This window comes from Ambystoma mexicanum, chromosome 1q (assembly GCF_040938575.1).
Source record: "Ambystoma mexicanum isolate Mex_15411 chromosome 1q, UKY_AmexF1_1, whole genome shotgun sequence".
NCBI lineage: Eukaryota > Metazoa > Chordata > Amphibia > Caudata > Ambystomatidae > Ambystoma > Ambystoma mexicanum.
Genome location: NC_090922.1, coordinates 771,025,502 through 771,097,590, shown reverse-complemented (window position 1 = coordinate 771,097,590; position 72,089 = coordinate 771,025,502).

Below are 72,089 nucleotides of genomic sequence, written 5' to 3'. Positions count from 1 at the left end.
CTTTTTAAAAAATAAAATATGGGCAGATTTCGAGCAAACTCGTGAGGAGAATTGACAAGGACATTAAAGCATGGTTTTGCAAATGTGCCAGTGTTTTATTTTTTTACAAGTGTAATAATGTAGGTACAAAAAATAGTCATATAGCTTTGGTGACTGAGGTATAGCCTGTGGCCGTGGGCAGTAGCCAGATTGTCTGGGCCATGTCATAAGGTCATGACGCGGACAATCTGGCTACTGCGCATGACCGCTAGGAACAAAAAATGGTGTGAAAGTGGCTATGTCTACCTGGGACCGGCTATGTGGTAAAGTTATTCAAAGGTAGGATAGGTTTGAAAGGGAAAAAAAGTGCTTGTGGTAATATGTTCATAGGGTTTTGCAGGCTGCCATGGCAGGGGAAGAGGGTCTGTGCCTTCTCTTTGAATGTTGGCTGTCTTGGAAAAGGATTTTCCTTCCTACAGCGGGACACCATAGGACTTTGTAGCTCAACTTCACCGTAATCTCCGTTTATCAAAGTTATTTTTACTGAATACACATATACATAGGATTCCCTTACTTTATATACATGTAACATACCGTACCCCCTGCTAGTGATTTTGATGTCCGCGGACTGTGTGAATGTCCGTGGACGGACGCGGACAACATCAACACTACCCAAAAACTCAGGGGGTATCTTAGATTGTTCTATCATGCCATATAAACACTGAACAAGTTCGAAAAGCAGCATATAAACATATTGTATGTAATAATAAATAAGAAGTGGAACCTATATATGTAACACATCAACCGTCCATTTAACTACCACATGTACTAAAACGGAATATACCAAAACAAAAAAGATATGCTTTCAACATAATTACCTCACAGAAACTACACAGCTAGGAGCAACAGCAGACCTACACAACAGTAAGAACACAATTTACCAGAAACTAGTAAATAAACTTTATGTTTCTTATATATTTCTAAACTTTCTGTATTAGGTACACTAAAAGTAATATATTTTAATTTTTTACACAGAAATGTCCAGAACTTTGGAATGGCTTGAGGAACATTTGCCACGTGAGGAAATGTCTGAAGACAGTGATACTAGTGGTAGACACTTCTCTTTATAAGCAAATTAACAATCATTAATTTATGTGTACTTAACATATATATTTTTTTCTAACAGACCATACAAACATTGAAAATAATACAGCAAAAGAGACATTAGAAAATACTCTGCAGCGCATGGAACAAAAAATTGACATGCTTATGGAAACATTTTGTGGAGGACCACATAAAAGAAAAAATTAAATATCATTTTCCCACGTGCACCTGTTCCCCCTCTCCATGTCCCAGTCAACTATCCCTAAACCCTCAACACCAAGAAAAACGTTTTGATGAGACTTCCATCCCTTCATCCCCTCCCAACCATCCTCTCCAAGCCCCTAATTCCCTTGTATTTGTGTCAGTTTCTGCTTCCCCGTCTCTTTCATAAATTTTGTATCTTTATATAATAAATAAAAAAAAGTTTATGTTTCTTTAAATTCAGTCCTTTGTGTCTTATTTGTTTTTAAAAGGCAGTTGGGATGTCCGTGGACAGTGCGGGTGTCTGGGATGTCATAAGGACACTATACCTGTCCGTACCGTTCGCAAGCAAGATGGAACTGTTCTTAGAATACACCCGGTGTTCGGGATGTCCGTAATTAACCAAAATGGGGGTATCCTAAGAACACTATACCTGCCCGTACCATTCACAAGCAAGATGGAACCGTTCTTAGAACACATGCGGTGTCCGGGATGTCCGTAATTAAACAAAATGGAGGTATCCTAAGAACACTATACCTGCCCGTACCATTCACAAGCAAGATGGAACCGTTCTTAGAACTCATGCGGTGTCCGGGATGTCCGTAATTAAACAAAATGGAGGTGTCCTAAGGACACTATACCTGTCCGTACTGTCCGCAAGCAGCATGGAACTGTTCTTAGAACACACCCGGTGTCCGGAATGTTCACAATTAACCCAAATGAAGGTGTTCTAAGGACACTATACCTGTCCGTACAGTCTGTAGAACATCTACGCACATGCGCACCACACCCATAAGTCCTACGAACATCGCACCTGTCTGTAACTGTCCGTCTCACTTGTGTCACACTTTTAATAAGTTTGAGAACCTTGACACTGTCCGTAGAACATCCGCGCGCATGCGCATGACCGTTCCTGTGCATTTGGTGTCCTCCGGACACACGTTCCCTTCGCTGACATGTTCGCGACGTCATCATGTGACCGCACCCATGCTGAGCGTGTGTCCTGATTTGGGGACACTGTCCGGGTCCCTGAATATTTTCAAAGTACTTTTTAAGACAATCCAAACTATTTTACAGTAAAACTTCACCATCGCACATGTCCCAGACAATGACCCTCGCTTTCTACATACTTTTTGGAACTGTTGGGCCTTTTTGGGGTGTTAGATCTGTCCGCGGACAGCGTGGCTGTCTGCAGAGCGCACCCCTCCACCCCTATAAAAGGCCACACCCCAGAGCACATCCTCATTGTGCTTTTGGCTACCTGACAAAGCATTGTCCATATTAGCTTTTGCTAATCTTTCTGATTGTGCTTCTCTTGCTGCTTCCCATCAGACCTGATGGCATCTATGCTTGCTGCTCCAGCTGGTGCTACTAGTGCCTCAGCACCACCCCCACCCCCTCCACCGCCACCAGGTCCCCAAGGGCCTGCCGAGGGGGAGCAGGCGTGAGGATGTAGAGGAGGATGAAGAGGATGAAGAGGATGAGGTAGTGGAAGTCCCTACTACCAGCACTCGCCGTGAGACTTGGGTGTGGCGGTTGTTTACCATTCATTGTAACGTACCAAAAGCATGTGTGAACAAGATCACCTGCAACCAGTGAAAAATGGTGCTGAGTCATGGGAGGGCTGGTTCGTACAGCTTTGGTACAACATCCATGAAGCGACACCTAAGGTCATTCCACGGTGGGGCCATTCGCAAGGTTGTACCTTGTGATCAATGTAGTAGGTTGAGTTCCTTTACCACATCCTCCGTTTCCGCTCCTCTCACCACAAGAGACACTCCTGTGGGAGAGTGCATCCCTCCTGCTGCCTCACAGGCCATTCACGATGCTGTTGACCCTTACCGTTCAAGGATCACAATATTATGTATGTAGGGGGGAGAGTCTTCGAAGTGCTTTCCAGACTGCAGTCACAGAGCACCAGAAGACCTGATACCTACCATGGTTAGGCCCACCCTACATCTTCCTCTCTCCACCTGCCCTTTCTTATCCCCGTGGTTGGTGTCCCTTCCTTACCCTCCTTTCCCCTCCTCTCCTAGTGCGTTGTGTGTAAAAAACCAAAAAAATATAAAACAACAAAACCCCGCAAAAAAAGGCTCTTTTCAGAGCCGCCTTTCACAGTTTAAAAATAGAAGTGGCAAATAAATGGAGCAGGGTCCTGTGCATTTTTTAGAAGTCTACGGGCATCATTACGACCCTGGCGCTAAGTGAAAAACGATGGCGGTAAATGGTTACCGCCATCGTTTTCCACTAGGTCCGATTATGACCCGTGGCCGTTAACTACGATGCCATTAGCGGCATCGTAGTTAACGCTGCCGCTAACTGTGCCAAGGGCGCGCGCACACGACCTCCCACACCGTACTTAGCGCCATGGCGGAAAGGTACGCGAATGCCGACCCAAGCGGACATGCACCTAACGCCATCACCCAGCCCGTTAAGTACCTTACCGCCATGGTGCTAATTACGCCATCGCGAACCAACCGTAAATGGCCATGTAAAGTGAATGCAGCTGCCACAGGTGCACAGAAACAGCACAGGTGAAGGCAATACAGACTCAGGAAGTACAAAAAGAGCACACCCCACCCCTTCCCACACCCAGTCAGACTCCACAATGATACCAATACGACTAGCAATGTTGGGGCTGGAGGACCTGATAGCAATGCAAGTGCTACAACAGCAACAACAACAACAGGCAGCACAGAGGAGACGCAGGAGGAGAAGGAGGGCAATGCAGGCCCAGCAAGCCCCACCAGCACAGCCAGTGCCACCACGCAGGCAGCCCCTTTCCCACGCATCAGAGCCAATCCATTCAACCTCACTGCTGAGCAGATCCACACCCTGTACCGTTTGGACCAGGACACCATCACCGCCATCGTAGACATGACACACAACGACATCGTCAGCATGATAGAAACTCCAACCGCCATCCCACCCCTACTGAAGGTAGTGTCTGTACTCCACTTCCTGGCCACAGGCACCTACCAGCACACAGTGGGGCACTTGCATGGCATTTCACAACCATTATTCTCACGAACACTCATCCAAGTGCTCGATGCCCTCCTCAAGCACACAGACGACCACATCTCATTACCACGGACTGCCCAGGAGATTGCAAACACCAAAGTGGGTTTCCATGCACTAGCCGGCATACCTGGTTGCATTGGTGCCATCGACTGCACCCATGTGGAATTGGTGGTTCCACGTGCCATGGAGGTACTGTACCGCAACCGGAAACAGTTCCACTCAATCAACGTGCAAATGGTCTGTGACTCCAACAAGATCATCACACATTGTTGTGCCCGATTCCCCGGATCAACCCATGATTCTATGGTCCTGAGGAACTCCACAATACCACGCTACATGGAGCGACATGCAGGCCCAAGATCCTGGCTACTCGGTGAGTCCAATGTCATGACCATGGAAATGTGAAGTGGGTAGGTGAATGACGTACCAATGCATACCTCACCTGGCTGAAAGGGGGGGGGGGAATGATGCATACTCCACCTGGCTGAAAGGGGGGGGAATGATGCATACTCCACCTGGCTGAAAGGGGGGGGTGATGCATACTCCAATTGGCTGTGAGTAGCAGAGAGAACGGAGACAGATGATACCCTAAAGCAACCCAAACTCCACCCAACACCAGTAAAGCCAATACCCAATGTATGCAGCCCTACCATGTGAATGAGGTTGTGTCCCAACCATGACACAACCATCTGCAAGTGCATTCTACCAATTCAGACCACATTGTCAACAATGAAATGCACCTACATGCACGTCACCAAACACCATCAACCGATAGGCCTGTCCACCATAACTGCCCACGAAGGAGGCACATGACGGACAGAAACATCAACACACCATTACATAGACAGCAGGGCCCCCAAAATGTCCCTATCTACATCAGCATTGCTCACTGGGGTCATGATGAGGCCCACAGCAATGTTGCAATGATGTGCGCATTGCCATCACAGGACATGTGCCAGGCCAACTATACAAACGGCATGAACGGACACAGTGGATGGACACTCACAATGCACTCCACCCCTAGGCATACATTGGGTGAAGGCATGCAAAACAGGCCATGAGAGCCATGAGCATATACTGGTTGCATTGTGTGAATCAATTAGTGCATGTAGAAGTTAGCCAAAGTAACAGTTGGATGCAAGCCATGGTGGCACATCATGTTCTTGATCAGACGTCGTGACTGACACATACATTCTCGCCTACATACAGGTGATGCAGGCTATCCCCTGAAGAGGTGGCTCCTTACACCAGTCTGGAACCCGCAGAACCAGCACGAGGAGGACTTCAACCGTGCACATACACGTACCCGTGTGGTCATAGAGCAGACATTCGGCCTATTGAAGGCACGGTTCCGATGCCTCAGCAGGTCTGGTGGGGCACTCCTGTACCGCCATGAGAAGGTGATAAAGATGGTCATGGCATGTGTCATGCTACACAATATGTGCGTCAGACGGAATGTGCCCCTGCCCCCTGACGCAGAACTGCAACCACCTGACGATGAGGATGAGGAGGGAGCAGATGGGGCCGCACCTCATGGAGGAGGCGATGCACAGGAGGGGCGTGAAATGCGTCAAAATATCATCGACCACTGCTTCTAGCACACACGGCTGGTGTGTATCACATGGAGACTGCACTTGGGGAACTGTGTGTCTCTGGGACATACACACTGTGGACTGTACACCAATAAAGCACACATATGCAATGAAAATGTCCACACATTTCATTTCGGAAAAGGAAAAAGTGTATTTCAATCATAAATTGTCGTGACACACCCCCTCCCACCTCCCCCCTCCCCCTTCACACCCCAACACACCCCCTCCCACCTCCCCCCTCCCCCCTGCACACCCCAACACACCCCCTCCCACCTCCCCCCTCCCCCTGCACACCCCAACACACCCCCTCCCACCTCCCCCCTCCCCCTGCACACCCCAACACACCCCCTCCCACCGCCCCCCTCCCCCCTGCACACCCCAACACACCCCCTCCCACCTCCCCCCTCCCCCTGCACACCCCAACACACCCTCTCCCACCTCCCCCCTCCCCCCTGCACACCCCAACACACCCCATGTAAGTGTCTACAGATGCCTGTGACAGTGGCCACAGGCTGTTACGAGCCCCTCTCCCGGCCCCCGGGGCACCCCTGCCTGTGGAGCGCAGGTTCCGTCCTGAACGTCGGACGGGGCTGCTCTGTGTAGAACTGGCAGCGGAGGATGTCCCTGCCTGCTCCCGTGCATACACGTCCTGTAGGGTGTGGGAGAGCTCAGTGAGCAAACGACGCAACCCGGCAAGTTCGCCACAAATGTCCCTTGACATGGCCTGCAAAGCATCCCTCAGGGTGGCAGTGCTCTGCGCAATTTCGGCCCTTAGGGTCTCCGTAGCCTGTTCAATGGTTGCCCTAGCCCCCACACATTCCGCAGCATGCTCAGTCAGCAGCGTGGACAGATGTTGCTGCCGTTGTATGATGTCCTCGAGGGACTGCTGCCCCTGCTGGGCCATGCCCAGTGCTGGTGGTGTGATGGAGGGGCTGCTCCCCTCCTGTGGACTAAGAACTGGGCATGGGGTAGAAGGCCACTCCTCTTCCTCTATGTGCCCCTGTGTGTGATCCTCATGGGGGCTGGCATTTGACAAACAGGGGGAATGTAGAAGGTCAGTGGGGCTTCTGACGTCGTGCTCCTCAATGTCAGAGTCTGAACATGCAGCAATTGCAGCTGTTTCACCCATGTTGCTGCTAGCCGCAGACCCGGTGCCTTCTGTGGCAGGCAATGTTGGTACAGGTGGTGCTGTTGCTGCTGGCCTGCTGCCTACTGGGGTGCTTGTCGGTGGGCCGTCGGGTTTGCTTGCAGTGGATTCTGCTTGTTGTGGGGTCTGCCTCACTGCAGCTGAGGTTGAGGGTGCGGGGATGGTATTCTTGGCATTCTTGGCTCTTTTCGTCGCAGGGGTGTCCTGGTCCTCGGGGTGTGATTCTGTGCCTGTGGTGGAGCAAAGGAGGGAGGGCGTTATTGATGGGTCTGCAGACTTTGGAATGACAATGATTGACATGATTCTGGTCAGTAGATGAGGCAGATTTCAGGCAGGGCCATGCAGGTTGTCTCCTTTTTGTGTGGAATGTGGATGGAGGTATGTGGGTGCCAGCAGTGTATACAGGGTGGAGCTCGCATGTGGCTGTGGGCAGTGTCCAGCTAATGTGTTGCATTTACACTCTAGGGCAACATTGTGCTACACATAAATGGACTGCAGTGACTATGGCATGTCTTGTTTGAGGCACCTACCTTCATCGCCTGATGTCGGAACTCCCCTTTCCATCCCTCCGACGCCTTCAATGCCTTCCATGTCAATCATGGTGGTACATATTTCCTCCCACGGTTGGAGTTTCAGTGGGGATTCCGAACCTCCGCCGGTACCCAGGGCAAGGTTGCGGTTCGCAGAGATGACGGCTCTGACCCGTATGCGAAGGTCATCCCAACGCTTCCTGCACTGTTGTGGGGTGCGGGGTACGGTCCCCACCGCGCTGACGCGCTCGGCCACCAGGGCCCATATGGCCTTCTTTTTTGCTATCGCCGGCCTGGTCATTTCCGGCGAGAAAACAACAACTGCATTGTCTTGCAGGGTTTCCGCAAGCATGCAGAGTTCCTCCCGGGTAAATCTTTCCTGGTGCTGGCGGTCACATGCCTTCTTAACAACTTTAGGCATTTTTGGGTGGTTGAATGGGTGGGTGATGGGTTGGGACAGGTGTCAGGGTTGGATCTGGTGTTGTTCGGAAGGATGGCAATGGATTGTGTTTTTAAAGATGGCCGACCTGCTGTTTCCCGTTCCGCCGCGATGACGCTATTTCCGGTTCTGCTTTTTACGGTGACCGCTAATTGCGGCCACCGCTAATTACGGTGGCCGCTACTTATGGTGGCGGAAGTGCACCTTGCTCGCCCTACGATGCCGGTAGGGGCCCTTTCCGCCATGGCGTTATTTACATTACCGCCATGGCGTAATGCTCGTGCGCGATGGGTCGTAATGTGGCGCTCTTTACGCCATCGGCCCACGGCGTAAACGCTCATTACGCCATGGCGGTAATGTCGGCAGATTACCGCCAGGGTCGTAATGAGGCCCTACCTGTATTTTTTCTTTCTTTACCTCTAACATCTTCACATAACCTTCCCCAAAGCAACCCTTAGATTCCAAAACAAAATGGCATTTCCCATAAAAGATAAGGAAATGCCATCTTCTTCAAAATAAACACATTACTGGAATCAATATTCTCATTATTACAGAAGAACATACCAGCTCTAGCATGAAAGCACACATGTCTAGGTTGATTGCACACCTAGCAATGTTTTGCTGAGGACAAAAAACAGAACTATTGTCCCATATTGCCCTAAGTACTAATCCAGAAAAAAATACTTTGGTATTTAAAAGGATGTTCATACTGCTTGAACCAAGTGTTCCAAATCTGCCAACAAAGTAGGGGCACTGACATAGCCCAGATGGAAAGCACCATAGTGCCAAACTACCACATGGGGACTGTTCTTCCTGCCCATATCTTCTCAAACTTGCACAATTCCCTGTACATTGCAATCAGGCACAGTGCTCCACACCACCTCCACTCCTTTAACATCAAAACTGTTTGCCACATGCCTGCATTGAGCATACTGCTGTAAACCATTCACACACATATCTCCAAGCACCAACACCCTGTCTTTCTCCACCTCTGCCATCTTCACTACACACAGTCTCTTTCAGCACAAATCCACAACCTCAACATCTGATTGACTGATCCCTACAGTCCCCTTTCAATGCTGGATTTGATGGAAAACCCTGGATGTGGCACGCCATGTCCGTGGACAGCCGCGGTGTCTGCAGACCGCGTAACTCTTAGACAGCCCTTCTACCCTTTCCACATCACTCTCTGTGCCATTCCCTCTTTGGATACTGCTAAGCAGTCACACAACCATCCACCAATCACATCCAAGACCTCTACATCTAACTCCATCATCAGAGTTCAGCACTTCAAATGTACTGTTGATCACTCTGAGTACAAGTCTCATATCATTGGAAAGCACCTACTACAAAAACTACTCTACATGTCTCCAAGATTTCTACTTGCAGCTGCATGCATATCCACAAGTATGAATACAAACTGCAGGTATGCATATTTTCTGCACAGTAAATGTACAACTCTTATGAATGCATATAAACAGAGTAACTGACACTTAACCTGTATAACTTATACAATGAACTTACTGTCATTTTTCCAATCTGCTATAATCAACTGTCACTTCCAAACATGTCTGCTATCTAATTGTTTTTAATACACACAGCTATCTAAAAAATTATAATATTAGAAGATGGGAGAAATAACAGTATAATTGTAGTAAAACACTTAGTATTGTGTTATAAAATTACACACAGCCAGGATAAATTCATGCATCTTCATACACTCACACAGATAGACACTATCATTGAAAAGCTCCCAGCTGCAATAACACCACTACCTGTAAATCACATCCTTCTGATTTATTATCCACACCTTCACAATGCATACATTCCATGCTTTTCTATACAGTTTCTGCCATTTACCTTATATAAATTGCAAAATAAGTATATCATTATTTCTTCTTTCTCCTAACATTCAATAACACAGCCTTAAAAAACCAAGTGAGTTTCATACACTTAGTATTCTACTCATTTGCAAAGCATGTTGAACTAACATATTGTAAGTAAAATATAAAGGCTGCCCATAGTCAAAGGAAACTGCATGCACACACTATGTTCAGATATCAAACAAGAATACTACTACAAAAACATAAAATTCAACGTCTAAATCAACATCAGTGCTATAAACACACAAAAATACTAACTTCTTTCTTTTATAATTGCAGTGTATTTGCAGTGAAGACCACTCTCCTGAAAAGCAGCAGCATCTGAAGTACAAACACCAACTCAGAAGAAACCTGCTCATTCCACACTAAATGAGTGAGTACAATTACCATAATATTCTTACTGTTACTCAAACGCACTGTGGGGTTGATTCATGGAATTTGTGCACTGAAAAACGGAGATGTGTGCACCATTCTGCCCACAAATCCCCATTTGTTAAACAGGGATTAGCAGGCTGAATGGCGCACAAATCCCCGTTTTTTTGGTGCACAAATGACATAACTAAGCCCCTAGAATGTTAGTATTACAGAACAAAGAACTGTTCTAATTCTATACCATTAGATTTAGTATTAGTGTTTCTCCTCATCACTACCTTACTTTCTACTGTCATCTGAACCCCAGTATAGTAACACACAAATAGAAGAATAGCCTTCCCAACTAGTTGTAGCTGCCCAATGCACAATCCCAAACCACCACATACATCTTACCATCATACTCAGACACTCATGCACACAGCACACATGCATTGCAGAACCGCCCAACCCATCCCTTCTTTTTTTTCAACAGACCCCAAAGAATGCCTACCATAAAGCAAGTCCGTAGAAATCAACGCAGCAGTAGAGCAAATGAAAATAAAAGTGTCCAACATAACCATCCATCTCTAGCAGAATTTGAACAAAAATTTCAAACAAAACAGCTAATACAGTCATTAAGCGAAACAAACAAGCTTCCAGTACAGAAACTTTGCCTCCTCTATCAAAATGTAAAACGAAACAGAAAGTGGTTAACAAGAATTCAGCTACCACTACTGCTAACACTGCTCCTATAAATCTTGATATAGTGGCAAGTAACCATACCAAAAAAAGTATTTTAGCAAAAATATTCCACCATAGAGTCCTTCAGAATCTTATATAAACAGGAGACAAATCATGCACAACCCTTAAAACCTACCGTAGAAAATTAAGCTTAGAAGCTTTGATAGACAGTGCAATCCTTCTCAAAAGGAAGTTATTTATTTTAGTGTTAAACAGAATGAAACCACTAACCAAAACTAACTACTAAATTACAAAAAAGACTTATCAATAAACGGAATGTAAACAAAAATAACTTCTTAAATATCTGTGGAGGTGAATGGAGTCACACCACGAGCACAGAACCATATTTCAATGAAGAAGCATACAAACAAAAGCAAACAAACACAATTGCCATACATAACAGTGGACGAGGGTTTGAAAAACGTAATACCACAATTCAACAAGAAATACAGTTTACAAAAATATCCCCAGAAAACTCAGCATCACCTCTCCATTCGACTGAACCAGAACGTCCAGTATACAAATGGCCATGCACGTCAATGTGTAACATTGCCAAATAATCTTTCAAATCCTTACGCCAGTTCCTCAATCAGTATGTGAAAGGCAAAGACAAAATCAAAATGAAACTGCTACAAAATAGGGATACCTGTCCAGTGCGCATATACACAGGACTACAAGGACATTCATTAGCTTGCATTTCAGGACCTATTTGCAAAAGCACCTTCCATCATATCTAAATGATATCAACACATCATTCAACTATAAGAAATCTAGTCTATAAACTGTACTATGCTAATAATCCTGCTTTAGCGCTAGCCAATTTAAATAACAATCTTCTACATGGTACAGCCAAAGACCTACTCGAAGAAATAGAGCATATCCAGAGAAAATAGTTTGGAAGTGAAAGTCACTTACAAAATGCAATAGCTTTACAACAGTCTAGCAACAGTTGTACAGATGGCAACCTTCTACTACACACATACAAAAAAGAAATACTAAAATTTAAAAGTACATCTGCTGAAGTACCAAACCATGTGTGTGGTGTTGCCACAGAACTTTTTATAAAAGTAACACAAAAACTATAGATATAACATACAAAATAGAAGACAATGAAGATTCCAAATGGTTTGAATTAGCTCTCTACTTTGTAGCATAAAACAAATATGAAATAACTGACCCCTTAATATTTTGCAGTTACTGCACTACAAAACTTGACAACAACCAAACTCCTTCACGTGCTATCACAAATAACTAAGAATTATTCCCACACCCAAAACCCCTGCAACAACTCAATTTATATGAGAGCATCATAATTCAAACAGTGCACCCATTTTAAGAGCAATAATACGCCTTCAACCAAAAACAGCAAAATTACCTCCCTCTGAATTAGTGAAAGGCGTTTGTGGCAAAGTAGTTCATTTACCATTAGATCTAAAAGAAAATGTGCACACTCTGGTAGTGCAACGTCCAATAGAGCAATCTTTAATTGTCTTAGTAAATGGTGTACCTACAAAAGACAAAAAGAAATTGGCAACAACTCGCAGACTTACATAAAGTTAGACAAGCCTGGTAATATCTAAAAGACCATAATGAATACTACAAAGAAATGAATATTGAAGAAAACTTAAGGGAAACAACTGAAATAATTCAAGAGTCACCAGAAACTGGTCCATTCGAACTTCTAGATCCTGCTACAGTATCCAATATTTTAGACCATTATACAATTCATCCATTACACTCTAAAGTTACCATAGATGATGCACTAGAAACATACCAAATGTGACAAACCAAAGGATCACCAGTCAGCATATGGGGAAAAAAGTATAGAAGCACATGCTTTTCCTCTACTCTTTCCTACTGGGAACAAAAACAAAACAAGCATAGATATACTAACACCTGGAGAACTTTGCTCTCTAGATCATGTCAATGTTTCAAGATATTTCCATCATCACTTCGTTGGTATGCTACACTTGATTTGTAATAAAAGAGTTCCTCCCCTTGGAGAAGTGCAACACTTCTTTTGGAGAAAAGAAGGCCAAGCCAGAGGAGCACCACATATCCACATGCTTTTATGGATTAAAGATGCTCATAAATTTGTTCAAGACAGTGATGCCACTGTTTTACAGTTTATCGAAAAATATGTCACTTGTGAAATTCCATCAGAAGCAACAGTGATCTTCATGCACAAATTGTACAATTTCCAAGACACAAATGTGGGAAATATTGTCGTCGCAAATACAAAAACAAAGGGAACTACTACACCAAATGCCGCTTTGGTTTCCCTAGACCAGTTACAGAAACAGGTGAAGTGAATAACTTCATGTCTTCAGTTAGACATAGTGTTAAAGGTAAATAACCTAAGAACACATATTACATAAAAAGAACAGAAGAAGCAAAATATATCAATGATTACAATGCAATCATTGCCCTCCTATGGAATACAAACATAGATGTGCAGTACATTTCAGACAATTCCACTGCAGTTGCACAATATGTTACAGCCTACTTAACCAAAGCAGAAAATACAGAGCTTCAAGACCTCTGGAATTACCTATCATCGCACAAAACACTGTCTCAGAAATTGTACAGCTTAGGCATAAAAATGCTCTCTGATAGAGAATGTGGCTGCTATGAAGCTGCAGATCGTTTAACTGGCACTGCTTTGTATGGAAAATCTGAAAATATAGTATGGCTAACTCTTGGTCCTGCTAAATCTGATGAAAAAAAAGCTAGATACAGAGTGACAAATTGTGAAGGCAGCTTAGTGAAATTTACCAAACGAAGCTTAATTAATCCTATCAAATTATCATTAAAAACTCCTCAACATGAAGAACTATATTAAATGTCCCTGCTACAACTTTTTAAACCATGGAGAAAAGAAGAAGAGATACTAGATATCTATGACTCCTATGAAGATGCTTTCAAAGCAAATGAAAGCACTATAACCGATGTAAACTGTATACAGTACAAAACAATGTTGCACAATGAACAGCAACATGAAGAAGAATTCAAGGACCAACTAGATAAGGACACTCCCAACAGTAGTCAACCTTCTGTAACAGGAAGCCAAGAATCACTGGGACAGCCACTAATGGCAAATGAGGCAGAATTAGCTATGACAGAAGTAGAAAACACCATGTGTCACTATGAAGAAGATACAGAAGACTTAACTGTACTACAATCAAAACTGAACAAAGAGCACCGTACCATTTTTCAAGAAGTAACAAAAGAAATTGCACATGGTGTACAACCTGAAAATAAAGAATGTACCTGCCAAAATTACAAACTTATACTACTATACGTCAGTGGTGAAGCTGGTTCAGGTAAAACATTCTTAATCAAAATCATCAGCAAGTTCCTTCAACAACTGAAAACAACAAACTGTCAGCTGTTGTAAATGCCCCCACAGGTTTAGCTGCCTACAACATAGGCAGTGTCATTTTACACCGATTACTACTCCTTCCAGTAGAACACCAAAACAAATTAGAATATTACAAACTTTCTACAGAAGCTGCAATGGAACTACGCAGAGTGTTAAAACAAATGTAAATGCTACTAATAGATGAAATGAGCATGGTCTCCAACCTTATGTTGGCTTTGATTCACCTCAGATTGCAAGAAGTAATCAAAACAAACTACAAAGAGCTCTTTGGGGGAAAACACATGATTGTATTTGGAGATGCTCTTCAATCCTCTTTGGCCATGCACCGAAGACTCTGGACCCTGGCCACAACCATCGCAGCATAACACACCCATAGAATCAAACATTTTGACTGTGCTATATGGGCTACGGCAATGCATTTTATATGTCAGCGGACAGCCGCGGTGACCGCAGACATTACAAACACATCAGGGGTGCCTGCCACCTAAACAAATACAGCATTTGACCCATCTTTTACTCCCCCACCCTTCCCAAGCACTCTTACACACCAACACACATGCCAAACTTGTATTTCTCCCCCGTTCGTCACCACGCTGTCCACGGATGTTCGCAGATCCAAGATGGCGGGCGCATCGAAACAAAACGACGCACTTCATGCTTCATTCCAGCCAATCAGCAGATGCACCGCATGTCCGCGGACATGACACAAGCCGATTAGCCACAATTAGCCAATCAGTGTCCTGACCGCGGAGCAAACAGGGAAGTGTGTCTGCGGAGCGGACATAGATATCACTGATTTTTTGTGACCTACTTTTTGGTCTTTTTTAAAAAAAACGACTGGATGGATTTTCACCAAATTTACAAAAGCACGCTTTCGGGACCAAGCCGCTGCACCTGCCGCAAATTTGGTGAAAATCCGTCCAGCGGTTTGAGCTGTAGGCGTGCGCAAGTTTTTTTCCCCATTCAGTCTTTGGGAAAAAAAGAAATTTAGGGACCCTTCTATAACTTTGCCCCCCGTGGACCAAACCTCACCAAACTTTGCAGAATAATTCAGAGTGGGCCATATACTTGCAAAGTTTGGTGAGGATTCGTCCAGGCAGAGGGATGTTATAAGCCACCCAAAAAGTGCTCTTCCTATGGGATTAGCAACTTAACCATAACTACACAGCCACCACCATGGGCCATATATATTACATGGCCTGCGGTAGCGGCCATGTAGTTATGGTTAAGTTGCTAAAGCCACAGGAAGAGCACTTTTTGGGTGGCTTATAACTTTGCTCACCCTTGACGAATCCTGACCAAATTTTGCACAAAAAAAGTATGTGGCCCACTTTGAATCTTTTTGCAAAGTTTAGTGAGATTTGGTCAAGGGGGGCAAAGTTACAGGGGGGCCCAAAATTTCTTTTTGTCCAATAGACATAATGGGAAAAGATTTCTGTCGTGCCTACAGCCCAAACCGCTGGACGGATTTTCACCAAATTTGCGGCTTGAGTGGCGTCTTGGTCCCGAAAGCGTGCTTTTGTAAATTTGGTGTAAATCCATTCAGTAGTTTTTTTAAAAGGACCAAAACGTAAGGCAAAGAAATTAGTGATATCTATGTCCGCTCCGCTGACTCACTTCCCTGTTCGGTCTGCGTACTGGCCTCTGATTGGCTGTTCTGTCCACGGACTGGCTTCTGATTGGCCAGAAAATGCGCTGACTTTTGCGTGGACGGCAGACATCGGGACATCGGGACGCGGCTGCTGATTGGGTGGTGAGAAAACATGAAATGCGTTGGTTTTCCTGAAACGCCCTGATTGGATTGGATATGGCCATAAGAAGCCCAAAAATTGGTTTGTCACCCCCTGAAAGTCTGCAAAAACTCCAGATGTTCTGGGGCAGTCCTGTGGGGTTCGCCGTACACTGCCGATGTCCTATGACATCTGGACCTATTTCTGCATCACAGGGTTGGGGAAAAGAAGTTTTTGGATGGCTTATGACTTTTGGGCCATTCAATGAAACCGCATGTAATTTTGCAATTTTATTCTAGAACTAATCCCGAATGGTTTTGCAAAATTTTGGGGAATTCTGTCAAGAGGGGGCAGAATTAGAGGGGGGGTTCCAAAATATTGTAAGGGCATATAAATGTGGTGTCATTTGACGAATCTGCACAACATTTGGCAAAACGATTTTGGATCTAGATATAAATGGTTTTCTAAAGTTTTGTGGGATTTTCTCAAGAGGGCGCGAAATGAGAGGGGGGGTCTCAATATTTTTAGATGGCTTATAACTTTGTTGCTATTTGACAAATGTGGACAAACGTTTTGAGAAAGATTATAGACCAAACCTTCAATGTTTGTATAAAGACTGAATGGATTTTGTCAAGTGGAGGCTAAGTTATATGATTATTGTATGTACATACATTTGACACTTTTTAAAAAATAAAACATGGGCGGATTTCGAGCAAACTCTTGAGGAGCATTGACAAGGACATTGAAGCATGGTTTTGCAACCATGTGTTTTATTTTTTGACAAGTGTAATAATGTAGGTACAAAAAATAGTCATATACCTTTGCTGAATGAGGTATAGCATGTGGCCGTGGGCAGTAGCCAGATTGTCTGGGTCATGGCATAAGGTCATGATGCAGACAATCTGGCTACTGGCCATGACCGCTAGGGACGAAATATGGTGTTAAAGTGGCTATGTCTACCTGGGACCGGCTATGTGGTAAAGTTATTCGAAGGTAGGATAGGTTTGAAATAGGAAAAAGTGCTTGTGGTAATATGTTCATAGGGTTTTGCAGGTTGCCATGGCAAGGGAGGATGGGCTGTGTACGGAGCCCCGCCTTCTCTTTCTATGTTGGCTGTCTTGGAAAAGGACTTTCCTTGATACAGCGGGACGTCGCAGGCTTTGGCAGCCAGGGGTGCTAATGGCCTTTATCCCCCGTTCATGGGCTGCAATGGACAATAATGGTCCATAGCCCTCCTTATTTATTTATTTATTTATTTCTTACGCACCAATGCCCGCAGACATCATGCTGTGTGGGTACAGTATTTGTTGAGGAAGATGAGGTGGAGGAATACAGCTTACTACTTGCTGAGAAAGGAACAACCTTTCTGAGAGCATTGCATTCATTGGATTTGGTGTGGCGGCGCATGGAGGTGGTCCCATAGAAGTATTGTCCAGGTAGTCTGCAACTGAGTACAAAATTGCACTCAGTGCATTTCACTTTGGTAGCTTTAGCCATTGGTACACTCCCAACCGTAGCAAAGAACTGGCACACCCATGATTCGATAATGGTGCTAGAAGTAGGCACTTCCTCTACCTCATCTACTTGGTCCTCTTCATTGTCTTTGAAAGTACTGCACTTTTTTGTTGTGAAGGTCCTCCAGCTGGTGGTGGCTCTTGGGGAGGAGGGATGGCATTAAATGATGCCATTTTTAAGATACATAGCAGTTTTGATAAAATTCTTCCAAGTATGTACTGTGTACTAGGTTGGTAATGGATAATGAGTATAAAAAGGTGTAAGAGGTGTGCAAGGAAAATTTTGAAGTTGAAAGTTCCTAGATCAGTAAAAAATGCAGTTCCGAACTGTCCGCAAAGCACGGATCTTATCGTGAAGTGCGGATGGGTTCTTGGACACGTCATCATGCCGCGCGCCAGCGTATGGTCATGTGGCACTGTCCGGAAGGTCCACAATGAAGTCAGATGTTCGTAGACGTCTACGGATGCAAAACTAGTTGAAATAGTTGCAAAAACTGTATATAAGTGTTAAAAATGATTCTAGAAGGTGGGAAATGGCAGAGTTTTAAGGTGACACTTTGTAAATTGGACACAAATATTGTTATATTTGGTAAGTATGATATTACTAATTTGTAGGAAAATAGCAAGCACTGGTAAAAACCCATGAAATTCACTGAAAAAACATTGTTAAAGGGACGTTATGGTTAAGTTGGACTAATGAAAACCTATGAAATTCAATGAAAAAACTTTGTTAAAGGGACCTTCTGGTTAAGTTTCACTAATAAAAACCTATGAAATTCAATTAAAAAATGTTATTAAAGGTACATTATGGTTAAGTTGCACTAATAGAAACCTAAAAGTTGCACTAAAATAAAAATCAGTGATGTCATCAATGATATTTGTGATGTCATCTTTGCTGGGTGTTAGTCTTAGCAGTGCACAGTGGTGGCGCAAGTCATTTACGTTAGGTTTTTATTAGTCCAACTTAACCATAACATCCCTTTAACAAAGTTTTTTTCAGGGAATATATATATATATATTACACAGCCTGCGGTAGCGGGCGTGTAGTTATGGTTAAGTTGTTCATCTGATAGGAAGAGCACTTTTTGGGTGGCTTATAACTTCGCTCCCTCTGGACGCATCCACACCAAACTTTGCAAAAAATGCATATGGCCCGCTCTGGATCTTTGGTGAGGCTCGGTCAAGGGGGGGGCAAAGTTATAGGGGGGTCCCAAAATAAAAAAAATTCCCATAGACTGAATGGAGACTAACTTTGCTCACGCATACAGCCGAAAACACTGGATGGATTTTCACCACATTTACGGCAGGACTAGCAGTTTGGTCTCAAAAGCGTGCTTTTGTAAATTTGGTGGAAACCCATCCCGTAGTTTTTTTTTAAATGACCAAAAAGTATGTCCAAATAAAGGAGTGATATCTGGGTCTGCTCCACAGACGCACTTCCCTGTCTGGTCCACAGACAGGACACTGATTGGCCAGAGGGCCTACATCATGGACAGACAGCGTGTTTGCTGATTGGTTGGAGTGAAGCGTGAGGTGCATCACATTTTCCCGATGCGCCGCCATGTTGGATCCACAGACATCCCGGACAACGTGGCGTGGAACAGAGCAGAAATCAAATTTTGGGGAGTGTGTTGGTGTGGAAAATTGGCTGGAGAGGGTGAGGAAGTGAGAGATGGGTCAAATGCTGTATTTGTTTAGGTGGACGAAGGCTGTGATGTGATTGCGGTGTCCGCTATCACCGCAGCTGTTCACGGACATACCAACCACTGACCTCACTACTGGGTATTTTATTATGCTCTGATGTATTGGTTTTGGGTAGTTAGTCGAGTATTGGGTGGAGAGGGCATGCATTGAAGAGTTTGTGCATTGGCTGCAAGTATTGTCTTAGAATGCCAAGTGAAGTGGATAGGGTTTGAGGTGGTTGTGTTATGTTTTTGGGTTGTGGTCAGTTGGCAGGTATTTGCTTACATGGGTGTGTTATGCTGCAGTGGTTGTGGCTAGGGCCTAGAGTCTAAGGCCATACACCCAATACTCTAGGCCCTGGCCACAACCACTGACGCATAACACACCCATGCAAGCAAACATTTTGAGCATGGTATATGGGCTGCATAGGGGGTATGTTTTCAAAGGTTTGTGTACTGGTTGCCATTAGTATAATAGTATTTATAGGACAGTGGACATGGTGTGTGGTAGTTGGTTTGTTGGACTGTGTTCAGAATGTTGGTAAGACTGTAGGCATTTTGGGTTGTAGTTAGTGGTCAGGTTTTGTCCACGCCATGCACCAAAGACTGTAGGCACTGGTCACAACCACTGCAGCATAAGACACCCATGCAAGCAAACATTTCGGGTTGTGGTGAGTGGTCAGGTGTTTGCTTTCATGGGTGTGTTATGTTGCAGTGTTTGTGACTCCAATCATTGTATACTTACTGTTTGCTTTGTTGAGGTTGTATGCAGTTTTTTCATGGTATGGGAAATTGGAGCAGACATTATCTTTTCATTCTCTGTGATAAAAGAAAATATCACATGTTAGTTAAGGTAGTTTGTAATGAGTTATTGCATTGAATAGTAGACATTTCTGTACTTTGTCAACCCCCATAGTTAGTAGTTTACAAGCACTATGCTTCAAACCAGTGTACTGTGCAATTTGCCCAGTTCCTGTGTTTGTTCGGAAAATCATTGGGTCTATGGGAAAAAAAAATCTGTGCAGGATTTAAAAAAACTTTCTACGTTATGGTACAGTAGATTCGGTGGTTGATTTCAGTAGGAGGAATTGAATAGGTTTATGGTTTTTAGTTTTATGGTACAATATTTTTCAGTGGTTGATTTCAGTAGGAGGAATTGAAAGGGTGTATGGTTTTTGGTTTGGAAGTGGTAGTAGTATTGTTGTAATTAGATACCAGTTGGCGTATTCTAATTGTTTATTTCTTGTTGAATGTTAGCAGTATTCATTTATCCATTTGGTTGTTGCAGAATTTTGGGGCAGTTAAATGCCTGTTGGTGTATTCTAACTGTTTGTTTCTTGTTGCATTTTAGCAGTGTTCATTTATCTGTTTGGTAGTTGCAGAATTTTGGGGCAGTTAGATATCTGTTGGCGTATTATAACTGTTGATAGTTTTGAAGTTGTTGAGGGTATTTTTATATGTAATAAGTGTTGTAGGGTTTCCTTAGAAAAATGTTTATTGGCGTTGTCTGGTTGTAGTTAGATTCCAGTTGGCGTATTCTAACTGTTTATAGTTTTTTACTGTTAGATAGCTGTTGTCTTATTATATTAGTTTATGGATTTAAAGGTTATTGAGGACATTTTGTAGATGTTTATACTCTGATTAGTGAATACATTTTGGTCTTAAGAATATTAAGTAAGCATTTACAAGATTTGCTGGTAATCTTTCTTTTAGAGTAATGGAAGTATCATTACATTCAAACCATCCAAATTTCCTTTTTATATATGCAGTGCAGTTACCTGCATTGGTTGTGGCTCCTGCGTGGTAGATTATGCCTACTGTTGTGAAGGTTTTCCTACCAAGTGATACTTGTCCATGTGTGAATCCAGTCAGCTTACAGTTGTTTTTGGTAGCATCTGCATTATAACGCAAAAGCATTACTATTATGTATTCACTATGTGACTGTATTTGTAAGGTGGAACGATTATCTGAACTGCAAGTAGTACATAATCTGCCATGATTTACATTTTGTGCAAGTTGCTGAAATGGAAAGGATTCACAGTTAGGGAAGGATACATACAAGGAGCGTTCATTAGGGATTTATTCCTGTGCCACATGGTTGCAGAGAGTGCATGTATGTTTCCATATGTATATGTATAAAATCTGTAAGATTTCATTTATAGGTATGTTTTTGTTTTCCAGTACTTGTAGTAAGTACATTAGAAATTCTTGTGGATCTTCTTGTGTGTTTATAGTGAATCCTACGATTCCAGCGCAGTAGTTCAATTCCTGCCTTATTATAGAAACACTGTAAGTGTTGTCAGGATTGTTGGTTGCATTTCTGTGAAAGACTAACATTTGCAAACATAATTGGTCTGTGCCGTTTAAGTAAATGTTTTCAATAATTGGTGGCAATTGAAATGGAATATTGATTGCTACATTTTCATAGCAACTTACACCAGTTGTATTTGAAAATTTGAATGGACCAGACAGTTCTGTGTCATTTGTTGGAAGTGTGTGTTGTTTCTTTGAAGAGTAGTTGGTTTTGTTTGTGCACTAGATCCTTCTTTGGTTGTGGTCATTGATGAAGTATTAGCGTCTTTTAATTTCTTTGGAGGTATGGTTGTGAGATCCTCTATAATTTGAGTCTGAGCTAGTTTTCTTTTGCAAACTTTTGCTTTTTGAGTAACAGGATAGGTTTTGAGATGTGGTATGTAGAGTGCACATAGTCTATTGTGTTCTAGAATGCAAGTAATATCAGTGTTTACTTTACTTGCATCAAAGTTGACTAAAAATAGTCCTTCAAATGTACATAGGCGTGATAGTACTATATAGCTCATGCCTTCCTTAAACATTGTGCTGCCAATATCTATCAATGCTTGATCTAGGGTAAGACCTTGTGATTTATGAATGGTGACTGCGTATGTTAGAGATAGAGAACATTGTTCTCTGCGCACATTCATGAATTTGAAAAGAAGGAATCGGGTTGTTGAGCGTCCTTTCCTTTTAAAATCTGGCAGTTTGTCAAAGTGAATATTGAAAAACTGAATGTTCTTGTCACGTGGGTATGTTTGAAAGCCAACAACTGTACAAGTGCTCCATTAACTAGTCCTTGCTCCATGTTAAGGTTACATTTGAGCATTACTCTACAGTTTAAAGATAATTTTAATATTGTCTCTAAACCAGCTGTGTTAGAGATAGAGTTTTCTCAGGTATTTAGTCGTGCTGTGGCTTGTTCACACGTGGGTAGTGTCATACTGTGCACGTCCAGTTTGTCTGTGGAGCAAATTTGAACTATTGGTTGCATTTCTTTTTTGAACATTGTTTCATTGAATTGTGCACAGCTTGCAAGAGTTGGCATCAAGGACATACAATTTACATTTTTTTGTGCTAATTGTTCCATGACATCAGTAGCACATGAGTTATGGTCGTATAGGTCATGGATGCGTCTGGTATTTGAGATACTCTGTGCTTCCTTAGATAGTACACCAATCCGAATACTTTTCAAAATGTTGGCGTAGGTGAGGTCTGCAGACTGATGCATGTTTTCAGTTAATTCTTTGCATTGGAAATGTTGCCAAAGATTGACATTTCCTATGCTGCCAAGAGTTTTACGGCATAGTTTGTGCCCTAAGTTTTTATAAATATGTTAACCTTTAACTGGTGTTAATTGAAGAAGATCTCCGAAAACAATCATGTGTTTTCCTCCAAAGAGCTCTTTGTCGTCTGTTTTGAGGACCTCTTGTAATCTGAGGTGAATCAAAGCCAACATTAGGTTGGAGACCATGCTCACCTCATCTATTAGCAGCATTTTTATTTGTTTCAAAACTCATAGTAGTTCCATTGCAGCATCTGGAGAAAATGTGTAGTTATCTAATTTGTTTTGGTGTTCTACTGGAAGAAGTAGTAATCGGTGTAAAGTGACACCACCTATGTTGTAGGCAGCTTAACCTGTGGGGGCAGTTACAACTGCCAGGGCATCTTGTGATGGTGCCGGTGTTTCCTCGTCTGCCTGCAGGGGGGTGGTGTTAAACCCACCAGGTGGTGGCGGGTCTAGCGCCACCGTTGTTTCCATACCGGGTCGATTGTAATGAGGCCCTATGTCTGTTATAGTGCTTTCATTTGCTTTGAAAGCGTCTTCATAGGAGACATGGATATACAATAAATCTTCTTCTTTTCTCCATGGTTTAAAAAGTTGCAGTAGGGACATGTAATACGGTTCTTTATGTTGAGGAGTTTTTAATGACAATTTCATATGAATAATTAAGCTTTGTTTGGTAAGTTTCACTAAGCTGCCTTCACAATTTTCGACTTTGTATCTACCTTTCTTCTCATTTGGTTTAATTTTATTTTTGTATGCAAAGTTTTGGGCTACATGATCTACCCTGGTGCCAACTTTCCAATTGCTCAGGTGTATGTAAATGGCAAGAATCATACTTTTCCACATAACTTAAACTATGTACATCACACAAATTTACAGGGTCACAATGGGACCGCTTTGGAAACCATTTGGTATAGACACATGGTTTCCAAAGCGGTACTCCTGTTTGTGTAATTTGTGTCTAGTAAGTTGTTTTTCAAAATGTCTTGGCTGTTGGGATCATTTTTGGCTATTGTTTCTATGTCTTCAAATGATTTGAGAACTCTTTTTCTGGATTTAGCAGGACCAAGGCTTAGCCACACTATGTTTTCTGATTTTCCATACAAGGCAGTACCGGTTAAACGGTCTGCGGCTTCGTAGCAGCCACATTCTCTATGGAAAAAGCATTATTATGCCTAAACTGTACAATTTCTGTGACAGTGTTTTGCCAGATGATATGTCGTGCCAGAGGTCTTTGAGCTCTGTTTTTTTCTGCTTTTGGTTAAGTAGGCTGTGACATATCGTGCAACTGCAGTGGAATTGTCTGCAAGGTATTGGACATCTATATTTGCATTCCATAGGAGGGCAGTAATTGCATTGTAATCATTGATGTACTTTGATCCTTTTGTTCTTATTTTGCAGTATGTGTTCTTAGGCGATTACCTTTGACAGTATGTCAGATTACAAACATCACACAGCGGCAGTTCACTGCTGCAAATCCTGGATGTGTCCTCCATCAGGAAACTGTGTGTCCCCTACAAACCATGGGTGCACAGTGCAGTAGAATAATCTATATTTGCATCACATCATCAGTGAAGCGCATCCTGATGCAATTGACCTTACCACTCTGGGGAAAATAACAGTAGATTCAACACCTCCTTGAAATGTTGAAAGGTCTGTGATAAGCTGAATCTCAAACTGCTGCTTTAGTTTAATTGTGTGATGTACATTTATGATTATATTGATTTTATTTATTTATGTATTGTTTATGTGTATGGCGCTTATACACAAAAAAGTGTTTCAAAGCGGTTAGGGGTGGGGGGGACAATGGGAAAAACAACAGTCATTCAGAGCCCCCTTGACTTTCCGAATGATACAGGCCTGCACAGAGCAGGGTAAGTGCAAGGATAAGTGCATGTATACATATAACCCTGGAGATAACTCCTTCATGTCTGACGACAGTCCTTCTTTTTTCAAAATGCCTTACATATTTAGGGAAAACATGGGGGGGCAGGGTAAAAACAGACAGGCCACTATACAATGCTAAGTTTAATTGGATCATGCAATTATATAGCGGTGTGACATGAATACAGTGGAAGGGGGTGGGTGAGAGGGGAAGGGACGAGGAGCATATGAAAGGTAGACTAATGGGATTTCTACGCTCCGAGTAGTTTAAGCAGTTTTAAGGTATAAGGAAATGGGGAAGTAGGGTGGAGGGAGAAGAGGAAGAGTGGGGTTGTGAACAGAGGGTGGACAATACACCAACAAAACAAAGAGGATAGAAGAATAGGAGAGTGCTAGAAGAGAGGGTGGGGTACGGTGGGAGGGCAGGGGAGGTGGTGAAACAGGGGCCAGGAAGTATGGGCTGCAGATGGCACAGCTAAATTCAGTTTTGGCAGGACAAGGTGAAAAACATGCAGCAACTGGGCACAGCTAAATTCGATTTTTGTTAGGACATGGTGAGACACATGCACAGCTAAATGTGGGTGTTTCGATGCAATGTATTCTTGTTAAGCACTTCTTTTCAAGAAAGGGTGCAAAATGATGCTGCACCAAAAAATATTGTGATACACTCCCAGAGGAATGATAGCTGGTAGGTTTATAATGACTGTAGCTTCATCCTTGTTTATGAAGCATGTTTTGGAACTGCCTTCATTATAATGATGTTCCCTTGGCACTGGAGGTGCTTTATACAGCAACATTTTTGTTTATCTTGTTGAGCTTAAAATATTCCCCTTCTCTCTTCAGGGGTGGCTGTGGAAGAAATACCATTCCGCTTTGCCTTATACAATAGCAATTTAATAAAAAAAACTGTTTATTGCTATGTATTTATTTGGTTGATTAGATTTTTACTCATCATTGTGTTGTTTACCTTGCAGTAATAGCCTATCTTTTAAATCTATTTCAATTTTAGTCCCATTTTGTTCATGAACAATCTGCAGAAACTCTGTTACTAGGGACAACATCTTCCTCTCACGATACAGAAACTGAAGCCACTGTCAAAGAGGAGCCTTGTATTTGCTCACCCCTGTCAGAGGACAATTCTGGTCGTCAAGACCCTCCTCTGGCCAGTGGGCCTTATTTATGGCATTCCTGACTTAAGGGGCACAAGGAGAGCAACCTGATTGAGTACCGGCTCCTGTAATCCCTGGATGAGGTGTTATATGCAGACCTGCGATATGTTTGTGGGAGTAGGCAGAGGAAAGTTCCACCTGGAAGATGTTAGCCACAAAGTGCTTCTGTTTGTTAAGGTTAGTCCAAGGTGCTGTGTTTCCAGATTTCACTGTTGGAGTTCTGCTGTCAGTTGATTAACCAGGTTTTCTGGGATTTTCTGGAGGCTACATGGTTTTCCTCTCTTCGCAGACAGCCATAGGGGCATAGAATTCCGGAGCTTGATTGAGAGAAAAGAGAAGTATGATCCTACATGGTATTACCAATCGGAGCTTGGCACTCTTACCAACCCAAGATACTGGGCCAAAGTAGCGTGGTTAGACTGTAGATGCAGGATTTACTCATGCCAGGCTTCAGGCCCCTGATGTGGAAGTGGTAATGAGCTATGCATAGAGTTTTGAAATGGATCCTCTATATGATGGGGAATAAGTGGAGTGTTCTGAAGGCTGGGATAATGTGCCTATGTCTTTGAAGGCCCAGAGGAATACTAGTTTGGGCCTTTTTAAAGTCATACATACATATAATATATGCACTGGGCTTAACTTTTTAAGGTACAAAATCAATACTCCTGGGCAGGTGCAGTTGATGTGTAGGGCCCAACTACAGCCAAACTAAAAGAATTATAAAGCAACAAATTCACAAACACACTCACAGACTCAAGATTAAACATGGAAAGCATGCACAGTAAGGTCGGAAGAAGAAACAAATAAGGTTTACACCGGCTAACAAACACAGACATCCGTAACCACAAAATCCCTTATGAAACATTTGCGCTGTAAGTTTGAAAGAACAAAAACAATCTGTAATTTACTTCACAATGCATAAAACCCTACGCAACAACAACACACAAATGCCTCCTGCCCCGCCACACACAAACACAGAAGAAAGTAAAGACTGTGCAACATGATAATTCCACACATGAGTATACAGACGTGCATCACACACGAACACACACACAGACAGACACACACACACACGCATGCACAGACATATAGACACATAGGCTTTCTTCCAAGCAAAGGAAGAAATTACGCAATAATCTTTAAAAGGCATCAGATTATGCTAGAATGCCAGACAACAAAATGCAAATCTTTCCATAATATAGCAACGCAATGGCCAATCACACATATGTTCTCATGCATAAACCCTTCCCTACATAACCATGCTACTTATATGTACACTTAGAAAACCAAAACCTGTGCCACTGTGAGATTGTCAATCATTCAGCAAAGAGAAAGAAGGCCTCAGTGACACAGACAAAGCCGCTGCAGCAAATACAAGATATTTTTGGCATCCAGAGTAACGTAACACGTATACATACGAACCTGCCCAGACAGGATGCTCATAAACTTATGAAAAGTGCCCCATCTGTTCGGTCGAGAATACACTTGAGGCTCTTTAAGTATGTGTTGGAAAAGAAAAAACTCCCTGATAGTTGGAAGCTCTCCCTTCTGATTCCGGTGTTCAAAGCAGGCAGTAGATCTGACCCTGAAATGTACAGACTATTAGCATTGATGGAGACCTCTAGTCAAATGTTTGCCTCATTTCTGCTGAAAGCCCTCAACATCTGGATGAAAAAATCTAGACTCCTCAATCCATCGCAAACAGGCTTCAGAAAGGGATCCGGCATGCTACACAACATAGTTATTCTAAAAACTTTCCCTGAAAAGGCCATAAAGAAAGACCCCCCCCCCTCCACCCACTTTATGTGGCTTTCATAGATTTTAGTAGTGAATTCAACACTATTGATAGAGGAAAACTGTGGGAGAAACTTCTATCCTAGGGGGCGGAAGCTGGAATGATCAATATGGTCAGACAGCTGTACACTTTAACTGAAGTAAGAGGCTGAATGAGACGGGTGAATCTACCAACATGATAAGCACCAACACAGGAATCAAACAAGGCTGTGTGCTAGCACCTTTAATCTTTAACCTCCTCATGGCTGACTTGCCATTGGCACTGGACGGAATCCACTTATTTCCTCCTAAATGGGGGTGGCACCCGTATAAAAACAAGCATTGGCAATGCCAATAGTTTGGGCTTGGTGTCCCTAGGTGTACTCCACCACAATCGTTTCGTCTTTTAGGCGACACCTAACAGACCAAACTAAAAATCCAGGTTCGTGGGCGTGCTCTTCTAAATCACTAGGGGCTTGCAGGGCTTCCCTCCTGCAGGACTCAGGCTCAGTGAAGTGTTAGCACGTATCTTGCAAAATTAGGAAGTGCTGCTCAAAGTGGGAAAGCTGCCTCGTTGTCACCTCATCCTTAATTTAGGGGCAGGTGGAAGACATGCCAAAGCTGTTTGCAGCCATAGGAGAAGTAGGATATCCTAATACAGAAAGCTGCAAAGACAACTAAGTAGGTTAGGCACTGTTGCCGAGAATTTTAGACTTCACTTTAAATGCTATAGCTTTTTTTTCCAATCTCTGCTGCTAAAATGTTCTGTAAACTGTGTTTGGTTCTGGAGATGGGTACAACTCCCTCGCTTCGCTTGTTATGGATATTATTGCCCTATAACGAATATCAAAAAGTGTTTGTGCCCATAGCGAAAACCAGAAGTTTCCACCCATGGGGGCAGCACTGACTTGCTCATGATATTTACCCTTCTGTGATGGCAGAGATTGCTGAAAAAGATGGACTGGGGAGATGTCCAGAGCAACTGCTGGGGGCTGCACTTAGGTAACCAGGAAGGCAGGAGGCCGGCGATATGAACTCTTGGACCTCCAGCGCTGTAGACTCGAATATTGGATCCCTTGACTACCTCCTGCCAAGGAATTTTAGACACAACAGCCAGGGGGTGTCCTAAACCATGGGCATGTATCCCTTGGGTCACGGAATCGAACAATAGTCAGCCAAAGCTTTCTTCGCGAGAGTGCAGCCACGTGCATCCTCAGAAGCTACAAGTACTAACACCCAATCACAATTTAAAACTGGGAATGAGTGGGGATTGTTTACTGCCCCATCTCTTAATTGCTTTTCAACCCTCAGGTGTGGAGGACATAGACTACCTGCATAACGGGAGGGGCAGACCCTTAACAAAACAGGCATTTAAAACTACCAACACACACAATTGCTTGTTTAGGACGTGCATAAATGGCAATTTTGTGGTTATTGATCACTTTCTGATTCAGTTTCTCCAGGCACATTCTTCCTTCGGGGAGTATTGACATCTTGCACTGTATCACTAAAGTCCCTCACAACCCAGAGCAAGCATTTGCATTGCCAACACTTTGGGCTTTTCTGTAGGGATGGGAAATGCACTTGCCAGACACTACCTTAGTGGTACTAGCTGTCCATTGATGGTATGTTACACTGGCAGAGGACATTACACCAACTTTTCCACTTTCCGTGACACTGCAAAAAACTGGTCTTAAAGGTTGTCACCAGTATTTGTATTTAAAGGCATGATCTATAAAATCCAAACTTTAAGTTTGTATAACATAATAACTTTTATTGACTTTTTAAACAGATAACGTTTTCATAGAACACACCAGATCTAGTTACACTTCCAAAAAATCATGCATTGCTTGAACATTTATAAACACACTAGATAGGTTGACTTTCGAGAGAGCTTCCTTAGAGACAGTCATCCAAGATGGCTGCACCCATGGAAGAGCTCAGAGCTAAAAGAGTTCTTGAAATGGGCAGGAATGGGTGGAATTAGCATGGCTAGAGGCAGGGAATGGGAGGCATCAATAACCAAACAACACCTAAATACATTGTGTATCCCTCCTCAAATGTAATTTGTGTGTGCCCCTTGTCACACGCCCTTTCCCTATGTACACATGAATCAGTATTTGAATGCAATAGTCTGGGCAAGCAAGACCTAATAGCCCAAACTAATCATGGTGTATGCCGATGATATTATACTTTTTGATCAAACGCCCATCGGGCTTAAATAGCAATGACTGCCCTACACAAGAATGCCACTGTGAATTGATGATTATGTATCAGACCACAACTAAAATCATGAGCTTCAAAAAGAGGAAGAAAGCTTTAATGATCACTTGGAAATTAAATAATCAGTTGCTTGAAGTGGCACCAGATTATATTTATTTGGGAATGTACTAGACCAAAAAGAAATCAGACAGGGATCTGCAAACACGAATCAAGCTGAAAGGCACCAGAAAACTGGCAGCCATAATGGGCTACGTGAAAAAAGGGTGTGGATATAGTCTTAAAGGGCTGCTATTAGTATACAAACAAAGTTTTACACAATCTATTGTATATGGGCTAGAATGTGAAATCGGTATCAATCTTGATAGACTTGGAGCTGTATTGTTACGACGCTCACTGGGTCTTTCCAATTCTGTACCTATATATAGCATTCGGCTTGAGCTGGGGCTTAAATCATTAAATACATTACTGAATGTAGGGAGAGTCATTCTTTTTCTCAAGATAAAGAAGCTTAATGGTCATGTACACATAGCTTGATTAATGGGAAATAGGTTTTAAGGCTAATTTAAAGCTCAAAGACTTTTCTGATTGTGTAACGTCTTTTATCAACTTAATTGAGTGGAGAATGGATTGGTCAATGGACTTTGTAATACTTAGAAAACAACTCCTACAGAAAACATCGGATTGGGACAGATGCTATAATATTTCAGTACTAACCCAATACAAATTGACCCAGGACTGCATTCAGTGCACGTATTTAAGAGACTGCCCTCAAAATAATTGTATTAACTTCCCCTGCCTGTCGTTACGCCGACTATTTATGCAACTGCATTTTAATCTCCTACGCTGCTTGGCGGTCATGGGGCCTCTACCAATAAAGAAGCAAATAATAGATTTTGCGGAATTCTTGAAAGGGGCAACACGAGAGAAACGGCCAGACAATTACTGTTACAATGCGTGGGTTTAGGTGACATCAGACTTTCCTATCTGGGTACATTTGTCCACACATTTTAACATTTAGAAACAATGAATTTTTGGCTTCGATGCTTATTGGGCGAAAATACACCATTGACCATTGCCTTGATGTCTCTGTGGAAAGTCAAAGAAAAAATAATAGTGACAAGAGAATGCAGGATACCTTGCAATATGTAGATGTTGTTTAAATTGTAGAGTAGCTTAATAACTGAGATAAGGGAAATGTATTACTATGTGAGCTGACCTCATTTTATATTTGGTTAATAGGAATAGTTATGTATTGTAACAATTGTGTTTTATTAGTACAAATGTATAATTAAAGATTTTGTATAATGTGTAAAAAGTTAGCAATTGACTGCATTACACTCATGAAATAAAACCAGCATGCGCACACACACACACTCACATGCACTTAAAATGTACTGTTTTCTCTTTTTATTTCACAGGCTGCCTGACAGATCGAGTCCAAGCAGCAGCTCAATGCACAAATATGGACGGGCCTATAACCCCAGCACCAACCAAACCTATTGCACCATTGCATACACGTACTCGTCCCCATCATACTCATGCATGCGCACAATCACCAATGTACATCCCGATAACATTGTGCTTGGACCAACTCACAGATAAAATTAGTGAAAATGCTTAGATCCACAGCATGCCAAGAATACACCAACACATCTGTTACCTAATGACAGAGAAACCTCAGAGACACCCCCTCCCTGCACTAGCTCACAACCCCCCTGAAGACAAGATTGTGTAACTAAATAAAATGTATGTCTTTTTCAAAGTGCATATCATTGCATTTGCACAGCATATCAAACAACACACTGTAACACCCCACATATATAGCCTACAGTATAATTCCAAAAGGCAAACAACACAATCCCACGGTGTAGTACAAAATACACCAAAACATTATACAAACTAACCAAAGCTGGTACTAGATCTGAGTATCACAACACAGTTTTTACAAATAGAGATTTCATAGGTCTACTATTGTGCGCGCCTACCCTCGTTTTTTTTCTTTTTTTGATGCAACACGCATCCAATAGCATTTGCCCAGTTTTTTCACTTTACAACATCCAGCTCAGCTTTTTAATTAAGGACAAACAGCCAACATGACTCATAACCATAGCAGGGGAAGAACATGTAAGTGGAGCTTACTGTAGAGCCCTCAAAACCTGCACAAACCGTTTTCTGCTTCTGCAAAAAAACACTTACGTATGTAAAACAAACAATTCCTGTAACAGCGCATCGATGCCCAGCGGGCTGTGTGAGCACTTGCAAAATAAATGCAAAAAAACGATAAATATATCGCACTACAATGGCAGGTGTCAAATAACATGTCCAAACATCACACACTCACCTAATTTATTTTACCACTATGCCATTTTCCACTACATTAAGGAGCTAATTTTGAGCCCTTCATAAATGGGGCGTGGGGGAATCTAAGATGTAAAAGAGTAAGGCTTTAACGCTGTAGATTCCCGCCACGGCCCATTTTCATGTATTTGTATGGCAGAGAGTAGTGGCAGAACGCAACTTACCTTTCCACTGCTCCCTTCCTCTCTGCCAGACAAATACTCCAGCATTTGCACCAGCACGGAGCTTCATGCCGACGCAAATACTGGGCATTCCTATAGAGTACGAAGGCTTTTGCACCAGCAAAAAGCATGGGGAGTCCATAGGAATACCTTGTAATTGATGCCTGCCATTCATTCATAGCAGGCAGCATTTACTGAACTTGCTCAGCGGAGAGCAAAAGGGGAGCCTACAAGCGTGTATGCCACCCTTTTAACTCCCTTTTTGCACTCTGCTGTGCAAATGACCAGCATAAAGTGGTGGGGACCTGTCTATCTTAAAGTAGAAACCTAACAGTTCCCCGCTGTCTTTTTATGGGGAATCCGCACATGAGCCCCTAAGCGTCTAGTGATACAACATACCAAAGCATCCTCATATGCACAAATGGTCCTCATATGCTGGGTGCAAGGAAAATTCAGAAGCCAGGCAGGTTCCAGTAAGTTTTAATGAAGGCCACAGCTTGTCTGAGGGAGAAACTGGTAAGCACAATTTCATTATTTGAATTAAAACAAAGAAAAACACCAATTTACGTCTTCCAAGCATACATGTACCTGCAAGTGCCCTTTAAAAAATCCTCGCTCACTAACACCCCAACCACCTATGCCCATCCACCATACACATAGACCCCATGCCACAAACAGCAGACTTACATACCATCCGACCAGCAATAACAGCAACAGGGCCACCAAACACACCTTAACCCCTAGGAAAGGCTCTACACCCACTACCAGCCACACCATACCTACTTAGGTACGACGTCCTTTCCGCAACAGTTTTTTTTTCGCAGCATTTTTTGCCGCCGATTTTTTCCCGAAAAAAAAACATCGAAAAATATGGGGTTGAGTAGAGGGATATAAGGTTTCTGGGTGTTTCGGGGGTAAATTCTAAATAGGGGTAGGGGAAATTTGGGGGGTTAACCCCACAAAACATTAAAAAAAATACATTTGATGAGTTTTTGCAGCAAAAAATCAGCAGCAAAAAATGCTGTGAAATAAAAACGGGCGATGGAATGACATGGAACCCATACTTAGCTAACTCTCTAACATCCATAGTAGAAAAAAAAAGAAAAACAAATCTTAAACAATGACACACAAACTAGGGGTGTACCGAACTTCGGCTTCGAGTAAGTATTCGGCCGAATTTCGGCTGAAAAAAAGCTATTCGGCTCCGGCCGAATAGTTTCTTGCTATTCGGCTCTTGACGAATACTTTGACATTCTCATTTAAATACAATGCAACATGAACTCAGAAAGGGAAATATAGACTTCAGTTTGCAAAACTGAATAGAATTAGACCTGACAAAATGCTATCACACAGCTGAAAAATATCTTATATTGTAATATATTCTAATCAGTTTATGTTTTGTTACAGATTCTTAGACAAAAATACTTTATACTCATCCTGTAACAATACAGGAACATCTTTTCTTTTGGCAAGTGTTTTATATGCAATGTGCACTTTTTTTCAGTTGGAAAAAATAAACTGAAAGACATGTTCATAGATCCTTTCAGTTCCTGTCATGTCACTTCCCATTGCGTATGTCATAGTCCCCCCTTTTCTTTTTTTAAGGACTTGAGTCCTGAGTTTAACATTATCTGTTTATTTTATCAGGAAATTATAAGTTGCATATGTTTGTGTATTGGCGAGAAAGAGTGGCTAAGATAAGTGAAAAGTGAGCAGCATTTGTTTGGGTGGGGTGAATAGTTGTGAGATGGAGTTCACACATTTCACATTTCCTCTTGACTTGTGTCCTGCATGAGCCGACATGAACCATTTTATACATTTCTATGTGCGCTGCAAAGAAGTTTCGAAACTCGACCACATCGACTTTGCAACTGGCTAGAGAATGCAATGCATCTGATTCACAAAGGCAGTCGTTTTGCTTTTGTGACGCCTCCTACTTAAACTGGCACTGAATATGCAACAATCTTCTGTACATTTGGTCCCTTCATTTTGGTTAAATCTGCTTTATTTCTGGCTTTTATACTTTAAATAAAGATGCTACATTTATTACAATGAAGAGAAATAAAAGTATGGAATGCATTTAAAATGTTGATTTATTTGATTTTTTAATAAGTGTGTTTTTTGAAGTTTGGAACATGATTCATTAAATAAAGCAACTATTCGGCTTCATATTCGGCTTCAGCCGAATACTTGACAAACTATTCGGTATTCGGCCGAATACTAAATATGCTGTTCGGTACAGCCCTAACACAAACACATTTTTAAAACCCTCTATTGGTAAACCACCTTACACTCCCGGGCACACTTCCCTGTTTTCTCTTCGGAAACTGTTCTCTATGCATTAAACCGTCTTAAGTCATCGGGCCTCATTACACGGACGGCGGTAAGGGTTAACGGTCACCGTTAATGGCAACGGTGACCGTTAACCCTTACCGCCGTACTACGAGGTCCCTTGGCGGGTTGGTGCTTTAACGCCTGCTTTTTGCAGGCGTTAAAAACCAACCCGCTGAGGGACCTCGGAGCTAATTACGGCACCGCAAAATTGCGGTGCCGTAATTAGCGCCTTCCCCATTCCCATAGAGCCCTATGGGGCAGAAATGGGAATGGGGATGGGGAAGGGCAATGGCGGAAGGGGGATTTACCGCCCCTCCAACCTTGGAATGGGGCGGTAAATCCCCTTTCCGCCAAGGCGGTGCCGGTATTTTACCGGCATGAGCCATGGCGCTAATAGCGCCATGGCTCACCGCCTTCTGTGTAATGAGGCCCGATCATCTCCTTCTGACCCGGTGCCGATAGAGGTAATCAAGGACATTATGCCATCCCTCATTCCTTGGGTTACCGATGCGGTAAATCTATCCTGTCAGGCCAGCTCTGTCCCAGTAGAACTGAAACAAGCTACAGTGATTCCTCTCTTGAAAAAAACCTCACTGATCCGTCGGTCCCTACAAACTACCAGCCTATCTCTCTGTTACCCTTCTCTATGAAGCTGCTCGACTCACTAATTTCACCTCTTCTTTCCTCCTTTCTCAAAATGTCTTTTTACCCCTTTCTGTCAGGCCTTCATCCAGGTCATGAGACAGAGAGTGTCCTGCTCTCGGTTCTGTATGACCTAGTTATGCTGGTAGATCAGGGTGGGGTAGGAGCCCTAATATTACTTGATCTATCGGCAGCATTCTATACCGACAATCATTCCATCCCCCTGTCCCGCCTAGCGGTAGCTTGCCTCTCTGGCCACGTCCTGGCTTGGTTTTCATCCTTCCAGACGGAGAGGGGTCAATCTCTTCTTCATTCTTCCTTTCACTCCCCATCCTATTCACTTTCTTGTGGTGTCCCACAGGTTTCGACCTTGTCTCCAATCTTGTTTAATATCTATGTTCAGCCATTGCTGGGTCTGATCCGCTCTCACAGATTCTGGTGCTATTCGTATGCTGATGATACCCAGATCCTGGTCTGACTTGATCGTGACCAGGACAGGGTGTCCTCGGATCTGTGCACTTGCCTGGAGAACATGAAGGGTTGGATAGACCGGAATTGGCTGAAACTTAATGGAGACAAGACAGAGATTTTGGTGGTGGGTTCTTCAGCTAACCCTATTTCTCGGTCTCCTGCCTTTTGGCCTCTGTCACTGGGTGATTTACCCGATCCACTGAGTGAAGTTCTGTCAGCCTCACTATCCATGGCCCAACAGATTAGTGCAGTGTGCAAGACAGGTCACTTCCTTCTGAGAACACTTCGTAATATTCTGCCTTTTCTCCTCAAGCACCTGCATCCTCTGATAGTGACCTCCCTTATAAATAGTCGGGTCGACTATTGGAACTCTTTATATTTGGCACAGCTATTGGATCTGATTTATCGGCTTCAGCTTCTGCAGAATATGGGCCCCCCGGTAGCCATTGCGACACCCTATGGCACACGTATCAGCCCTGCGCTGAGGGCCCTGCAATGGGTCCCACTGTCCAAACGGATCCAATTCAAATCTCTTTGTCTAGTCCACTGTGCCTATTACCACCAAGGTGCGGACTACCTACAGGATACATTTCTACATTATATCCCTGGTCATACCCTACGCTCCAACAATGCTATCCCCAGATTTCGCCGGGTTAGAACTAGTGGCCAGTCATTCTCGCTGGCTGCTGGTAAACTGTGGCACAAGCTGCCACCAGCCCTCAGGGGTACCAGGGTCCATCTGGCTTTCAGACATTCTCTCAAGACTCTACCTTTCTGATGTCACTCTCCCCTGCTGTCGCTGTCCTCGCGACAAGATACCTTTGGCGAATGTGCATGCTATAAATCTCCTTAACATAAAATAACATCCACCCTACCAAGGATATTCATTCGCAATTAAAAACAATGCAAAGATGTAGGCATCATTGCCTAAGAAGCAAAAAAATATATACAGCTTGACCAATTCAAGTGTGAACTGAATATAAATGGAGAACTTCGTTTTGTTTGTACATAAAAACACAAGCATCTCCTGTTCCCTCTGTCATTTTTTAACACATTACCTTTATTATGAACGCTGTCAACAATTACAAAGCAATACATTTAAACCTGTGTATCCTTATTGAAAGGCACCGCTCACTTTATTTTAGTGGAAGTGGTCACTTCATGTTACAGTGGTACGAATTAATGCTTCACACCCACAATGTACATATTTCATTTTCTGTTTATATATACATCTATAACAATCCACCCACTTAAAAGAGCAACATAAAAATTATAAAATCAAGTGCCTTAATTGCTAAGAGTTGATCGCTACATCACCACAAATTCCAAACCTTTCCACAATATGTTGCAGAAAGTCCATATACTCAGATAGATAGAAAAATAATACATGCAGACCAAAAAAAAAGTACATGGAAAGGAGATACTCGGGCCATCCCAAAATTATCTGCACACAATACCAAAACAATATGCAAACAAATGAGGAAACCATTTCAAGGGTAATCATAACATTGGTATTCCAAGAAAATAATTCACACCCAGTTTATATAATCCTCTCTTCACGCACATTATAAACTCAAAACAGAACACAAACTATTGTCATACGTTACAACATTCACTTTAACAATACTTCAGCACACGTCAAACCCCTTCCCCTTTATATATGAACCTTAATATATGCAGATCACTCACAAGATATTATGCAGGCAAAAACAAAGCAAGACACAGCAAGTGATACTTGCTCATTCTTTAAAAAAAAAACACGGCATCCACCAACAGTACAATATGCAAGACATTGTAAACTTGAGACTGCAATCACATTGTACGATCTAATTTCGATTTCTCAATTGGATCGGTCATTCCCAGTAGCTTGAAGATCCATCCACAGGCTCAAGTTATAAGTGAAAGGCTTTGGGTGTGTTTCTCCACTCCCTGGGACAGGGATAATCGCTTGCAGCGCAGATGATCCCACGAGAGCGCTGCAGCGAAATCTGACCGCAGAAAGGGGAGAGGCACACGCGGCCGGCGGCCATTTTGATGAATAGACCTCGGATGCTCACTGCTTCATAAAGAAGCATCGGTGAGCCATCCACACACAATTTTTGGACCATCCAGTGGCAGATAGCCACTGGAAACAGCACGTGTCAATTTTCAAATGATTCATTGACATTTTCACTGTTTGTCACCGAGTGAATGGGTGAGACTCCATAGGAAGCCTGCCAAATCCACGTTGGGGCCCGCCCTGCTCAATTTTTGGACTCTTCATTTTCCTGCCTGCTGGCCGGAGCGGTGCATCTACGAGGGGCAAATCTGAAGACTGGTGGCAGTTGGGACCGCGTCAGGAGACTGCCTGCTGAGGAAGGTGCTGGTGGCATCTGGTGGTGAGTTGCGGCCCCATTACTCAAATACTCTGGGGTGCCTGTGCGCTATCCACCATGAGCCAAGTTGCTCCTGCGGCTGCTGCTGCTGCCGCTGCTCCTGCGGTTTAGCCTCCGCCCGCCCTCCTGCCAAGACCTCTGTTTAAGCCACCTGGGTCCCTACAGCCAATGCCTGAGTTTGATATCTTGGGCACACCATCAAGCCTGGCACAGAGGTGGAAGATGTGGATAGACAGGCTCGAGATGTACTTCAGGGCCATGATGGAGACGAGTGATGACAGTAAGCTGGCTACTCTCTTGTATTCGGCTGGCCGGCTGTGCATGAGATTTTTCTGCAACCAGCGGATGGGTCGTTTGGGGTGGCGAAGGATGCACTCCATAATCATTTTCTGCCGATGGCTAATGCTGATTATGAACGTTTTCTTATGGGGACTGCCCGACAGAAGGATGACGAGACTCTTGACGTGTTCTATGGGCGGCTGCGCAGACTGGCAGAGCCATGTGCATGGAACGACCCGGAAGTCATGATTCGCAATCATCTCATTCAGGGGTGCGCCTCTGGGAAACTGCGGTGCCAAATACTGCGCGAGCCTGTCATCACCCTTCCTCGCATCCTAGAACTTGGAAGATCCCACGAGGTGTCTGAGTTGCGGGCAACTAGAATGGAAGCGAGTGTGCGCCCAGGCAAGGTGGAGGAAGTCTGCGCGGTCGGTAGAGGCCGCGGTGCGAGGCGCCCCATGAACACCCAGGGCCTGCGCCCACCAGTAACGACCTCATTGTGCCCGAAATGCGGGTACGACCTCCCGCTGCCGGCTGAATGCCCTGCGACGGGGGTGAAGTGTGGCAGGTGGGGAGGCGCAGATCATTTCGCCAGGATGTGCAGAACTGCAGCTCCGAAGGTAGTGCCCAGGGGGCCTGTTCGAGCCGGTGCATTCCGCCCCCAGAGGGCGTCAAACGTTGCCCAGGTTGACCAGGGTGATGAAGGGGCCCCTCAGGAGGGGGAGGAAGAGGAAGAGGATGATGAGAACATTTTCTTTGTGTCCAGTGTGAGCATGCTGAGAACTCGCTCCAAGAGACAGCCCAGATGCGACGTGCTGGTCAATGGGGACTCTATACCAATGCTAGTGGACACCGGTGCATCCGTGAATGTGATGGCCAGACAGCACTATGGCACGATGCAGACCCCGCCCACGCTGACGACGCCAAGGGCATGTATTTTCGCATTTGGAGGCGACCAGCCCATTCCTTTGGACGGCGTGTTCGTGGCATAGGTTCAGTACGATGACTCATCCATACGGGCCAGATTCTATGTCACGCCGGTGAGTAACAACACACTGCTGTGCTGTGCTGCGGCTGAAGGTCTGGGCATTGTGACATTCGCTTATTCGGTATATCTGGACGACATTCAGGTGCTCCTGGCCAAACACAGCTCCCTGTTCGAAGGCATTGGACAGTTGGTGGGTGAGCCGGTTCGGCTACACATCAATGAGTCGATCCAACCAGTGGCGCTGAAGCACCGGCGAGTACCTTTTCATCTCAGGGATCTGGTGGATCAAGAGCTGGACAATCTCGTAGGGTTGGACATCATTGAAAAGGTTGAAGGCCCCACCCTATGGGTGTCTCCCATTGTCATCGCACGCAAGCCCAAACAGCCCGACGCAGTGAGGATCTGCATGGACATGCGACTCCCCAACAAGGCCATAAAGAGAGAAAGGCACTTGACCCCTACCATCGATGACATTATAGCAGAGCTTCAAGGGGCGAGGTTCTTTTCCAAACTGGATCTCAGAGCAGGCTATCATCAGGTGGTCCTGCACCCCGAGTCCCGCTACATCACAACATTCACCACTCATCGAGGTCTGTACCGATATAAGAGGTTGAGTTTTGGGGTGTCTTCCGTGTCGGAGGTGTTCCAGAACATCATAAGAGGACCACTGGCTGATCTGGATGGAGTTCTTAACATCAGCGATAACATCCTGGTGTACGCCAAGTCAGAAACAGAGCATCTGGCACGACTGGCCAAGACCTTTGAGCGCCTTCGCTCGCTGGGACTTACCCTACACGAAAACAAGTGCGAGTTTCTGAAGTCCACCATCGAATTCTTCGAGTTCGTATTTAAGGCGGATGGAGTGTCGCCTGACCCCCGCAAAGTGAGAGACATAAAAGAGGTACGTCCACCAGAAAATGTGGCGGAGGTGAGGAGTTTTTTGGGCATGGCCACTTATTGTGGCCGCTTCATCTGGAATCTGGCGTCCCACTCAGAGCCGCTGAGATCTCTGACAAAGAAGGACACCGTCTGGCAGTGGGGCCCCCTTGAGCAAGCGGCAATTGATGATTTAAAGAGTGCTTTGACGGCGGACGACACCATGGCATTTTTTGATCCGAGTCTGCAGTCGGAGATAGTAGTGGATGCCAGCCCCTATGGCCTGGGGGCAGTGCTGACTCAGGTGGGGAGCGACCAAGAGATTCGGCCCATAGCATACGCCAGCAAGGCACTCTCTGACACCGAGCAAAGATACTCTCAGATTGAGAGGGAAGCCTTGGCGGTGTTGTGGGGCTGCAGACATTTTCACCTTTACAACCTGGGGCTTCGTCACGGACCACAAACCGCTGTTGCCGATCATGGCTGGCTCATCATCCCGACCACCAGTGAGGATAGAGCGCTGGATGCTCGAGTATGGTGTATCGCTGATATATCGCCCTGGGGCTAACAATGCTGCAGACTACCTCTCCCGACTCCCAAGAGGGGGCTCGCAGGAGTCCACGTCGGCGGATGAAGCCGACGAATATGTTCGCCTGGTCGTGGAAACGGCCACCCCAAACTCCATGCAGGTGGAAGAGCTGGCGTCAAAAAGCAACAAGTGTTTTGCCATCCTGAGGGAGGCCATGCAGCGGGGTGCCTGGAAGACGGTGCTGGAGGCAGTGGAACGCCGAACATGTGAGGCCAGAATGGTCCTGGAGCAGTTATGGCGAGTGAGAGAAGAACTGACGTTCTCGGAGTCGGGGCTGTTACTAAGGGGTCAGAGGATCGTGGTGCCCCAGGCCAAAGTTACGCAGGTCATCGCCCTGGCGCACCAGGGCCACCAAGGGGCCCCCAAAACAAAGGCTTGCCTCCGCCAGAAGGTGTGGTTCCTGGAGCTAGAGAGGAAGGTGGAGGCGTTTGTGGCATCGTGCGTATGGTGCCAGGCCGCGGCACCGGCCCAGCGAGAACCGTCCATCGAAATGATGCCAAGAGGGACTAGGCCATGTGAAGTCGTGCATGCGGACTCAGGGTCCACGTCGAGAGGCACTCACTTCCTGGTAGTGGTGGACGAGTGGTCTCGATATCCGGAGGTCGAGTTCATAGAGTCCGTCGCATTTGAGAACGTGGTGGTGGCGCTGGAGAAGATATTCGCCACCCATGGCCTGCCCTCCGTGCTGTGCTCCGACAATGAGGCTCCATTCCAGGGCGAGAGCTACGCTGAGCTCATGAAGGACTATGGTATCCAGCACTGAAGAGTCACCCCACTCTGGCCCCGGGCCAACGGTGAAGCAGAGTGCATGATGCGCACACTTAACAAAGTCTTCAGGATCGCCCAAGGAAAGGGCAAGTGCTTGCAGAGGGCTCTGTATGTGTTCCTGCGGGGATATCGAACCACATCCCACTCATCAACGGGGTGGCACCGGCAGAGGCTCTCTTCTAACGTTGCCCGAGGGACGTTATACCGGAGGTGGGGGACAGGGAGCCCGCCGTCATTGACAATGAACAGGTTGAGGAGGACAGACGAACGAGGACACAGATGGAAAACATAAGAAGAGGTCTGAGACCCACACACATTGTTCTGGGGGATGAGGTGCTGGTGAAGAATCGCCACCCACAAGGCAAGCTGTCCCTCACGTACGAACATGCCCCTCTGGACGTCATGGCGGTGAAGGGCTCTATGGTGACTGCATCTGATGGAACGTCATCTGTGACGAGAAATGCCTGCTTCTTCAAGAAAATCGGCGAGCCGAGAGTGGATAGCCCGGACAACCGAGGAGGTGAGGAGGCGCTGGATGAAGGTGGGGGTGAAAGCCCTGCTGTGGACTCTCCTGTTCGGGGCGGGCCAGGGCAAAACACACCGGCCAGAGACGTTGGCAGGAGGTACCCCCTGAGAACAGGGCGTGGGAAACCTGCCCGTCTCACGGACTATGTGACAGACTGAGCTGGGAGGCTGACCTGGGGACATGGTCAGGCCATGGCAAACACCCTCAGGGGTTCCAGGGTGGCTGTTAATAAATGGGGGTTCACTGTGTGTGTATTTGGTGTGATGTGCAAACGTTTGATAATTAGATCCTCTTTTATCCAATTTGTTGTTATGGAAAAGTAGGAGTGTGGCGCTGGCCCTTTAAGGGCGCGCACGCGACGGGGAGACGTTCACTCCGTCGCGTGCCCTGTTTAATAAACGGGGCATGTCCGGTGGCGTCACAACCACCGGGGAGCCCACACGAGAAACATCTCTGTCTCCGTGTCTCTGTGTCACGGGGGATGGGCGGCTCACGAACGGCAGTGTCTGAACACTGCTAACAGTGCATGCACTCACTGAGCTCCTCGGAAGTACTATGTTCCATGGCACAGGCTCACCTGTAGTCTGGGTGTTCACATTCTGAACCAGAGAGTGTGCTGCAAGGCCACACTTAGGTGTATAGAACCATGTCGCTTTACAACATCTGTCTGGCTTACAGGCACCTTACATTGAAGAATAAACTGTTATATAAGTGCAATGTGTTTGTGTTGAATTTCTTCCGATTACCTAACCAGTGTAGCTCAAAGATTGGGTGGCTGAGTCCTTCAAGTGTTGGTTGCAGTGTATGGGCCCTTAACATATGCATGTTTCTTAGGTGTGTGCATGCAGATTGTTATTGTTTTGTTTTCCTGGTATGTTGAATGTTGTCTCTATTTTATGAATGGGTAATCACAGAGTCTGTCATGGCGTATAGCTGACCTGTGTTTGTTTGGGTATGTTTGTGGCATGTAGAGGCACCTGAGCTTGAAGTGTGCTTTTTGTCATTGCGCACACACCCTTTGTCCCTCCTGGATGAGCTTTCACAGGAGTTATGTGAGCCAGACAGGTATTGGCCTCTCTCATCATTAAAGCCTGTCATGGATGGGGGTTTGGAGTTTGTTCACAACACAGGATATGGCTCATGCGAAGAATGTATAAACCTCATGGCTGCGGGTGGTCTGTCCCTACACCCTTTGCCCTGCTAGGCGTATGGGTGGAGCGTGTGGATTTGGGTGAAAACTCTCCTGCATCTCCACAGGATGTACACGTCATGTGGCAATATTGCGCAACAGACAACAAGAGAGTATGACCTAGCATACCACTGGTGGTGTGTATAGAAAGATGCTGCCAGAACACCAGAGTGATCTAGGCAGTAGAACCATGATTTGAGCACACCAAATGTGTGCTCAATTACGGCTCTTGTGACAATGTGTGCGACAATGTAACTGTTCTGACCCACCAGTTGTTGATAGATTCATCAAGGGTGTCAGCCGGAATGGTGAGAGTGGGCATGCCCCATCCCGTCAAATGAATAGATATAGACAATTGTTTAGCTTCCTGTCTGTCGGTAATTGCATGCTTTGCATGTGCTTGTTAGTATGTGTGGTATGTGTGTGATAAATCATACTCACCAACCAGTCACATGGTGTCAAAAGTTCCAGATGACAGGGTCTGATAAGGTGATGAATGCCGGAAGATGTCCCTGTCATAGGTTCATCCCGAGTAATTGGCATTTACATGCTTCATGTGGCATTTTCATCACAGATGACTTGTATGTTGATAGAATGCTCCTTTTATTGTGGTTTCTGCAGATGTATTCTGTGTGTTGGGATTTGCAGTGCCACATATGTGCCATCAATGGCTCCATGAACACTGCGGAAATGTGAAATGTGTAATGGCACAGAGGACCTGGGAAACTGGAGGGGTGCTGCAGCGCAAAAGAGCTCAAATGAGGGCTCTTTAATCCTTGAAACTATATGAAGCTAGAGACTTTAGCAATTGCTTGGACCGCGCTGATGTGGGTGAGATCTGTACCTGGCCTGGTGTACTCCTGTGAGTGTATCCGCTCAGACTGTCCAGGTGGTGTGGCCTGCCTAGGGTGTTGGCGGGCAGCCCGACTATTGCGGTGACCGCCAGGGCCTTCCTTGATTGGAGCCGTATGCTCAGGAGCAGACCATAGAGGGCAAAGTGTATCGCTGGGACGAGGCGCACAGTGGGGATGTCCCTGTGGAGCTCCGTTGGTGGCTCGGCATCTCGCTCCCTGATGGAGGCCAGTTGGGGGGAAATATCACTACGTCCCCCAGAGAATGTGTGGATCAGCGGGGGAGATACGATGCAGTATTTCTCGGCTGCGACCCAGTGTCTGCTGGCTGCAATAGTGCAACAGTGTGGAGAGGAAATGGGCCCTGCCTCATGGAGTGAGGCTCCCTGTGGACTGCTGCTCTGGTGACTCCACCTGCATAGGGGCTCTCTGGAGGTGTTGGTGCCTAGCTGGACTATGCTGGATTCCCCAAGGCTTTAGTGGCTTGCTCCCACCTGGGGCCTGCCAGTGCTGGAGGCAGACTGTGCATCTGCAGTGGAGCAGGAGTATCTAGCAGGGCAGAAGAGCATTATTTGGGCAATATGTGCAGCTGAGCCCTGTCTGGATGGGGGCCACAGCTGAGGTGCGCCCCCCCGGAGAAGGTAATGGACTACACCGACTGGGAGTAAAACACAGTACGACATCCCAGGGCTCAAAAGCCTGATTGACGTGTGGTGCCCAATTACTACTGCGAAAGGGCAACAGGATAATCACTTGAGGAATAAGAGTGTGGTAGCGATGGGTCCTCCTCGAGCATCCCGCAGGTGGGAGGCTGGACAATGAGGACTGTGGGCACCCACCATCAAATTCGGGGGGCACTGCTTGGAGAGGAGCTGCACTGTTCTCTTGCCTTTTCTATTGCTTTAGCTGGAGGAGCTTCATCAATTATTTGCTCCATCTTGGAGAAGGATCCATTAGACCATACACCTTTAAGCTGGGGCCTGCTGAGAAGATCCTTAAGGCACGGTATAACCAACCAATCACTTGCTGCAATTGCAGACTTGCGGCCAAGCTTGCCGATAACATGGTGAACACTAAAAACCAAGCAAAAATTGACCAATTTGCCAGGCTCGAACAGGCAACACCATCCTTCCCCACCAAGACAGGCCCTGCCCAGCTAGATGTATGAACCCTTAATCAGACATTGCCGGTGCTCAAAAATAGCACAGACACCCTGGGGGCGGAAATCGATGACCTTAGCTGCAAAGTCGATGTCTCTGCTATTAAAATTGGTAAACTTTGGGGCCCTATGACCGAGGCGGAGCGGATGACAAGTGATGGAGTGGATAAAGTGGCCGTGTTGCTACATGAGGTTGGACTTCTCCAAGAAACAGTCAAGAAGGGCGTAGCTAAAAATGATGACCTGGAGGACAGGTCGAGGAGGAACAACCTGCACATCCTGGGAGTGCCTGAATCTACGCCTATAGATAACATTGAGAAGTTTGTCAAAAAGCTTCTCCTAGAGATCCTGGAAGGCCCCCCCGATCATGAATATATTTTCGGTGTAGCATGCACACCAAGCCCTGGTCATCAGGCCCCCTCTCAGGGACTCCTGAGTGAGCCATCATTGCATGGATTTAGGAGGACAGGGATGTGCTGCTTAGAACCACCAGAGAGAAAGGGGAGCTGGATGGTATTCACCAGTGATCCGCTGTTTCCATATTTCAGCCCTCAAGTACAAGGCTGTTAAGTTTGTACTGAGGAGAAGAGTGTCCGATATGCAATGCTGTACCCGGCTAAGCTACGTGTGGTGCACAAGGGCAAAGCAGTTTTTTTATGTCTCCCAAGACCACTGAGCACTTTGCAAATGACTTGCTTGATCCTCGAGACTCCCCATGCCGTTCACGAAGACAATACCCCGTCATTTATAATAAATGTGGAATGTGTTGAGAGGATTTTCACCCAGGAGTTCATTGCCCCCTTGTTGGGGGATGAGTCCCTTTGGGCCTTGTTAGACTTGCTTCACGGAACCTAAAATTTGTGATGTGAGCCTATTTTCATTGTGAGCTGACATGGCTGCCAACAGCTCCCCGTTACCGCAGCCACTGCTGGTGTTGAGTAATGTTGTATTTTGGGTTTGAAAGGGGGGTGGGTGGTTGTTGGGGTGTTAGGTAGGGATGGGAGGCAGCACTAGACAATACTATTGACTTCCATAACGAGTTGGAGTGATTCAATTCCCCTGGATGGACACCACTGGGCTTTGAGGGTAACTCTCTGGGCCCGGGAGGGAATTACTGACCTGTTATTGTATGGGGAGGCCTAAGCCTAATATGAGGTCTGGAGATAACATCTCATTGATGACTTGGAACATACGTGGGTTCACTAACTGTAAGAAATTTTGTCTAATTGTTAATTATGTAAAGAACCACAGGGTAAACATTTTGTGCTTGCAGGAAACAGACCTAGTGCAGGTTGGTAAGCTCCCCAATATCTCAGGGTGGAGTATTCATCGGTACTGCTCCTCCTTTATCTATCCCTCATGTGGAGTGACCGCATACATTCACTGATTATTGGAATTTAAACTTCATGAACAGATTGGGGTTGAGGAGGGACGCGCTCTGTTATTGGTGAGTGAAGTTGCAGGGCTGCGGGTTCTTCTTGTGAATATATATACACCAAATAATGACTACCCCGACTTCTTCCAATATTGTGCCAATTACCTACATACATTTCCAAACTACAAGCTCATGTGGGCGGGTGACTACAATGTTACAGTCTCCCATGACTCAGATAGATCTTCCACTACCCAACTCACCTTCCCCAAAGCAGCTCTGAAATGGGCAGCCATAGCAGCATACCATGAGCTCCACGATGCCTGGCAATCAATGAATCCTACTGCTCGGGAGTATTCCTTCTATTCGGGCATACACAATAGCTCCTCCAGAATAGATTCTGTCATGGTATCAGCGGAATTGGTCTGGAATATTGTGGAGGCTAAAATAATTCCCCAGACCCTTTCAGACCACTCTCCGGTGTTGATTTGTTTTTCTTACCCTACCCGACCCCTTAGACAATTGCGCTGGCCTTTCAGAGCCTGCATGCTGGAATATGCGGTCCTCTGGGAAGATATAGCACAAGACATACAAACCTACTTTCAGGCTAAAAAGGGTTCTGTGCCAGACTTTGGGAAGCTTTTAAGGTGTACATCAGGGGGTGCTGCATGGCCACAGAGGAAGAGATTTCTGAAGGCTGTGCGTAGATCTATAGCTGTGTACTTGAGCAGGAAACCAAGGGCTTGGAGTTTCAGCAAGGAAACCATAACACCCCAGATGTCCAAATTCAATTAAAGGAGAAAAGGGAGGAAATTATCCTCCTGGCAGGTAGGGAAGAGCGGCTCTTAGGCGATCCCAATGAAGCTGCGGCATATAACGAGGGGGACCATCCCAGTCGGACATTGGCCTGGGCTATTAAATGCAAGCGTCAACTGGACGTTATTGTTAAAGTCAAGGACGCAGATAGGAACCCTATTAGGGATCTTGAGAAGATCAATAATATATTCCACAACTTTTATGAGGGGTTGAACACATCCCAAAGGACGGCCAGATGTGATTCCATTGTACAATATCTAGACAGGGTGGCACTGGAGACCGACTCAAGGGGAGATCCTGAATGAACCCTCCCTCGGAGGCGGAGCTCCATAGAATGATCTTCTCTCTCCTTCATGGTAAAGCCCTGGGCTTGGATGGGATTACAGCGGAGTTGTATAAAGAATATGCTGATCAGCCAGACCCTCAGGCATCCTGCCAGAATCCACTAGAACCACCCTGTGATGGTATTATTGAAACCGGCTAAGGACCCCCAAAGTGTACTTCATACAGGCCATTGTCCCAAATTAATACGGAAAAATAAATAATACTGGCTGACCGACTCCTACCATATATGATCTAATACGATAAGTAATTTGTAACGCACCTGTACACATGTTTTTTAGGCGCGACAATACAAGGAAGGGAGGACAGATGGAGGACAAAACAGCAATCTTACTAGGCTTTGTGTCATTCAGATTACCAAGTGCAGGGGTGAGCGAGGGGGAGAAGTGCCAGGGGTGGCAGGGGAGAGTGCAAGTAACTAGTAAGTGCAGCCTGGAGGTGGCGCATGAGTGCAGAGAATCATGGGACGGGGGTTGCAGATTCAGTCCCTTAAGTGGTTGAGAGGCCTGGCGGAAGTGTAATATCAACCAGTCGTGCAGAAGCCTGGTCCCATAAGTTTAGTTTGTGTCCAGGTAACCAGTATGCACAGCAGACAGGGACACCAGCAAGGGAGAGAGAAATCAGAAGTGAAAAGGAAGGTCTTGAGTTGCTTCCGGAACATTAGGCAGTCCTGCTAAAGTTTGAGAGAGGCAAAGTTCCAAAGGGAGGCCCCTGGCAAGCACACAGATCTACCCCCCACTCTCTACCTTAGGAAGATGCTTAGGAAGAGAAAGTTGGTTGTAGGGTGGTCCCTGACCTCAGAAAGCCTTGTGGCTGATGCAGAGGGTCTTGAACTTGATCCTTAGAGCCACACGGAGCCAGTAGATATATTTCAGGGATGGAGAGATATGATCTTTGGGCGTAAGGCCAAGGAAAAGTCTTGTAGTCCTGTGTTGACTGCGTTGGTCCTTCCTAACCAGGCGGGATTTATCCCTGGAAGGTCCACTCAACTTAGCTTGAGGTGTTTGTTCGCACTCATGCATAATGTAAACCCTGGGATGCCGATTGCTGTGGCTACTCTGGACGCGGAGAAGGCCTTTTACCCAGTAAAATAGCCATTCCTGTTTGAGGTCCTTCAATATTCGGTAATCGGGCTGTCCTGTCTCCACTGTGTCTGACTACTGCATACGCCACCTACGACGGCAGTGTATACTAACCGAACGATGTCTAACTATATCAAAACGATGCATGGTACAACGCAGGGGTGTCACTTGCCACCATCCTCTTTGCCTTGGCATTGAACCGTTGGCCTGCTGCCTCAAGGAGTATCATGCCCACAGGGGGGGAAAGATGTATTCTCATGTCTACATAATCTCACTATATGCGGATGACATGTTGTTGTATGTGAAACACCCAAGGCAAAATTTACAACTGCAGGTGCGAGAGATCTGCCGGTTTGGGGCCCTCTCAGGATTAGAGATAAATTGGTCTAAGTCAGAGGTGCTCCCACTGACTCTCGGTGTACACCAGACCAATATTGGGGAGGTCTTCATATGGTGCCCACAGGGTATATGCTGTCAAGGAATTCTGGTGACCCCATCCCCGGGGGACCTATACAGGGAGAACTATGTGATGGCGCAAGAGATATTAGAACACAAGGCAGAGGTGTGGATCCTCCCCCTATCTCCCAGGCCTCCCACATATCTTTGGCCAAGATGGTGATGATCCAGAGACTTCTGTATATATTTATTAATGCACCACCCAGGCCTCCAGCAGGCTTTTGGTCACGTTTTAGGAGTCTGATGGTCCGGCTTGTCTGGGCCGGCAGGAAGGCCAGGATATCATACAATACGAGAAGTGGGGCCTGGAGTAACTGGACATGTATATTTATTTTCTTGTGGCGCAGATACAAACTCTGTCTGGTTAGTGGTGACCTTCTACTGAACCCCCACATATCGTGCTTGAGAAGGTGACTATGCACCCAAATAATGCTGGGGGGTGTTATGGGGGGGGGCCCAGAGAGGGTAGAGCGATCATTGTGGGGGAGGAGGTTCAACACCCCCCAGCGTTTGCCATATATAGAGTTTGTGGGGTACTGATTACTGATGAAAAAATATTTCAGATTCATTTCAAAAGACTGGGGGTTCATACCCTGGGGAATCTCATACAGGATGGGAAATTCATCACTTGGCAGGCTCCGAATGACTGGGGGGAATGTACAGTAGTGACTATGTTGCTCTATTTTTCGATTCAGTGAGGTACTTAAGACCAAGTGTCCAGACTTCCCACATGTACCTGCTACTTCCCCACTACTTCAATATGTCACAGCACCACCGAAGACCAGGAAACTGGTGTCCTCTATTTGTAGGGTTATTAGATCTCAGAAAATAAATACGGTGGGTAGTTACAAGGTTAAATGGGAAGGGTGTTGACTGATGAGCAATGGAAAGTGATCTGCATGCAGACATGCAACCTGTCCTTGAATAATCGCTTTTGAGTGATCCATTTTAAATTTCTGCATCAAGTGTATTATTCCCCTGCATGTCTGCATAGGTTTTACCCCCAACAGATTCCCCCAGTGCATCAGATGTAGGTATGACCCGGCTGATATTTTTCATGTGTCTTGGAGTGGCCCACAAATTTGGCCATTTTGAATAAAAATAGAGGAGGCTATGTCTCGGATGCTATATACTCAGAGGCAATACACCCCATTGAATAACATATTTCCGGGTTGTCGCTTCTGGTTTTCAAATGTATATTATTTGTATCTGCATTAGTCAATTGTACCGTGCTGCCTTTGTGTTTGTGGTATAGTAGGGTGGGGGAGGGTTGTGTTATGGGGGTTGGCTACTACCTGGTGTATCTCGAAAATAATAAAGATAATTTCAACAACAAAAAAGAAGTCCTGGGCAACTGTTTGCTTTGCCCACACAGTGCAGGGCATGTTGATGTGGTGGTGTAGGTATGTGATGATGCACTGCAACACCTGTTGCTAACACCTGGATTGTCAGGGATGTGAAATGCCTGCTAGGGTTATAATTATAATTGTTCTTTTGTTACGCATTTCATACCAACAAATGGTTTCTCAGCTCTGGATCAGGATTCAAACCTGTGTTGCACTGCCTTGTCTTGCTTCAAAGACAAACGAGTTGCCCCTGAGCTCCCCTTGATGTGATGTGCTGGGATGAGCCTGTGGCAAACATGTGAAGGACTGTTAACACCTTCACATGTGTGGGTACAGCATGTGAGCGCATGGTGTGTGGTGTTAAATCGGTGCCCCACTCCCTCGATATGTCCAGGATTACATGAGAGGGAAATCTGTACGTATCACACACCTCCTGATCTGCCATTTAGGGGGTAATTCATAGAAATCAGCGCACAAGTGGCGCACGCGGCTGGTGCACAGTGTGCGCGTGCGGCAGTCTGCGCCAGCCGCTTGCGCCAAAACCCATTTCAACGCACATGATATTCATGGATTTTAACATCCATAACCAGCCGTGGCGCAGAGTGGCGCAGCGACCCTGCAGCAGTGCCAGTTACGCCCCAACCCCGCCCTGTGCGCCATGAGCAGCGCTCAAATCCAGTACATAGCAAAAAGGCCAGTGGACCAGCATACAGCCCCCCAACCACGAAAACGCGTGTAAAACTCCATGCGCACCCCTCAGAATACACATATCCCTCTCGTGCTAGCGAAATTACATGTAAAACTCCACGCACACCCCTCAGAATACACATACCCTTCTCGTGCTAGCGAAATCACGTGTAAAACCCCCGGCGCACCCCTCAGAATACATGCATGCAGCCCATCCACCCTCCCCATGCCCCACAGGCTGCCCACCCCCCCAGTGCATGCCCCACAGGCAGCCCAGCACCCCAGTGCATGCCCCACAGGCAGCCCACACCACAGGGCGGACAAGTCCCACGCGATTTCGGTAGCGCGAGAGGGGAACGTGTATTCTGAGGGGTGCCCAGGGAGTTTTACACGCGATAGGCCCTGTGCGAGTGGGGTACGTGTATTTGTGGGGTACACAGGGAGTTTGACACGCGATAGGCCCTGTGCTAGCGGGATACATGTATTTGTGGGGTATGCAGGGAGTTTCACACACGAGAGGCCCTGTGCGAGTGGGGTACATGTATTTGTGGTGTACGCAGGGAGTTTGACACGCGATAGGCCCTGTGCTAGCGGGATACGTGTATTTGTGGGGTACATGGGGAGTTTCACACGCGATAGGCCCTGTGCGAGTGGGATACGTGTATTTGTGGGGTACGTGGGGAGTTTCACACGCGATAGGCCCAGTGCGAGCGGGGTACGTGTATTTGTGGGGTACGCTGGGAGTTGTACATGCGATAGGCCCTGTGCGAGTGGGGTACGTGTATTTGTGGGGTACGCTGGGAGTTTGACACGCGATAGGCCCTGTGCGAGCGGGGTACGAATATTTGTGGGGTACACTGGGAGTTTTACATGTGATAGGCCCTGTGCGAGCGGGGTACGTGTATTTGTGGGGTACAGGGGGAGTTTGACATGCGATTTCACTAGCACGAGAGGGATACGTGTATTCAGAGAGGTGCGCTGGGAGTTTTACATGCAATTTGGCATTGTGTGCCCTCCCGGGTGTGCGGTTTCCCCCCTCCCCATGCCCTGCAGGCAGCCCACACTACAGGGGACTACCCTGCAACCCTCACCATGCCCTGCAGTCAGCCCACATGGCATCATGCACTTGTGAGCACACTTGTGATCCCAGACTCATGTCCCCCTGTACCCCCACCAACCCAGCATTGACGTGCACCTGTCAGCAGGCCCCGACTCATGTCCCCCTACACCCCCGCCCACCCAGCATTGACCGGCACTTGCCAGCAGGCCCCGACTCATGTCCCCCCAACACATCATCACGATCCACACACATGGCCCTTATGGCCACCCAAATCGCACCCCACTCCACCCCAGTCCAAACACCCAACCAAGTATACCATCCACCCCACATTGAAATCCCCATTACATGATACATCCCAAATGGCAAGTATGCACATCAATACATGTCTGTCTCACACACACACACGCACACACACTGGGTGCAAGTGAATGAGAAAACCCACATCGTGATATGCATGAAACCAATGAGAGAATACCACACAAATGAAGTATTAAACCAAAATGTATTAAAAATAAAAGCAAGGAAATGAAAGAAACTCACACAATAATACAAATAATAAACAAAAGGCTGCATGTCCAAAATAAATGAAATAAAATATATGAATGCTGCATCAAAATAAATCCAAATGAAAATGTCTCCAAAGGGTTCGTCTATCAAACAAAATCCAAATGAAAAAATAAATCCATTGCTCCATGGTAAAAAATGAAAAAAAAGAAGTCCAATCCAGTCTTCAACTATATACAATTTCCAAATCCAGGGTCCATGAGCACAACAATCCAAATGAAACCTTCAAAAAACCATACCTAATAAATAACTATATACAGACATGTGGGGCATAGTCCATGCGCCCCAAATGAAAGAAATATATAAAGGAAACCTAACACTAATTAACTATATCCAATGGCGGCGGGCAAGTCCTACGGCTCACTTGTTGATTTCCCGGGCCAGGGCATCATCGAACTCCCATTCTACGTCCTGGAGGTGGGCATGTTCCATGGCCCAGCGGTTTTGCCGGGATAACGCCATTTCCACCTCCAACTCTCTGGGAATTTCCTCGAGGCACTCAGCCCGCCTCAGCGCCCTGCGCCTGGAGTTCTCTGCCTTGACCATAGTGAGCCGTGCCTCTTCCGCCCACCTCTGCTCTGCATCTATTTGCTGGCCCAACCGCTCTCACACGGAAGAGACTCCCAATCCAGGGTCTTCCTGCCCTCCGGCCGATGCCTGCGCCTCTGATGTTGATGGCCCGAGCCATCATAGCTCCCCCTTGAGCCTGCTGCTGCCGTGCATGTGCCCTGGATCTTGATGCCTGCACGTCCTTCTCCTGCTGGGGTCCAGTTGTTGGGATCAGGGCACTGTACAATGGTCTGATACACACATGACAGTTGCACATGAGTGGCAGTGTCAAACTTCACACATGGTATCACACTCCCCAACACACATATTTCAACTCACACACATGCGCAAATCAACAGGAATGTTGCAGCAGGCAACACCATCCATACACATACAACAACCCTGACGTCACATGCAACACGGGGAGTGCAGAACACATGCACACATGCCACCAGACATACATGCATCTGTACATCTCCACCACCTGTCACAGTGATATCATCGCCATCCATATCACATCTGCCAATCAGCCTCCTACATGTCAGTGTAACATGCATCCATGGTGTATCACAGTTGCACACTTGTCAAATACACACACATGCACATGTACATAGTGCAGATACATGCAGGTGGAACCAGCATCCATGTGTGACACCACAACCATGCCACAGTACATACACAGAAATTTAAAGATGTGTGCACCCACACATGCATTCGCCAGCAAGCATTTGAACACATACACCATTGATGTGTCTCACACATGACAGGACCCACATGCGGCAGGCTCATGTCCCTGTACATACACATCCATGGGCCTAAAAAGACATATATCCAACCTGCACACTCCTGGCACACCTCAACATGCACAGCGACCAATCAGTGCGCATGTACACTTACCACTCGACTCCGGACAGGTCTGCCTCTCAAAGACCTGGAGGTGGAGCACTGGGCGTATACGTTCCAGGACCCTCATCTGGTTGTTGGTAAGGCGGACCCAGCACCCCTCAGCATCCGCTGCCTTCAAGAGGCACCAGGCCTTGTTGACGATATTGGACCTGAAGTCCTCCCAGCGCTTCCAGACGTGTTGAATGTTGCAGGCTGCCACCCCCTCCACGCTGATGTTAGCCACAATGTCCATCCTGATCCTCTTCCATCCTTCATTGTCGGCGCGTGAACTTCCAAAGTGGGCATCATACTGCCCCAGGACTTGCTCCACCGGGATACCAAATTCATTGGCACTGAAGCTGGTAGCCCTCTGTCTCTCTGCTGGGGGTTGCCACTGGTGCCAGATGGTGGTGTGTCTGACATGGCAACCCCTGAGGCAGGTGTGGGTGGAACTGGGTCCTGGGGCTGGGCTGTAGAGTGATGGAATCCCAGTCGGGAGTCTTCTGTTCCAGCAGGGTTGGTCACAGCAACTGTGATGGCTGATGTGCAGGCACCAAACAGCAGGGCATGTGGCCAGCAGGCAGGCATCAGCAGATGGCAGGTGGGGGCATGCTCAGTGGTCTGGGGGGAAGGAAAATGGCCTTCTGGGCAGGAGCGTGGTCTTCCGTGTGTTGTTGCTTGGCCAGCTTGATACGGAGTGATTTGGCACATGAAAACACTGCACGTCAGCGTGTAATTCGAGGAAAGGCCCTTAGCGCGTAAGTGCGTCTGTGAAGTTACGCGCGCGGGCTTTTCCCTCGTGACGGGTGCATAGTGATTCAGCACATGAAAAAACATGCATGTAATTCGAGGAAAGGCCCTTAGTGCGTAAGCGCATCTGTGATACTAAGCGCATGGGCATTTCCCTCGTGACGGGTGCATAGTGATTCAGCACATCAAAAAACATGCGTGTAATTTGAGGAAAGGCCCTTAGTGCGTAAGCGCATCTGTGACACTAAGCACATGGGCGTTTCCCTCGTGACGGGTGCATAGTGATTCAGCATTTGAAAAAACACACGTGTAATGCGAGGAAAGAGCCCAAGTGCGTAAGTGACGTGACGCGCGCGGGTGTTTCCCTCAGCACGTGTTAAAGGTGAGTGAGGCCAGCAGTTCGCTGCTACGTGCCTTTCATGGAGACCGACGTGTGTGTTGCTACTTCGTGTTGTTCCGCGCGCCATCACAACTTCACAGCGGATCAAGGACATATCTCTTCTTTTGGTGGGGGTATTGGCTACACATGTTTTTCATTATCACGCTAGTCTGACGGTGAGTCACGCATGCTATTTTTCCGACTGTGGGTGCCCCTGTGTATCGCGTACCCGTTTTCGAGGACATAGTAGCCTGCGTGTCCCACGCGTATGTGTTTTTCGTGTCCCTGGGTGCCACCGCATATTGTGGGAGGTTAATTCCACACACGTGGACTACCGGGGATTGCGTGCACGGTTTTACTGCCATTTTGGGGTGCCTGAGCGTTGCGTGACCCATCACTTCATCACCGGGGTCACATACAGCCTTGCAGGTGCAGGGGTGCTGTTAACATCTTGTATCCCACCCCCTTCACCCCAATTGCTCAGGACAATTGTCGTGTACACCTCCCATTGGCACTACTGCATCTATGCGGGACTACTCCATCTGTGCCATGGCTGGGAGGCCACGAAAGGTGAGAGGCACCTCAGCTGGGTGTACTCCACGTGGTGGGTGTGGTCAGGGACGTGGCCGGGGTGACCAGGGAGCAGGGAGACTCCAGGGTGTCCAGGGTGACTGCAGAGGGGGAAGAGGCAGGGGTGCGCCAGCTCGGCACGATGTTGTGCCACGTGTTGGTGCAGTCATGCCACCACCCCCTGCGGCTCCGGGAGATGAAGTTCTTGCATCTGGCACTGGCGCCTATGTGACCCGGCAGTCCGTTTCATCGACTGCCATGGGCCCAAGGGTAGTGGTAGCTGCAGGTGCAGCTGTGGACACCACCACCCAGGCTCAGGGTCTGCCAGCACAGGCTGTGTTGGCACCTGAAGAGTCCATGGAAGATTTCCAGGCAGTCAGAAGGCACACTGTAGGTGCATGCATGGCTTCCCTCACCGAGGCACGTGTCCCTGGGGCAGTAATGTCATCTGCTGCCCCGACCAGCCGGGTGCTGGCAACTGCATGGGCAGATGCAGCTGACACGACCCCGCTTGTGAGTCTACCATCCAGGACAGTCCCGGTCAATGACCCTGGCACAGCGGATGTTGCTGCACAGAGTCCATTTCAGGGCACCCAGCAGCCACTGACACAAGTCAGGGCTTACGTCCTTGTTCCACCTGCCACTCCCTCGGTTCAATCCACCAGCGCCACTGCCCATACTGATCAGGGCGGCATTTGCCAGCCAGGGTCCGGACCAGCGTCCAAGAGGAGGTAGGTTGCACCAGCAGTAGTGGCTGGGACCCCAGACACAGCTACAGCCTCCGGCACGTCGAGGAAGAAGCCTTTCTGCAAGCAAGAACTGGACTTCCTTGTGCACTACGTGCAGGACCACAACCGTGACATGCTAGTGGGGCCGAATTGTCAAACTACGGCTGCCCATCGTATGTCCCACTGGAAGCAAGTTGCGGATCATGTGAGTGCATTTAGCCATGAGGTGCGCGCAGCTCAAGAGTGCAAAAAGCGTTGGGATGACCTCAAACGCAGTACTAAGGTAAAGCGTGCCTCTAATTACAACATGACTCTGGTGACGGGCAGTGAGCCACCACCTGAGGAGGAAGACCTCACTTTGCACAAGTCAGTCGCTGCAGAGTTCATACCAGCAGGAATGGTCGAAGGAGTGGGAGAGATGCTGGACTTTGATTCCCCGTCCAGTGAGTGTTGTCGCATGTTCGTCCAGGCCATGTGTGGTTTTCTTGTGTGATGTGTTGTGCTTGACTGCCACTACATGTCATGTGTACATGGTTCTCATGTGCAAGTCATGCAATGCTTCACTGATGCGTGCCTGCTGTGCAGGATAGTGGACATGTAGAGCAGACAGGGACTGTCCTCATCACCACACTTGCACCCTACTCACATGCTAGTCACCTGGCTGCCCCTCCGGTCCATGTTCCAGCTCACTGGACCTTCTGCATGTAGCCTGGGGTGTCTTTCCTCTCAGCACTGGGACTATGTCATTGCATGACTGACGTGCATGTGTCTTCGGCCTGCATGCGGGTACTCCACGTAGGCATGCTCCCTTGTCCCCCCTGCACCACCATTTCACCATGGCACCGGTGTGCATCATGTTGGCGTACTGCAATGGCCTGTTCAAGGCTCTGGTGTACATGCAAACTGCCACCTGCCAACCTGCCCGACACATGCAGTGGGGTACATCCTCTGCCCTTCATGCAGGGTTCTCACTTGGACTGTGCAGATGGCAGATGCTCCGCAGGGACATGAGTGCCCATTCATGCTCCATGTGCATTCCGTGCATGCCCCTATGTGTCCTTGACCGGATTATCATAGTAGAACGTGTCCAGGCTGACCTACATATCATGGCATTTGATCAACAATTCAATGCCCACTCTGGCTCAGGCCAGCATCACACACAGGTTTAGGGTGTCACAGTCTGTGTGGGGCACAGGCCTCACCCTGTTTCTGGCCCACTGACTCTGTTCAACTGGTGTAGTGGCTTCTGCACCCATGGGTGTACTACTGAGGGTTCATCATGTGTCCTGCTTACTGTCCCATCATCATCTGCTGTGTAGTGAGTTGACTCTGATGATGCAATTGACGCTAGTCAACACAGTCTGGCAATGCACAGGTCTCTGATCCCCCTTTCGCTGCCATGCAATGCCTCCCTGCATTTTCACTTAGGTGAGTGGGGGGTTTGCCTGTAACCATGCAACCAATTGCATGCACATTGCACGTGATGCCTGAACTTGCCCTTGCACTGCCCACACGTGTATTTGTAGACTTCATAATGTACTTGTTCATGTAGATAGTGGGGCACGTACACATGTTCTGCACTGCATCAACCCACTCCTGAGCCGGGTTACACCCTTCTACATGACTACTCACTGATACTATGTCAAAGTCACCTTGCATGTATGGACTGTTTTTCATTCCTTCTCTGTCATGTATGCGACGGGCACAGGTGCATCCATTGACACATGTACTCAGTGTTAGGACTACCCAGTTGTTGTTTAGATTAGTTTATTGGTCAATGTGCGGCCTATACCAACTGGCATAGGGCACTGATTGGATGTAGATGGCCAATTGGGTTGTGATTACTGGGGAGCATCCTTCACATGTGTATGTGTGCACTACCACATACATCTAAGCACGCAGCGTTATAGCTGCTTGCTTTGGTGTGTTGGATGCTGGTCATGTTCACAATACAGGTGTATGGGAAAATGTGTGTTTTTGAACGCTTCCACATGTACATATGCAAGCAGCTTCAACGTTGTGTGGTGCAACATTGCGAGTACTCACTTATGTGTTTGTGAAAGTGTCCATTTACACATGTGTCTTCCGCAGCTTTATTGTTGACTGACTAATATGTAGTTGATAGACGTGTATGCTGGTGAGATTTCGGCATTGCACACGTAATGCGGAACTGGCATGATCCTGAAGGTTCACTGTTGTGCAGTATGTGTATGCCCAGGCCCACTTACCTACTATGTTGGGTCCTGGGAGTGTACTTTTCCACACAGAATGATGTAATATGGCACATTCATAGCCCAATGTGGACAATCAGGCCCTGAGGGGTGTTGTGGAGGACTCAGGTCCTGCAGTTTGGACGGTACAGGGTGTTATGGTCCCTCATGCCTGGTTGCTGGGCCTTGCTTTGATTGTGACATTCACTATTTCTACATGGGCCATGCCACCCGGAATGGGGCGAGCTGCAGATGGATGTAGCTATATTGATGATGATGCCTCATTGATGCTTGGTACATACATGTTACCTGTGTCATTGTGTGTTTGGATTCACTTGCAGCAGTGGTCAATTTGCAGTTCAGGCATGCTTATGGTGTGTTGCATTTCTTAGTTGCAATCTGTCTTTTCTGCCTGTGACATGTGCCTGACAGAGGTGGTTTCTGATGGAGTTCATATAGTACATTTTTTAATAGTTTAGGCTTTACTATTTACACACATCCATTTCTGCTTCTGAGATGTGTTTGCATATCAAGTCCACTGGATGCATGCCAGGTTCTCATTTGTGTGTGACATGTCTGCTTCATGTGTTGGCTGTCTGTGTGATGTCTATGTGTGTGTGTTATGTGCTTCTGACATGTGTTCTAATGTTATTTTTTCTCCACTTTTCAGATGATGACACAATGGAGCCAGAGGATGGTGTTGTCATGCCAGACACATGTTTGCTATCACACCAGCAACCAAGCACACGTGGGGGTCATGGGGTGGTAGACCACGAGAACCCACATGTGTTACAGACCATCTTGAGTAAAGCCCAGATGATCACTCTGACAACAATGTCGAGTTGGATGTGCATCGGGTCCATTCGTCAAGGGTGAGTGATTCTGATGTGGATGCTCCTCTGTCCGCGACACCTGCACTGAGGGGCCAGACGGTGGTGGGACCTCCGCCTGTGGTGGATCAGGATGCAGGGTCACCCTCCGCACCAGTTGCTGATGTGCCCGGAGCATCACGTCGAGGGGGGAACGTAGTCCTGCAGCCGCGGGCAGTGCCAACCCAACAAGGACATCGGCTCCTTGGGCCCTGCAGGTGTCAAGCCCAGCAACGCAGTGGCCATGCGCCACTGGGGTTTACTGAGTGGGAGCAAGCCATGGTTGCCAATTCAGAACACCAGGGGGCAGCAATTGATAACATCGCTGAGAGCATGGAGCGTGTGGCCCAATCTGTGCTACCCCCTGCTAGGCAGGTGGAACTCCAGCAGCGGGCGGCACAGTCCATGGCCCGCTCGCTCAGGCTGGGCATGGCTGCCTCAGACAGGGCACGGCGGCCTCAGACAGGGCACACCGGGCTGAAATGGTGTCTTTGCGTCAAGCAATTGCTGCTCACGCACAGGCACACATGGATGCCATGAGAGTTGAGTATGATTCCCTCAGATCTACTCTGGGTGTGCTCTTGTTGTCCCAGAGGAAGCTTTCAGAGGAGAGGTTGGAACAGATAGAGAATACCATCTTGGCTGAGCTACGTGCTTGCCGGGAGGTATACCAGTTGTCCAGCCAAGCCACGTAGGAAGAACTTTGTGTTACACGTGCTACCTTGCAAGAGGAAGCACACGTATCACGCAAGGGTCTACATGCTGACCTTGCTACATTGTCATCGCCACACAGAACCAGGCTCACCCGTCCCGCAGACTTGCTGCCGATGAGGGGCAAGCTGCGCCTAGGCGTGGTCAGGGTACTGTGCCACTCATGTGGGTGGAGAGGTGCACCCTGTACCTCCCCCCTCCTGGGTGCCTTCCCCCCCGGGTCGTATGTGGCCATTTTTGATTTTTCTTCTTAGTTCAGTTTAGTTAGTTAATATGGTTTTTGATAGTTAGTTTAATTAGGTAATGTAGGTTTTTTACAGTTAGTTTAGTTAGTTAATATAGTTTAAAATTGCTTGTCTATTGTGCATTCATGTGACGGTGTGGTGCTTTGTGGGTTTTGAAAGTATCCACTGTCTGTTCCAGCTGGGCCCTTCAAGCTTGTCTCGTGTATGTGTTTGCAGCTTGGGGTCCTGACTCACATGGGCCACTCCTTCTTCCCTTATCCATGGGCTCGCAAGGATGGTTTGTTGTAACAAAATTTTACACAAGGGCTTTGGACTGTTAAATCTGTGGCTTGTCTGCTGATGTACTACTTGTGTTAACACCCCTAGTGGGGATTGTGGGGGTTTAATCCATGGCATGTCTCTGATCAATTTGGGTGGGTTCATGATTGATGTGTGCATTAATTGATCTAGATTGTGATGTATGTTATTTTCTTTCATGTATATGTGCTTGATGCACTTCATGCTGTAGACAGTGGCCTGCACCCTTTGCCTGTCAAAGTCACACTGATGGTGGGAGGAGTTCTGGTGTGGGTCTCTAACATGGCCCAGTGACAACCAGCATGAAGCCACACACACAGGGAACTTTCAAGCGTTATTTATATGTGTTATGCCCTTTCTGCAGGACAATAAGCCTCCAGACCACCTTTGCCAGCAGACACAGGGCGAAGTGCTACAGAAACCTGGCTATGTTCGGTGGTGCAGACATGCAAATGTGTGCACAAGCAGTAGCACAGGGCTTGTGCTCAGATGTCCAACAGAAGCAGACGTGTTTCCAGGAGCGCCAAGCAAGGTGAGCAGCAAAAGAGGGCCACAACGCAGCCAACCTTCCACCAGGTCACTTGCACATGCATGCTAAGTAGTGCCACTGATAGGGAGCTTGGCCAGATATTGTTGTAGAAGCGCACAGTACAGCTAAGATACGTTGAGGGACAAATGCCAAGTAGCTTGACAAGTTGTCAGGGGCACAAGCAGGGGCTGTCGCACATATCATCCAGTCCCCCCTGCTGCATAGAGGCTGACTTATTCACACAGTAGTGTTCTGAGTCAGAAACTTATACAGCGCACAGGGACACCCAGCGAGGCACTGAATCGTGTGCATTGCATGTCATTTGCATGTGCAAATTGCCACTTGCACTAACTATTGTAATCCAAGGCTGCCAGAACACGACTTGTAGTGAAGTCGCACCTCGCTATGTGCGTCTAGCAGCTCATCCAGGGTCCTTTGTATCATGTTTGATTCTGGAGGCATTAGTCTTCCATTTACCGTACGCCCATGTGCGCCGTCCTTACTGTATTGACAATCACGGTGGAAAGGTAACATATACGTACATAGCACCAGACAAGAGTGTTTGTTTGTGTAGGAGTCACTCACTTTGGGGCATGAATGGTGTGTGTGTGTGTTGTAAACACACACAGATTAGTGACTCAGGCTCTCTTTGCAGCATGGAACTGATCCTGTTACCGGACCTGAGAGTGTGCAGGCAGGAGGCCTGCACTCACCCCAGAGATAACTCTCTCTTTGTCCTAAATTTGACTCATTTAGTACAATGGGCATGTAGAACATGGTTTCTCTGAGTATGTGCTATTGTCAATAGTTTTATTTTGTATTTTGCCTACTTTCCCTTGCCAATCCAACTCCCCTCTCCTGCTCCTCTTTCCGGTTATCCTGAATACCAATGCCTGTCCAACCAACGGATCCCTGACCGTCTTTCCCTGCCGGGGTCTCGGTGGCCTGCGTAAGTTTTACATTGCAGGCACCCAGACCACGGAAGGGGTGGTTGGTTCGTGCCACTCCTGCGCCACGAGACCAGAACTGTGACACTACCCATCAGTTGTTGCATCCTCATTGTATGTTGTTTCCAGTAGAAGGTACCCATCCTGTTGAACTATTGTTCAACTGTGCTACCTTGGTAGTTCTATCATTCTGCTTGTACATGTGCCTGGACTTTTTTTGCCACTTCAAGTCATCTACTGGAGACTCTTCAAGGGTTTTTTGGTGCCTAGAGCCTTTTGCCCTGGTTTGGGGGTTTGGCTCCTTGGAGTTCTCTGCGATTTGGTATTTTTACCAGTCAAGGAGACCTCTGAGGGGTTTGGACCCTATTTACAGGCAAGGTAGAACATTAAGACCAAGGGGTAGGGGGATCCTGTAGCCAGGTAGACTGAAAGGGAGAAGGCTACATACCCCAGACACAGTTGTTCAGAAGGTCATGGTGATGTGTGAATGAGGGAGGGCCTTTTGTTGTTGGACAGTAAGCCTGGGCTACAGTGTCTGGACACTATCTGACAATGTCATTGTGGGGTACTATGTACATGATGTGTTCTGCTGGTCAATGGCTGTACCTGTGTTGTATTTACTTTTCAGGTGTCAGGGGATTGTTGTGGTTTGACATGCTGGGGTATACACATGGGCAATGTTCCCATGTGATGTGCACAGGACACTGAGGGTCACTTGATTTCACATGCATATATTGAGTGCATGTCCCTACTTAGACACACAGTTACACAATGCTCCACCACACATACAACCACCCCTCCATGCCCACGGGTGCACACATATTGCCATCTCGGACACGCTGTGTCCCTGCAGTGCATGATCAATTACCAATTGGGGATCCTTTACATGCGTAAATAGGTATTTTTTTTTTCTTTGTCCTTTTCATGAGATGCTCAAGGTGTATCCCCAACACAATGGATGCTCATTGTGCTGTGTGCTGAGCAGTGTGTAGCAGGAGAGACACACAGCACACGGGTTGGGGAGTAGCAATAATGTTGCCTTGCCTAATGTGCATGTGAACAGGCATTCAGTGCTGTGTTGGAGCTACCACTAGTGGAAGGCAATTGTGTATGACTTGGTATGTGTGGCAGGTTGTTGGTCAGTCATTTCATCTGATTCCTTGTCAGGCGTCATTGTCTCGGGCTACTTTCCATTTCTCACATGTCGTATCTTGTTGGTCATGTGTTTGGGTTTTGTTGTTGCATGTCATGTCATGTCATGGTGTGGCAGGCATTCTAAACCTTCCAGCCATCACCTCTTTGTTTTTGCTTTGTCACCCCGAGTGGGGCGGGTATGCCCAGACGTGGGTCCCGTGCCTGCTGGGCCTAGAGACCCAAGCTACTCCTCACTGATGAGGTCCAACAAGGCCGAAACATGTTTGGGGATGCTTGTGGTCTCGTGCAGAAGGGATGTGACCTAGCAGTTTGGGCTGGACTGCCCCTTTTGGGGTGGGACCAAGCCTGATTTGCATATGGTCTTTCCCCTTCTGTAATGGCTTGGCAGGCGAAGAACGATGGTCTTGAGGGTTACCCAAAGCAATGCAAGTGGTTAAGATTCATTCTAAACCTTCCAGCCATCACCTCTTTGTTTTTCCCTATTTCTAGACATACAGCGATCAAACGTAATTGGATCAGACCTTCTGGAGCCCCTCCACCCAGGGCCACCTTTTGTGACATCACGAACTTTCCCACACAGCCCCGCAATGACAAACATTTCGTGACATAATTGCACTGGCCACCAGAACTTTATTTTCCTGCCCGTGGCCAGTCCTCATGAGAAACACAATGCAACCTGGGTTTGGCATTGAAGAGACATTCACATGGCATCTAACCAATGAGGTGCCTTGCTGACACCGGCAAGGACACAAAACACTGTTAGTCCTCTCCCGGCTCACCCCCTCACCCACAGGCCTATCTGCCAAGCGGCAAATTGAAACCGTTGACCCCACTGTTTAAGTTACTTCTATTTGCCAATATTTGTTAGTTAAAGACCACCCTTTCCCAGTGAGTTCCCAGGAGCCTGTCTCGCTGACCTCAAAAGTGTCTGCTAAACTCATCTCACAGTTACTACAGTCTCCTGGGAATGGTGGGTTTGCGACATTTCTGTATTGTGTTGCTGTGGCTGAGCGCTCCAGAAATCCATGTCTGCCCAAAATACGGGATCTGTCAGTGTGGAAACCCAAGTGGCTTAATTTCCTGGGTCCTATATATCAGGGTGGCCATGATATGGGTCATGTTAGAATGTACTACCCCTGCTGCCCACAACCCCTTCCCCAGGGTCTCTATCCCCCTGCGCCCCTTGGGCCCTCCACCCCTACTTTACTCCTCAAGCTGCACCTGCGTACTCGATGCATGAGTTAGATGGTGCCGCTCTCAACAGTGTTCCCCCTCCCTCTAGGGATGCCCCCGTAACCCATGAGTCCAGCAGCTGTTAAGTGCAGCTCCCACCCCTTGACAGTGCTCTGTTTATGCATTCACTGCAAATTTGTGGGCTATAGATATAGATTTCCCACTGTCATTGAAGTACTCTTTCATAACAAAAGTCATACCTTGTATTTTAAATCTAATTCATGTAAAGGTTACTTGTATAGGTAGCTGTTGTAATAAGGAATGTGGTAGCCACCAAGTTCCATATTACATAGGAGGGTTCTTGGAAAAGATGGTTGGCTGGGAGGCAACTGGTCGTGCTGGCACAGGGCTTCCTATAATATACTTATAGCAAATAAACCTTTACCTTCCCTTATCAGCATTAGCATCCTTTCAACAGTGGTGACGATGGGAACAGACAACGGTGAAGGGGAGCCCTGGCTGAGATGAGTTGTGCTGCGATTCCGGTGACCTGGGCCGGTCTCAGCGACGACCGCGGCAGCAAGTAGTGGAGGGCCTGAGACAGATTAGGTGGTGGACAGGGCTGTGGAGTGCTGGAGTACTGTCGGCTGAGAGTAGAGGTGATTGCAGCTGGTGGGTGGGGCATATGCACCCCATGAAGCCTTGCATGGCGTATGGAGCACAGAGCACCATAATTATGCGTGCATTGCTAGGCACCGGATGGAGGCTTATATGAGCAAGTCATGGGAAACCCATCCAGGTGGATCCTAGGTAATTGCGTGCTTAGCAGACGCATGCAGCCAATGCCAAGAAACATAACCAGGTGGATGTTGCATAGAGAAGGAAAGAGGAGATGTTGCCAATATCAACAAATACATCCAGGTGGTTGTAAGTTGCTAAGTGACGGATGAGGGATGCATGCAACCAACACCAACAGACACATCCAGGGGAATGTCATAAAGAAGGATGTTTGGGAAGGTTTTGCTGCATGGTGACACATCCAGGTAGATATTGGAGAGAAGCCAGATTTGGCATTGAAGTAGATGTAAAAGTGGAAAGATCCCAGTGTGAAAATAGGCACTCCAGAGACAACCCCACCAACAAAATTCTTGGTTACTCCAGGAGAGCCGATACCAGAGTGAGAAGAGTCAAAAGACCTATTTAAGTTTTATTTGCGGACCATTGGAAGAGATATGTTTTTAGATGAACGGAAGCATGTGATGCTGATGAATTGTTTGAGTAAGAAAGCTGTAAGAATCATAAAACACGTACCTGATCCCCTTCCTCCAGGCAGCGATGTGGGGGATGGACTGGCGAGAGGACATATGTACAACCAAGATATAAGGAAGATAGAGGAGCAGTATGGCCACCGGACAAACAGTATTGGAGAGGTACACGTTTTCTTTCCACATAAGTCATTTTTGATTGAGAGCATGGACATGTAAATAGAAAAGATAGAGGCATGCCATTACTTGGGCATGCAAGATAAATATATCTGGCATCAGCTGGTATTGTAAAACTCAGATGCTACGATACAGGAAATGATTCGGCAAGCCAAGAATTCTGCATTGGAAGAGGCATTAGGCATAGCAAGAAGTATAGAGCTGAGCAAGAGGTGTGTCCAATACATGGAAAGGAAGAATACGACAAAGAAGGAGAATGTGGATGGAAAGGCAATAGAGCTGGTGGAGGATGAGTGAACAGTGATGACAGCGATGTAGAAGAAGGAGCCCCACACACTCGTGGAAGTACATGGGTGGGGAGAGGATTTAGGGTGCTTGCTTTAAATGCTGATTGATAGGACACATGGCATCATATCCTGAGTGTTGTGAGAAACCACAAGGTGTCTCACCCACTAGTCCCTGTGGATCTTTGGGTCAAGACCCTGTGGGTGGAACAGTGCGGGCGGATCACCTGGGTGAGGGGTCTTCAGGCAGTGGGAGTCGGACACTAGATGCCAAGACGTGGTATCCCTCTCTTTCGTATAACACCTTTACCCAATTGTATCAGATAGGATACATAGGAACTCTACCCCACTTTTCCTGCACAAACACTTTCACATGGACAGCCCACTCTGCGAGAAAACAATCTAACTCCCGAGCAGCATACCTGACATGTCCTAATACAATGGTCAGGCAAGGTCAGCCAATTACTGACCATCACTCACACCTGACTTCCATTAAGCTTCCCACATGGATAAAAGGCAGAGCACCAAAGCAAACTCTGAGCGAGGGAAAGCACATGAGGAAACAGCAGTTTTGAGATGGCAACTGAGCGAGAGAAGAAAGACGGCAAATCAGGAGGGGATCACAAGGAGGGAAGTTCCCTTGACCTTTCTGACAAGGAACCGTTATTTTCAAGATTCCTCAAGATCAGAAAGCATAAGACCAGGAAACCAGGCTGAAGAATCCTGTATTGTGTGTCGGAGATACCTGAGGCCCTCCCGCATCAGTAATCAAGGCAGGGAGAAGCAGCAGCTGCTGTGGTACCGTCCCTGGCTCCACGAACAAAGCAGCATCAGTGAAATCAACACAGCCAGTGAGTTGGGGAGGACGATAGAAGACTGGTCTGAGTTTTTAAACAGCAACATTGAATGGCGAGTGCTGGAATGAACATTGTTAAAATGTGTGTGATAAAAGACTCAAGTAAAGTTGAACTGCTGATGAGTGTTTTAACTTTGAAAAGCAAAATATGATACCTTTGACAGAGTGGTCCAGCACTGTGTGGGTGCTCAATCAAATGTCTCTGTAAGGTAAGAAGTGGCAGAAGTGAAAGTTAAAGTGTTGCAATAAGAAGTGAACAAAGAATTGTGAATCGAAGTGGTCCTGTGACGGGTGAAGAAAAATCCTGCGCACAGTCGAAAGTCTTCGATTTTGATACAGTAAAGAAAGTTTGGAAAATTAGATAAATTTGGTCCGAACCCGGTGGAGGGAGACCAATTGAAGGTTTTGTGTTAAAGTGGGTCAGAGCCCAGCAGAGTGGGAACCCGGTGGGAACAGTGAAACACCAGAGAAGTTGTGCATATAAGAATCCTGAGGAGAAAGGAACTTTGAATATGTGTTTGTCGCATCAGGTCCTCTGAAAACTTTGAATGGCAAAGAGACTTTGGCAACTTTAAATGGCAAAGAGACTTTGGCACAAAAGGTCCTGATACTGAGATTTTGATCTGCATCCTCATGCTAGAAAAGCCAGAGTGTGTGCTAAGCTCAAATGTACTGCCTTGTCCAGTGCCGGAAATGTGGGGAAGGGAATCTACCGGCTCAACTATCCTGACATATCATTTCCTGAGCACTTTTCTTTTGTGTAACATTGTTTCCCAAACCATTTGTATTTAGAAGTAAGGATTGGCAATAGGTTTATTAGTATAGGCCCTTTTTTTGACAAGGCACCACTAGGACTGCGTTATTATTATCTGATGGTCGTAGCTTGCTCCCATCTTTAGATTTAGGATTAGATAGGCATTTTCCAAACCCAATTGAAGTTCAATAAGCACCCTTGAACTGTGGTCACTTGTGTCTTTCTTACTGTTTGATACCATGCCTTCCTCACAGTGTCCAGTGATAAAGGGAGTGTACTGCAGGTGCAACAAGTAGGGGAATTTTGTGAAGACCTGCCAAGTTCATGAGTGTGGAATGAGGGACACTGGAGCAATAAGGCTACGTGTAAATGTGGTGAACGCCGAGGAGGGAAGAGACAGAGACTTTTCCAAAATATCTTTGCAGATTCAGGGGGTCAACTCGATGGAGGTGGAGGGAGAAGAAAGGGAGGAGGGCACGTACATACAACCTTAGATGAATGTTAGCGTGGATAAGAGCACAATTCAAATGCTAGGGGACTTGGGATCGCCATACACAATGATTTCTCAAAGAGTGAATTAATCAATGTTACACAAGGGGATGGTGGAACTGAAAGAGAATTATATTGATGTTTCTGCATATGGAGGTGTGACGATTCATATCCTAGGATATGTGTGTTTTAACATAGGAATGGGTGAGCGGTGCATAAAAGGAAAAGTTATTGTTGCCAAGCAGGGAGACAATTTGTTGTGGTGGAGGCATCAAGGATGGTTGAAGATGGAACCTAAACATGGACAGGAGAAACAAGTGCAGTTTGTGGGTTCAGGGAGTGATTATAGATTGGAATTTGTGAATACATTTCAAAGGTCTCTAGAGATTACATAGGCATGTTGGATGGAGAGATTGTTTATTGAAGGTATTATTGAACCTTTTGAGGCAAGTTGGTGGTTATCACCAATAGTTGTAACTCAAAAGTCGATGGCAAGATACAAGTATGTGTGGTTTTCCGTGATGTAAACAAGGCAATTTGGGTGGATCGGTATGCACTTCCTAATACAACAGTTAGCTACTATAGATGAGGTGGTTTTCAACCATTAATTTGATGGTATCTTATCACCAGGTGGATTTGCATCCCAAGTCATGACACATTACGTTCTTCATAACGCAGATGGGTGCGTTTCAGTATAAGCGGGTGCCGTTTGGGTTGGCGTCAGCAAGTGTAGTGTTACAGAGGATTATGGAAAATCTGTTTACGGGTGGCAAGGGCATTAATTGTTTTCAGGGTGACATCTTGGTGTGTTCAAGGGTTGAGGAGGAACATGGCAGGTTGTCGGTGCAAGTTTCAGAAACTCTGCAGGACCCGGGGTTGACTGTAAAGAAAGAGAAGTGCAAGTTTAAGGTGAATGCAATCACGTACCTAGGGCACGTGGTAACTGGAGAAGGATCTAGACCCATACCTGAGTTGATAAAGGGAATAAATGTGTAGGCTGGAGAACAAGGAACAGTTCAAATAATTTCTAGGACTAGTGGAGTTGTATGCAAAATGTGTGCCTAATTATTCTGAGAAAATAGTGGTTCTGAGGAAAGTATTGAAGAGGAGTAAGGAATTTGAACATTCAAAAGCATTAAAGATGCCATAATGAAAGCTCCTGTATCACCACATTACATAGGTTTCAAGGTAGGGGCTAAGCCGGTGTTGACCATGGATGCAAGTTGTAGGGGCCTAGGTGCAGTGTTGAGCCAACACCAAGGCAGACAGGATATACCCATTGCGTTTGCGTGGAAAGCGCTCAGTGATAGTGAAAATAGGTTTTCTGTAATTGACATGGCCATGCTGGTGGGCAGCAAGGTATTTCAGATTGTACCTGTTGGTTATACTGTTTGTGATCAGAAGTGATCACAAGCCGTTGCTGCAGGTTTTCTACCCGTGGATCGGGTATGGCCACCCCCCGGATTGCAAGATGGTTAGCCAAAACATAGAAGTTTAATTTCAAGATTGAGCATGTTTAAGGGAGAGATCATTTGGGGGTGGACTGTTTGTCAAGGTTATTCCCTGTGGAAGTTGTCGGAAGGGAGGTTGGGGAAGAAATGGATTACTGGCTAGTGAGTATTCAGGAGGTGGTGGGGGTGGTTGTGCTAGAGGTGGAGTGGAAGAAAGTGATTGAGGAAGAAGAAGAACAAAATTGTGTGATAAAGTAGATGCAAGAAGGATGACCTGGGAAGCCTGACTGTGATATGGTGTACAGTATGATTAAAGAGGAGCTGACACCTTTTGTTTTGGGTTTACCAAGGAAGGAGAAACCTATTCCTCCTCTTATGGTGAGAGAGAGAATTGTGTTGAATGTACACATGAGACATTTGGGCCACAGTTTAACGAAAAGGAGATTGGGAAAGAAATAGCCAAGAATGGTTGACATGGTAAAGAGGGGAGTGAAGAATTGTCATACATGTTAGGAGAGTGATAAGACCTGGACGGTTGAGCATGTAACACCCAGACAATACCCAGATCATTTTTTTAATCCCTAAAAGCCAAGCCTCACCACTCCCTAACCTTGCCTCTTGTCTTCTGGAGTTCAACGACGGGATGACTAACAACCACCTAATCCACAATCTGAGAAAGAGATGCTAATATTTGGCAAAACCACTCTGATCCCACAACCTCTACTGTGGCCGCCTGCCCTTAAAGCCGCACCTGCTCCCTCTGCCACCATCAGAAATCTCAGCTGCACCATGGGCACAGACCTATTCCTCTCCAAGCACATCAATTCTGTGTCCAGAGCCTGCCATTTCCATCTAGGCATCAAAATTAATCTTTCCGTACCTCACTTACCCTTAAAATGTCTTTGCCATACTGCCCATTATCATCTCCCACCTGGACTTTGCCAACTCTCTCTATCTCTGCGTCCCAGCATGCCAGCTAAGGAAACTTCAATGTATCCAAAACGTGGCAGCCAGACTGCGCCACACCCTCTCACAGAGAGAACACGTCACCCATGCACTCAGAATGCGGCACTGGCTCCCATTTAGCCTAAGAGCAACCTTCAAAGCCATGTGTATCACACACCAATCTCTTCATCATTCAGGACCTGAGTTCATTCAGAACAATATCATCCACTACCAGCCCAGAGACCTCTGATCAGTTTAAGCTCTCCTCCTGGTTTCCCCACCACACCACTTCACTAGAGTTGGTGGCTCGGCTTTCTCTATCCTAGTGCCCACCATCTGGAACACTCTTCCTCGACACATCCGCCGCACTGAAAACAATCTTTCCTTCAAAAAAGCTCTCAAAACCTGGCTCTTTACCGCTCTATCGTGAAAACCCATTAACCCGAAGTATACGAACTGTCTCCCCAGGCGGGCCGGTTGCATTTGTTGCATCTCCGACCTCTTTTACTCCAAACACCAGACATTGCTGACTGTGTTTGCGGCGGCCAAGATCACACACACTTCTTATGCCTATTACGATCCTGCCTTCTCGTAAGCGCCACTATCTGGTTCACAGCACTCTCAGAAGTAATGTCACAGGATTCATGAACGACTG